The sequence below is a fragment of the Amphibalanus amphitrite genome, unplaced genomic scaffold (assembly GCF_019059575.1).
Source record: "Amphibalanus amphitrite isolate SeventyFive unplaced genomic scaffold, NRLGWU_Aamphi_draft 000117F_arrow, whole genome shotgun sequence".
Classification (NCBI taxonomy): Eukaryota; Metazoa; Arthropoda; class Thecostraca; order Balanomorpha; family Balanidae; genus Amphibalanus; species Amphibalanus amphitrite.
Genome location: NW_024881612.1, coordinates 653328 through 725416, shown reverse-complemented (window position 1 = coordinate 725416; position 72089 = coordinate 653328). Strand labels below are relative to the sequence as shown.

At 49.3% G+C, this 72089-nt stretch overlaps 1 protein-coding gene across 1 annotated transcript; it reads left to right on the top strand.

Annotated features, from left to right (window-relative positions):
* Positions 1-17107: 17107 nt before the first annotated feature.
* Positions 17108-50201, top strand: LOC122381280 (roundabout homolog 3-like). Its single transcript, XM_043365270.1, has 13 exons — positions 17108-17241; positions 21800-22081; positions 34069-34222; positions 37406-37539; positions 40870-40977; positions 42664-42842; positions 43675-43939; positions 44315-44490; positions 46334-46544; positions 47291-47475; positions 48276-48531; positions 48780-49010; positions 49539-50201. The coding sequence occupies exons 1-13, from the start codon at positions 17154-17156 to the stop codon at positions 50024-50026; spliced, it is 2757 nt and encodes a 918-aa protein (XP_043221205.1). The 5' UTR covers positions 17108-17153; the 3' UTR covers positions 50027-50201.
* The last annotated feature ends 21888 nt before the right edge of the window (positions 50202-72089 follow it).

Sequence of the window (72089 nt, the reverse complement as noted above, 5' to 3'; positions counted from 1 at the left end):
CTAACTGCGCATATTTGCGCAAAATTTGCAGGAGCCGCTCTTCCTACCCAAGTACCGCCCGCCCCGCCCCAGTTTCGGCTCGGCCGCCGCGCCCGGCTTACGCTGACCTGTGTGGCCTGCACGCATCCATGCGTAGTTGACTGGTCATTAAAAACAGATGCGCTTGAGTTTATGAATTTTGTGAAAAGCGCGTTTTATGTATGCATTTATGTATGCATTGACATCAAAAGCCTTCCACATGTTGCGTGGCGATTTCGGCTTGCATTTAAAGAGCCTTGCTATTGACAGCCATCACTCGGCTGAAGAAATTGGAAATTGAAACCTTCGTGAATATAAGACGCTGCAAATATAGGACACCTGTCACTGACGTCGGGTTACCTTGGGCCGTCTTTTTACATTAGATCACAATTCCGGTATTTAACCCTGGCCGGACCGATTGGTTTTCTATATTGACCGGGGAGGGTTGGTACAACTTCCTCGCCGTTTCGCCTCTTATAATTGAGCTAGAGCCTCGCGGAAAAAACGAGCTTGTGTGCCGTTATAAGACGCAACAATTAGGTACTACCCGATTTTAAGGTCTTAGGTCAGCCAGTGGCCTCTTAGGTCAGGTAAGTGCCACAAGGGACGGGCTCAGTTTTAGGTTAATTACTTTGCCAAAAATGGTCGCACTGCCGCGATTTTGGCATCATCGTGTTTTTCTAGCTCAGGCGCGTTGAATGCTATACTTGGTGTTCGGGTGAAGTCAACTTAGGTGTTAACCTCGGGTCAAGGTCAGGTCGGAGCCCCTCAGGTCATGAAAATGGTTGAAGGAGGTCATATCGCATATCATTCGATTCGGCAGGTCTTCCTGAGTCCAATGGTGGCTTTCCCGACTCTCTAGCTCCATTTGATCAGGAGTTATTGACGAAAAACTTATATGGCCTTAGTGACGTCATAAATGACGTCACGCAAAGTCAACAATGCTAAAGTGAAGCACTGGACCTTGCAAGGAGTGCATGAAACCATTCCCGGTGCCCGAATAGCAGCTCCCAATTTCCCTTGTTGACTTAAAGTGGTGCTAGATCCTGTATTATACTCAATTATGACGTCATAACTTAACAGATTCACGTCATATATTTAGTGCTTGACATCCAAATGATAGCTTACATATGACAGAGAAGGTATGCAAAGTTTTATGAAGTTTGCTTCACTAGTTGTGGAATAACAAGCAAAAAACGTTTGCGGAAAGGCCGCTGGCCTCTCGCTGGAGCGTTTCCGACCGGTGTGCGGCGGCTGGCCGGTGGCGCCGGCAATACTTGACCATTGCGGTGGAAGGCGAAATTTTGAAGTCCGGGGGAAGCCCGGGTCGACCGGGCGCTATACGGGCCGGGTCTCAGTTCTGCTAATCTCTTCCTGACCAGGCCTGGATTCGTCATCGGGAAAATCAGGGAGACTTTTCCGGAACTAGCGAGAATCATCGGGGATCACGAACGGTATCGCGCGATAACGAGATATGCTGAAGATAGGCGCTCAACAATAATTTTCCGACGGAGAATATCCGAGTGACAATATTTTTCCGGATGCCGAATGCACCTCAGGATTTCATGGTGCCATGTAATGTCATGAAACGGTCGTGCTTCAACAAACTCAACATTGCCCAGCTGTAACTTTATGCAGGCCAGATTGTTTTCAAAATGCCTAGACCGTTTGCAAACGGCCTGGTGTCTGGAAAGCTGTCATACGGCCTAGACGGTTTGCAAACGGCCTGAAATTTCAGGCGGTTTGCATACAGCCTGGAATTTCAGCCCGTATTCAAACGGCCTGACTTTTCAGTCCGTTTGCATACTGACTGGGCCGTCCAGGCCGTTTGCAAACGGCCTGAATCGGGCCAGGCCGTTTGCAAACGGACTGAGTTTTCATACGGCCTGTAACATATATATGTACAGGGTGGCGCCGGTAAATAACCACACATGGTGTGTCAAAAAGTGGAAATAGCCGGTGCGCCGTCTGGCAACCCGGCAGCCCACCGTCATAGGGAAATTCATACTTTTTGTCGCTTTTTCGCTCCTTATGAGTCACTTGATCTAATTAGAGCTTAACTAGGAACGAGGCGGATCACTTGGATGTATTCGGGACCCGAATACGTTTTAGAGCCAATACCCAGGAAACTATCCGCCCAATGCGAGTTTTTAAGAGTCTACATGCCCAAATTAACGTTGAGCGCGGCCTTTATCGGTCGGTTTTCCGCGACGTTTTGGCGCAATCGCCTTATTCATTCAGCCAGGGTGGACTAATTCGCTTAACTAGGAATAAGGCGTTGAAGAGAATTATTCGAGGAATAGAGCTGTGCGCGCTTCAGAACCCACCGTGGTCGATTAACTTCTGATTCGCGCAAAAGTAATTTCCATTATAAGTAGGTAGTTCGATTTTATGTTAACCTTTTCCTCCATAGTTATTAAAATTCTAATAATTAAATGTGGCTTGAATAAGAAATGTTGTTCGAAAATTTGCCAAATTGATACAGATTCCCTTCTTATTGCAATTTCAATAACTATCGACAGAAGGGTCCTGAGGAACACACAATCGGACATGAACGAGGGCCGCTTCGGCTACCTGAGGAAGTTGGCTGGCGGGATTCTCTGGGCGAGCGTGGGGCAATTCTTCGAAGGGGAAACGATCATCCGAGCGAAAAGTCTGGTGTGGATGGCGGGCTACATCCTCTGCAGCGCCTGGAGTTGACATTGGTTTGTTGCGTTTGGTATAATTCACTAACATATTTTCTCTAGATCTTGTTCCATAGTATTTTTTTTGTAACAAAAACCCTTGAAAAAAAAAGATCATTCGTCATGACAAAAACTAGGAGTTTTTTTTTATTCTCAAAAGGTGTTTGGCTCCAAGCATGTTTTTCAACTATAAAGCACGCGTTTTAGCCAGCGAAACGGGCTAAAACTGAGCCTGAGAAACTCGAACGTCGCCTTATTTTAACATGTGAATTTTTCCCGATAAATTCCATACGTGCGTTTTGGAACTAGACATGAAAACAGTGATGACGTCATGCTATGGAACTTGCATTGCAATGTAATGTATAGCTATCATGGAAAGAACCGCTTACTCAATTCGGGCCTCGGTAACAGTGAACAACGAAGTTTTCCCAAAATTCGTTGGCAATTAATGCTTTCGTACGGACATTGGGTGCCAGCTGCCACCAGTGACGTCATCATAGTATGCTCATTTTTGAAGGCACAATTTCTATGTATTTACCAAGCACAATTTGAAATCGATCATTTTTACGGTAAGAAATTCTTAGCCAGACGCTAAAGTTGCCAAAACTCACGTGAGAGCTTCGGTAATGCACTTGGAGCCAAACACCTTTTGAGAAAAAAAAAAAAAACTATAGGTTACCTGATTGGTTTCCCTATCGTCCGTCCAAAGCTGTCAGGAGTCGGCAGCCGCTTGCTTCGCGTGGCAGCCGAGCGACAGAATCACGGCATATATGTAGAGAACTCAGAATGATCAAATCCGCGTGCTCCGGCCCGCGGCCCTCCGTGCGTGGGGCGGGACTCTACCACGCCATGGACAACGGCCGAGCCAGACGGCCGCGGTACCTGACCCTGCTAAACTATTTTTTTTTTTTTACATTGTATTATAAATTAGGAAGACAGAGCAGGCTACCGCCCACGACTCTCCCCGAATAGCACCACACGATGCTGGCGTCACCTATACTGCCTTGTAGTTACGCTTTCTCCCGAATGATCAGTCACGGACGCAAGGCCGTATATCACGGACGAAAGTTCGGAGTTCCTGTCGCAAGTGGTCGTCACTAATGCACGACAGCAAATATACATCAACATTCGAGCACGGCCGAGGCAGCTGCCGGAGCGGACGGACGTACAGGTACACCCACAGGGTGACGCCATCGCGCGTCCTAGACGAGCTGGCAGCCACAGGATTCGCTTGTTGCTGGGGGACAGTAGCAAGGCTTGGCGACGTCTACTGCAAGACTGCTGACCTACGTCCCACCGCGAGTTTCGTGCAGGGACACGCAACGGTTTGTGTCAATGCTGAGGAATACTTTGTTTCCAAATAAATTTCCAACATGTTGGAAATTTGCCAATGTTTGGTGCGAAATAGATATGATGGAACGAATATGTCAAAACCACTAAGTAAAATATTACATAAAATCGAATAAAACACCTACGATTTTTTATTTATTACCATTCTTTCCAAGGGGCAATTGTAAAAAAATGTAGAAGTAAGGAGAAGTTTCTGACCAAGCGGATTTACCTACCTATTCTTGCCGACTACCAGAGGCTAATTTGGCTATTCAATGGCTTTTACTATTTTTTGTTTCTAGCTGCAGCATAGGTGGCCAATGGATCCTCTTATATTTTCCTTAAAAATGCACGAAACAGAAATGAGTTAAAAACAGTAAAGGCCGCCGTCCACTGTGACGGAATTCCGTCCGGAGTCCGTCAGGAATGTCGCCGCATGCGGACCGCATCCGGACCGCAGACGGAAAGCTCACGGACACTTGCCAACACTTTGTGAAGAGCAATTATCAGTTATTACAAAAGAAAATATAGCAATTTACTAGCATGACGTAGTGCTGCCATGTCAAGGAAAGTATGTTTACTTACTTCATCTTGAAAGAGTTGAAATTATTTCTTAAATTTGCAATTGAAAACTCGAAGACTGAAGACTGTACCTGTCCGCGTCCGTTCCGCCTGCGTTCTCCGCAGAAAAGTTCAACATGTCGGACTTTGTTATTTCGTTTCCGTAGCAACCGCTTCCGAAACGCTTGCGGAGAGCTGACGGAAAATCAACAGCTGATTGTCGTTCGGATGCGGTCCGCACGGAGCGCACACGATTTCCGTACGGACCGGATGCGCCCATAGGGTTCTGTGTTAAATTCCGTACGGACCGCATGCGTTCCGCACAGTGTAAGAATCGAATTGTTTTCACCTTCGTTAATTAGAATTGACGGACACAATGTGACAAGGCTCAAAATTTCATGAAAAAGTTATTCAGATGAGGTAATGCATTTTTATACTTAACTTGTTTCCATCACACTGAAAACAACGCATTTCTTTCCATTCTGAATATTGCTAATGAATGATCACGGAGATCACGATAATGAGCCGCGGAGATCGATTCCATGGTACTAACACGAAAGGTCTGGTACGAACTGAGTATATCGTTGGGCCTATGCGGGTGCGAGGATAGACTGATGTTGTGGGGATACATGGCTCTCAAAGACGATGGATCCGAAAATATGAATTTGAGCGAAAGAGCCACAATGTCAAAACCAGTGCAGAAGGAACAGGAAGCCATGCTTTTCCTCCGAGGATATTCGAAGAGAAACGGAGCGCTGCCCACTGCCCTACGCGACTGCTACAACGACTTCACGAGGCCATGTCTGTCCATCTGTGCCTCAAATAGTCCATTCTTCCTTGCCATCAACTATAAAAGATAACAGGATAGCAAGGTTCCCGAACGGAACGCTCCATTTCAAAAAAGAATCACGGACTGTCGTCAATGTCATCCGATGCGAAAGCCCCGAAAATTGCAAAACCTAGGGCCTTGGCAAAACCAACTAACCAACCAATACAGGCTAACTTCCAAAGACGGGATGCGGAGCGGCAAATATCTCAGGATGTTTCATGAAATACTCGATGCGTGAATTGTGAAACAATCGGTGAAGCAGGCGCGGATACAAGGGGGGGGGCCATGGGGGCCATGCCCCCCCCCCCTTGGCCGATTTTTTTCAAAAATAAAATAAAAAGTTAAAAAACTGAAAAGGGGGCCTCCTGAAAATAAAGTGGCTATTCATGTTGAGATGTTGCCTGAACAGCTAGATAAGCTCAATAGACGCAGTTTTTTTTTGGGGGGGGGGGGCCCAACAAGTGGGAAGATGGGGCCTCCAACAGGTGGGATTATGGGGGCCTCCTGGTTTCTAATGGCCCCTCCCTTGGAGATTTTCTGGATCCGCCCCTGCGGTGAAGTGCATGCTGGATGCCCCACAGCTAATACATAAGGTCTATGGACACAAGGATATCATGCGGCTAGTCTGCGTGGCCACGCCAAGGGATGCGAAAATGCCAAATGATGAAAAAGAACGGCCTCTAGAAACTTTTTAACTCGGCTTGTTGCCTCGTTCTAAAAACCTTCAGGGCCCTCGGCCTTGGACATTTATTTTCACCGGCCTCGTTCAGTATTTTAATAGGGTTGGGACCTATCTGCATGCTCTGTATGTTTTGGTAAAATAAAAAAGCTCAGAATTTTTAATGATTTAATTTAAAATCACTTTGTTAAAAAAATGCCTAGTTAGTTCAGAAATTAATTATTTGTGGCTGAAAACAACTTGCTTCTGATTGGTGGGGCTAATCATGACGTCACATGTAGGTATATAACTGTCTGTATATTTGGCGCAGTTGAGACATACATTTTCTATGTATTTTCCTATGGTAAATCGGAGTGATTGGTCGTGTTTTCAGTGTCTCTTTATTTTGCGCTGGTATTGCGTGGCTAAGAAGTTTTATCAAGAATGGCATATACTAAAATGTTCCTTTAATAATGGAGCTTCAATATCTGTGAGTTTTATTGGCAAGCGAAAACTGATTTCGCTGTTATTTTATCTGGAAATTACTCATTTTTTTAGGTCAATATTCAAAATATTTTACGGGAACAAGTTGGCACTTTTCTTGATTTTTGCACTCAAATCGCGTGCGATTCAACTGTATTGGAACTTGCAAAGAAGCTTGGTGATTAATTAACTGTGTTGTTATGGCACTGTTTGCAAAGCATGGATAATGAAACTCTGCCAAAGACTTAGCTACATAGCAATGCCTCAAGTAATACGCAGGAGGGACAGAATTCAGAGTCCGATCGAGAAGAATCGGTGCAAATGCTACGAAGACCAGGCAGCTCTGATACAATAGCTAGTCGTCTCACTACTCTCACTCCATTAGACCAGCTGATTCCTGACAGCACCGACTCGGATGCAAAGATGGAGCTCACCTTCCAAGCCAGAAACCAGTTCTTTGATGGAAGATGTGATGCTGCCTCTGTCTCTGCTTTGTTGGCCACTTTGGACGGGGCGGAGCTCCGGTCCTTGCGTGAGCGGTTATTCGCCTGTCATCCAGAAATAGTTCCTTCGTTTGCTGGCCGTTCCCTGATTAGGTGCAATACGGGGAGCTGTAATCAGGGAAGTAACTTTCCATATGAAAGGGGTGCAGGTGCACCCCCGTCCCCCATCCACTAGAAGTGCACCCCCATAGGCTAAGCGGCGCCCCACACGCCGCCCCACACGATTAGCTCTAGAGCAGATGGCGAGGGTGATTTCTCGGCTACATTCCATCTCGGCGTCGTGATGCTTGTGGGCTTGGAAAGCGTCCAGTCGTATGTAGGGTAGTGTAGGGGTAGGGTTGAGTTCAATAAGGTCCTTACATTTGAAAGGTTTGAACAACCCGCAATCAGCACAACATACCACAAGTTAAATAAAAAACTACCAAACTCCGCCCAACTAATATTAATAAACATTACAGCCAAACTAATGGCCTAAATAAAAATATATCTCAAATCCTAACAGTTATCGCGGGTGATGGCGCCATGAGTTGCTATTATCCAAAACAGATGCAAATAAACATGTTTGTATGTCCTATGTATGTTTGTTTTAAAAACGTTGCAGCGGCGCTGGGAACTGCAGTCTTAGATCTGGGTATGTTTGGCATCTGCAACTCTTCATATACCTACACATTAACCCTATTTCGGACGGGGAGACCTTTCAGGATTTTCTTGTACAATTGCCAAACGCCGCGAGACATTCAGCTCATATTTGGTGACTTTTCCTAAATGCTCATTGCGCACATCTCAGCAAAAAAAAAAAAAAAAATGCCGGGTCAGGTCAGGTCAGGTAACCAGAGCGGGTTTGTTGACCTCACCTCAGAAAAGTTTGCAAACACGTCAGAGCTTGAGTTTTTCACGAAGTTATTTCCTTTCATCAAGTCTTCAAAACAGTACCTGCAGTATGTGTCGTTTGTATATCTCAGAATTTTTGATCTGTGACCTGAGGTTAGGTCAGAGTCGTGACCTTTACATTGCAAGCCTATGGAAAAGTATTGAAATGCGACCTGCACCTCGAGTAAACGAGTCAAAACCACCCAATTCTTTAAGAATTATGACAAATTATCTTATCTGTAATGATCCAGGTGCCATTTACTGACAGGGACACCGGAGAGGGTTATCTGAGCCGAGATCATGTGAGGTGATATCTACCATACATCAATGCTCACAATGCTTACAATATTGACAATGCTTTTGCTTACAACACTTACAATACTTACGATGAGACCAGCAAGCACTCTGCCGTTACAGTTCTAACTTCTGTTTCGAAAAACGACGTTACACACATTCGCTGCCAGCATAACATGTATTGTTTGACAGTAACAAAATACAATTGACATCTGAACCCCAAACGGACCGCCATCCACTCAAATTTTATAACCCTGACCGGTCATGGGGCGAATGGAGGTCATTTCCTGGGCATTACACTCAGCCCTTGCACAAAATATCTCACCTCACAGTGATCATTACAACAATAGCACCGACTTGATAGTGGATTTCAAAGTACTTGCATCAGCTCTTCCTGCTATTGCAGACGATCATCTCCTCAGGGTAATGTTGTTCGGGACATGAACGAAGATCGTTTTCGGAGTTTCATAAGTGCTACTGCAACAGCCTGGCACAAAACAGGACTTGTACGCTCTTCTCTGCACTTTGCCCTTCAGTATATCACAATTCACAAAAGAATTGTTTAGAATCCATCTTACGCTTCTTTCACAGTCTCCCTTGCCACCGTAGGGCGTAGATAGATTGCTGTTGCTGGTAAGTTAAGGCACGGTAGATAGAAATTACCTCGGTTCTCAACGCCTTAAGTTATTTTCATAAAAAAGAACAAATAAATGATCAATAAGATGACAGGAATGTAAACATTTTAATCGTAAAGTATTCCAAATATTGGAATGAGCTTTTGCTTTTCAGCATCCTCCGATTCATCATCTTTATCATTTGAAAATTCGAGGTACATAAAATGTTTATCACGCGCTCATGTTAAGTGGGAATATAGTACACGGCAGACACATCAATTTTTGACACTGAACATTTCATCCGTAAATGTTTTAGCATAATTTAAAGTTAAAAACAGCGCGAATGGCAGAGTGAAGCAAACAACATCTTTCACCCATTGATATAACATGTAATCTGTGGTGCGCCAGATGCGCCATTATTTGTCAACCGCAGAAGGTGACATGTGACGTAACAGCATCAAGAGCATCTTTTTTCAAGAACTTTTCAAAACAAGTTTCCTATCTTTCTTCCCCCATTTCTCTCAGCTTATTTATTTTATGAGGCAATGGTATGCACCATAAATTCTGTGAAAATAGTTTGATCATTTTCATGCATTCTTAAAAAATCGAGTTCCCAACCCCATTATATGAACGAAAACAGCGCGTGCAGGTATAGTCTAGCAACCGCAAGAAACGACGATTAAAACGCAACAAGTTGTTTATGCACGTGCCTGTAATTGTACTATTTATATACACTGATTGTACCTATACAGCTCTTTCTTTACGCCGGCAAAATTTATCTCAAAACCAGAAAGCACGAACAGTCTGCCATTATTAATACATGAGTTTAGTGCTTCAAGGTATGCACATACTTTAGCCCTGAACTCTAGTCTATATGTTGCCTGACTAAAGTAAAAAAAAAAAAATCATTGGTTAGTTGAAAACACGTATCAAGGTAGACGTTAGACAAAAAAGTTAAAACTGATGAGCTCGTTATTTACCATACGAAGCCGTTTCATTTGTGGAGCACTTTGTCCGCGTTCTCCCCCCGTACTTAGACAAAGGAGTTGGGCAGCTGTCCAAAAGTTTCTGACGTTCCTGCTGAGAACGGGCCGGGGTCAAAGTTGTGTAATGGCTACAGCCCTGGCGGCTCAGAGGATTTGCCAGCCGGCCGTAAAACGGCTTTGGCCCGTCAGAAAAGGCGAAGATGATAACACATTTCGGACATTTGGATGGCACCAAAAATAAACACCTACATTTAGCTCATCCCACCCACAACATTTCTGAGGTGACCCATCCATTGTTGGTAAAGGTGGAGACTGAAGACTGAAGACATCATCGAAAGTATTACCGAAACATCTTTAACGTACATGAAGGTGTTTCTTTGAATGTATCATTGTAGGATATTTGTTTTCATAATAATTTGCGGTCCTTATTCCCAAAACCAACACTCATACCTCATTTCCGTATCCTCTTATCCGTCTCCTCGTCTTCTCTGCTTGTCCCAATTTGGTCTCAATTTACCGATCCCATCTGACCTTACGTCTACTCGGAGGCACGTATATGTATTCGTATTTCCTCCGTTTCGTCTGTCGTCTCTTCATCTGCTCTGTTCATCCCCCCCCCCCATTTCATCCTCCACCCGTCTCTGCCTCGTCCATGCCGACTTCCTGTCCTCCCTGCACATCTTCCTATTTCCTCCGCCCGTCTCCTCTCCGGTCCCTTATCTCGTCTGCCGTTTCCCGTCTGACGTCTGCTCCGTCCGGCGGTGCTGACCGCTCCCCGGCCGATTTCCTGAGCTCCGATCTGCGCCCGGTCGATATCAGTGTGAGCGTCTCTCTCAATGGCAGCGCCTCCCCAGCTCGGACCGAGATGATGCATGGGGTCTGATTGGACCGCCCCGGCCCGGCCCGGCTGCACGTCGCTGCTCCCCGGTCCGGCTACGCATCACTGATCTCCGGGCCCGGACAACTGGTATCGGCTGCTACCCCGGTCAGGCTACACGTCGGGCTCCGGAGTCATTCTGGCACTGCGTTTGTTGAGGGTCCCGGAGTCATCTGTGTATTGGGTCGGCTGGATGATGGGATATCAGGCGTGCTTTCGGCATCCGGATAATCAAGGATAATTTTCCGTAATCACCGGGATCATTCGGTGTTTTAGGCTAACACCGTGCACAACGGACATGACAACTAGTAGAAGAGCCATAAGTGAATCAAAAGCAATTTAAAACGTAACTAATTTAATCAATGGTCCCTGCAATACCAAGTAATTACCGGTGATACCGGATAATTATCCATCATTTTTCGGATGCCGAACGCAAGGTAGGTCGGCAGTGTGTGGTACGGATAATTGCGAAAGATGGTCACGTAACGAGTAACGACCTCGCCGTGATCTAACCACAACAGAAAAGAAAGGAAAGAGAAATCCACAAGAGAAATAAACTGTACAAGAACGGCGATTGGCGGGGTTTAAAATTCGCATCTGGACTTGAAGCAATTATAATCTTTGGATTAGCTGGAAGCAGGCCGACGCTTAGAATCACCCTTCGAGCTACCGGTGGACATTTCCCTTCAGACGTATCCCGCGACCGACCATCGTCGCCGTGACCTGAGCTCGGGACACCCATTCTGCCGCCCTCCGGACGGCGCACCCATTCCATGCGCTACATTGGCTCCATCAGGGCCCATTCTGAATTCCGGCCCGGCCGACTCGGTCTGTATTCGAATGCAGATTTATGTCGAGGCGGCCGGCCGCGCCCATCGCCGAGCCCAAGGCTATATATGCCGAGCCGATGAGCCGTAAGGGCGCGGGGGAAAGCTGCCCGTCGGAACCGGCCGCTCCGCTGTCGAAGGGGTATCGAACCCTGCCATAGACGAGACGAACATACTGAGCAGTGCGTAATATCCATTGAACACGTCATTTATGCAACGCTTGCAGAGTATCTAAATAACGCAAAGCACCGTGATGCATAGAAATTACAAAGGCAATAGCATAATAATTAGTTGGTGCTAAGATTCAACACTTACAAAGCCATGTCAGAACGCGTTGTCTATGTAAACCGAACAACTGTTTGAAACCCAACTGCTTCATGCTTTGATAAAACTATTCTGTGATGATGAATTTGTAATTCTAACAAGATAGCTTAAAAATTATTTATTTTGAGGTCGTGTCGTCGACCTGTTGCCAGGACTCCATTGATCAGCATGAAAAATGCCTTCAGCAGTCTTGTTAGCAAATATTTCGATCGTTGGAAAACTTCTCTTGTCAGCAACCTTCCACCTGGGCTCCGCATAATGATGCAGAAGGTTCGCACAAAGCACTTGTGCATACATTAAACACGACAGATCTCTCAAGAAAGCTGAACGAAGAAAGAGACGCTTTGCAAAGAAAAGAAAACAAGGCAAAGAATATTAGGACGAAGTGCCGATAGTCACGGATAGATGAAGACATAGCCTGTTTAGTGTATAACTGCAGTCATTGCTATCGATCATCAGTGCAGAACTGCAGTAGCTACCGATATCTGTCGCAGATTTTGTGCCGCAGCCTGCGCCCCCGCCTCCCGGTCGGTCGCCGTCGTAAATGGTGCCACGAACCCAGCTCAACACTTGCCTTCATATTGCCAATAGACTGATCCCTTTGACGCTGTCGGAGAGGAAATTGGATATGTCACAGAGGCTCGACCCTCAGGGGGGACGCCGACATTCGCTACATAATGGAAACTTTTGTTGCATAGGCTGAAGGAACGCGGTCCGAAGAAAAAGCAATAGATATATTTTTATGTTAGATTAACCCGCGCACCGACGGGGGGGGGGCGGATATCCGCCCCCCCCTGAGGTTTTTCGCGAATAGCGGGAAAACCGCGGCGCGTAGCGCCGCGAAATTTGGTATGACTATTCCCTTATCAATTTTACACATGGTGTGCAAGTTTGAACCTCCTACCTTTCAAGGTCAGGTCACCAGGTCACTTTGAATGACCCAACCTCAAGTCACTTTTTTGCAACTTTGTCACCGTGCCAGAGCTACAGTAGATGTCGGAGGCCTTTGAAAGTCGCAGGATGTTATTAGGTCATTAGTAGCTACAATTTGTATATCTCGGAATTTTGATATCGGTGACCTAAGGTCAGGTCAATTTCGCGACCTCCCCATTATAAGTCAATGGGGGAAAAATCAACTCCCTGTTTTTACCACTAAAACGGGTCGGAATGGCCCCATATACCATACATGACTTCATATACGATCAACCTTCACTACCTTGAGGTCTGTTTTGCTGTTGGGCAGCTGTGAGGTCATGTGACGTCATCAAAGGTCACCAAAGGTTTTTGGCCAATAACTCCGTACAGGAACAAGATACAGACGCGTGGATGGTCTCATTGTGTTCAGCTCGTCAAGACGCATCGAATGATATACATGATGACCTCGAGGTCACGTGACCTGAGGTCAACCTTTGACCTTGACCTTTCGAGGTCAACATATATATCATTCGATGCGGATTGACGAGAGGATCACGATGATGCCCTTAGTTTGCTCCTATCTTGACTAATTCGAAAGTTATTCGAGAAAAACTCTCTCCATATTTAGCGCCGCCATTTTGGCTTTTTCGACCCCTGTGACGTCATCTTTGACCTGACCTGAAAATGACCTTAGTAAAAATTGTAGATCTTGACCGTGCGTATCCGATGCCGTTTACCGCTTGTCGCTATCTTGCTTCGTTCTCGAGATCTCAGGGGGGGGCGGTCATCCGCCCCCCCCCCGTCGGTACTAAGTTGGCGCAGACCCCCGTCGGTGCGCGGGTATCGTAGTCGGCTAGTAACACCTTTTATATTTTTAATGAATGTTAAATGTTTTATAGTTCTCATATGACTCAGTAAAATTGTGATGTGTCCTCTGTCATTTTCATATTAGGAGGATCTTACATATTCCGGGATTCAAAGATGACAATTTGCCGGCGAAAGACGGCAGCATGTTTTGTTTGCGATAACAGTGCAGAAATGGCAGAATATATTGTTCCTTACACTGCAGTAGGTATACACGCCATTTCAGTCAAGTTGACTCGATATTTATGTCAGCACGCACAGAAATTATAAATAGAACAGAAAGTTATTTGATTTGTTCATACTTGCTACGCAAGAAACCGATATCCCGAAATTAGTGTGGATGCGTCCTCAATCAATATCATTTTAAAATCGTTCTTCTTATCCACCATTCAGTGGCAAAACGACCATGTTTTGTTGGTTGAAATATTGATGACCTTGATCAATGTTTGTTCAGTCTCTGCTTCATTTATTTTCTGCACAATGGGCCATTTATCGAGGCTCTTTGTCCATCAGCAGCACTAGATTGGATTCTGTGACGCGTGAAATGACTTTTGATTCAAAGGCACACCAATATGGTCGCGCAATGAAAACAAGGTTTTCTGAGTGTGGCTGAAACCGATATTGACATTGACAAAAGGCAAACGTTTATAAGGCCGTGTTTGTTCGCGAGGTCTGGCGAAACGATGCGTTTACCGAGCTATCGTATCATGGCCTTTTTTGGTCTGTTCAACGAACATTAAACATGTGCATGTAACTGAGTGTTATCGCTAGTTGGATATTTGAGTTTGGCTCTGTGTGGGAGGGATACTTCGAGAGGCCACTGGAGAAACTGGCACTCCTGAATTGTGAGAAGCTAGAGATCAGTGGCGCCCCGAAAGACCACCAGGAGACTGTTGAAAATTGACAGTTGTGCAGGCATGGACGAGATTTGCAGTGGGAAACCGCAGTTCACTATTAGTTAGCAGACTATAAGGGCATTTGAATTAGAGAATCAGTTTGAGTGAGGATCATAGAGGCACTTGAGAGGACTATTTTGGACTTTTCTCCCGAAATTCAGTCCTCTTTCATTCTGTCACCTCAAAACTGACGTCTCTGATTTATCAGCTGTATGTAATCTCCCACCGCTGCAGACTTTTGACTTCCCGACTGCGCTGTATTTTTTTTTCAGTAATCCTGGTAATTGGTAATTCGGCTTACGAGCCACCACAGTGTTGCGTTTGGGCCCGGTTCTGTTTGTTCGTCCGTCCGCGTTAGCAGTGTTTCACAAAGGTATATACCAAAGGGCAGATGCGGTTTTGGCTAGCGAAAGTGAACAGATTGTCGGAAAATAAATGATCATTTTTACGGTGTGGGTGAGGTCTCTGAGGTCATCCGAGGCCAAAAGTAGCCGTTTTCACGACGAGCTATCTAGTGAACGGACCTAATTTGGCCAAATCGGCACCAAATCTTTTTACCACAAAGAGAGAGTGAGAGAGAGAGAGAGAGAGAGAGAGAGAGAGAGAGAGAGAGAGAGAGAGAGAGAGAGAGAGAGAGAGAGAGAGAGAGAGAAAGAGAGAGAGAGAAATAGAGAAATAGAGAAAGAGAAAGAGAGAGAGAGAGAGAGAGAGAGAGAGAGAGAGAGAGAGAGAGAGAGAGAGAGAGAGAGAGAGAGAGAGAGAGAGAGAGAGAGAGAGAGAGAGAGAGAGAGAGAGAGAGAGAGAAAGAGAGAGAACTTTGTATTTACAGACACTTGGTCCAATTCTACCAAACATCATATATCAAGGCGCTATCAGAGCAGCGTTCCATGCCACTCTAAAGGGTGAGTGCCACCCTATGTCACATTTAACCAATACACTGATAATGATATTTTTCGAATCATATAAACGCTGCACGAAACACCACGCTGCTTTTCGGAACATGACATCAAAGTTATCGAGACCTTCAGACACATACATAGCCGAGGCACTGCAAAATCTATCATAGCCGAAAAAGATTCTGACTGCGTTGTTTAAAGGTAGACTGCCACCTTTTTTCACAAAACGGTTTTCACTAGAGCTGAGCCACCTATGTCCCAGACTGAAGTCGGTTTTCCGAAATTCGAACCCGTTTGCGAGAAATCGGAGACCAAAGTTCAGTTTGATGCCATTTTTTTAGTCCAAGAAAACCGACATCTCTACTGTTTATCGATAACTTTGAAACATGAATTTTCTTATCTTTTGGCAAATATATGTCAAAACTTTGATTGTTTCGAGATCAGAGAAGAATTTTGGAGTGTCAAAATAAAAGTTAAACTTATATATTCAGTAGTTCATTTTTTCAAAAAAGCGTGGGAAATGGGGTTTAACATGGGCCAGACCCATTCCAAATAAAGCCATGATTTTTAAATGTTTTACGAAGTTAAATGCAAAATAAATTAAACACGGCCAATTTCTTATGAAATCATATATTAGTAAATCATAAAATACCTTACTTTTTCAAATAAAATGTAATAATCTTATGACCTTGAAGTCTAGTGATGTGTAAACATTGTCGCTAGACATTAACCGATGATAATTGTATGATAATCGATAATTTTTCGCGATTCACGTGATGATACTTTGTCAGGTGAATTCTAAAATTTTGTTTTGTCCAGGGAATAAATCATAGGCCGGTCTGAGAAAACTTTTTGAAGGTGGCAGTCTTCCTTTAAACACACTTTGGATTTTCTTATAAAAAGGAGCGCTGTACACGCGCCATAACTGAACACAGTACACATTTGCACAATACGCAGTAAATAGGACGCTTTTTTACGGAGTACGAACACATGCCGAATTTGCGAATGAGTGAGTTCGTTCTACAACACAACAGGCGATACTGCTGCTGAATCTCGAGGTCATCACGCAAATTGTCAGTCAAGTGGAACCCAAGATATTTATATTCATTTACAACTTTTAAAATTGTGCCACATAGAGACAACTCGGGTGTTTTGAGGTCCTTCAACGATTTTGAACGCATAATCATGCACACTGTTTTCTTAGTATTGTATTTAATATCATGATCAACTGCAAATTTTTCACAAGTATCCAAAAGAACTTGTAATTTGTAAACTTGCAACTTGTAACACAAAGGTCTTCATGTCATGAATTTATTTGTGTTTTATTCGAAAATATTGCCTTATAATTTCAAAAATGCTTATAAGCATCTGTGTTGCCCAAACTGATAAGTTTTAAGAAACAATGAACCTAATTTGATCAAATCTGCTCCAAATCTGCACCTAATCTGCACCAAATGTGGAACAGATGGCAGTCGTAAAAAGGGCAGCATATCGGCAACTTTGCCTGAACTCAGGGTCACAACTACTAACGACCTGTTTGGTCACCAATCCCTGTGAAGCCGTCTGACCCCCGGGTCACCAATGCTGGTGAATTTATCCGACCCCACTGTGACCGGCCGCCGCGTCGGCCGCGGCTGCGCCGGTTCCGACGCTCCGTCTCCGGCTCCGTCGCCGGCGGCAGTGCGACTCCGGCGGTGACGGTGCCCGCCGGTCTCCTCCGTGGAGATGGTGCCGCCACGCGCCGCCAGAACGGTGACAGTGGTGATCGTGGTGACGGTGGTGCTGGTGCTGTCGGTCGAATCACTCGGGGAAGGTGAGTGCCCCACTCTAGTTAGATTAGCTTTTCACGCTCTTAGGGTCAGCATGTGCTCTTTTCTGTGGGAATTTTGTAACGAGATTAAATAAATTTATTATCTTACTTTTCTGAATCAGCGAACGTATGTACTTGGAAAATTGTTTTGTTAAGACGAGCTTTTTTGCCTTTTCAAACGTGACAATGTAGAACTTCCTGTTTGATTTTTAAAAGCCATGATTGTTTTATTTGTGCCGACCGCCAAGCCAATGTTATCGAGCCGTTAATGCCATGCTTGATGTGTAATTGCCACTACAGTTAAGTGCCCTCACATACATACTAGGCCCTCACCCTTTCTATTTGAGTCCTACAGACAGTTTCTGAGAGGCCGGCCTCTCCATAATTCTTCCCCCTGCCCGTGTAACCCAGCTAGTCCTTTGTGCCTGGGTGCATGCTCGGGACAATTAATTCAGTTCGACCATTGTCCGGGCGTCATGTGGGGGACCGGTGGCCATCCATTGGCTTAGCGGGGCTTATCGCAGCCCGGGGGGATTCGGGTCGGCAGCGGGTCTGACGTCATCAGAATTGGTCGGCAAACACACAGCCACACAGTTGACAAAAGGAAGGTTTCGGTTTCATGGGTTGAGCGCGCTGAAAGAGAGAAGACATGTTGCGACCCATTTCATCGGATTTTTTTACGAATAGAAAGTGTTGAAAATGTCTCTTTTGCATGATATTTTCGGTGCCTGGTTCGGGAAATGTCATCAGATGCACCAACGACAATACTTTTAGGTAACAACTTTTATTCATAGGTCAGGATTCAGCTCGCTGTATCATACCACATTTCTTTTCAGGCGTAATAAGATAGCAGTGGCACTGAGCTGGGCTCGGATGTGACTGAGTGATACGGCGATACGCGATGTTCTCTGGCTTCGGTCGCTCAGAGTCAGCTCCTTCAACGATTTCGCTTGCCATGCCCATGGGCAGAGCCTATTGTGTTCCTGAAGTGTTTCACTCTGGGGCTAAAAATATCATGAGTGTCCCGAATGAAGCCATGTTTGGCAACGTGACCCCGTCCGGGCCGCTATTGACTGCACTTACTAGTGGATATTCCATGGGGCTAACGACACACACCCAGACTTAGTCGGTCCCAATAGCCCCGTTAGCGATCGGCCATTACCGGCGGAAAGTTGCCGGATCATGCTGATGGCCCCCCGTTCGACGATGGACGCTCAAACGACCGCCCATGGATCACTGACCGGTGACACATCATTGATACCAGGAAATTATGAAGACCAATGGCTTTGATGGTTTGTCTCGGACGGTCGTGCAATGAATATCTACACAGCCTCGATACTATTAGGCTCCAATAGTAGACAGACTCTTGTTTTCTAGGTATAATTTCTGACCTTCTTAGCGCCGATGATCTACATTGTACGGAGTGAACGGACGCCCTACATCATAAGTAGCTCAAAACACATGTGGCTTTTGTCTATAATACAAAACGCCAAGATCAATGGTTTGGAAGCTCTCGAGTGCTTGGCATGTACCTACGTCGATAAAACAAAAGCGGTGTCTTGCACACCGTTTGAAGAGCATTTAACAGAGGCATTTCCTTCTTCATTGCGAAAAGTTTTCCTTCATTTCCGTAATCGTGCACCATATCCCCTGCGAGTCATCTAAATGAGATCAGGAGAATCGTGATTGGAAAAGGGACCCTATTGGGTGATAGGAAAACATCGTGGATCATCGCACATTTCTCGGGGGAAAACAGGCAATGTTTGTTTGGCGATCTAGCAAAAACACTGATCGGTACAGCCGTGTTTTCTGCTGATACACCACCCAGTCATACCCGAAAAGCTGCCTCGGCTATTGGTGCTAGTGGCTAGTGTGCTAGTGTCGTGCTAGTGCGCCGACACAGACACCCAGACACCTCTTGACACTATCCCGCGCAGCCGACGCAAGCCGGCACTGTTACTGCTGCCCGACACCAGCCGGCATACCTGACACAAGCTGTCGCCGCCGATCACCATAAGATATTGCGCGGCTGCGGCTGAGACCCCTGCCGCAGCAGCCACCTTCCGGCAGCCCCGCACGCCTGCTCATCAATGATCGTTTTGGATCCTCCGGCCCACTGGCCTCCACCGATATTCCTCCTTGCCCTGATCCGGATCGCGCCCTGTCCCCGTCCCGTACCCGCGGCGGGCCTCTGGACTCCACCCTGTCCTGTCCTGTCTCCTTGACTTGCGTCGGACGCCGCCCTGCCCTGCCTGTCCCCCTCGACTTGCCGTCGGAGCGGGAGCGATGATCGGCACCGGCCGCCGACACCAGGCGGCCGACCCATCGGTTTCGACGGCGTCCGATCGTCGGCGGGCCCTGACGTATCGGCGTGGTGTCCCCGGCCAATTGCTCTGTCGTCGAAGACGGGTGGCGCGCGCCGACGACAGCGCGCCGAAAAAGACGCCGCCGAACCGCCTTTGTTCGCCGCCGAAATGCGCGCGAATTTTCGTCCAGCGCTCGGAGAAAAACGACAGGGTTTCACTGAGGAGATGGGAAACTGAATCACCGCTGCACGGCCCGCGGAAGACTGGATTTCAAAATGATCGCGGATCGAGGAAGAGGATCACAGAAATGCGGCAGGCAGCGGTGTTTTGTACGAAAGAAATCTATGCTCACTGAAATAAAATGCTATATCTGTCGAATGAATTTGATTTTGTAGAACAATCATCGATTGCGCTGGTGGAAAATATAGCTACATATAATTGATACGTCTTCGTGCTGTGCTTACCGGAATCGGACACTAATCCCCTGAAACTAGCGGCTGATTTTCGTGCTCTCTAGCGCGCCGTTCCAATGTCGGGCGGAACCAATCGGTTCAGCTCGGTGGGATACCGTTCAAACCGGTCGACCCCTGAAAGTGGATACTATTCCTGGTGTGGGCCTTTTGCATATCCTTGACAGGGAAGATTAACGATTCAGCTGCTGGCGAATAGCTGCCACTGAGGTGGCGCGGTGGCGCGGTGGCGCGGCCACCTCGGCAGCGCGCGGCCGGTTCTCTATTGATCCGATGTCACACCGTGCAGCGGGCCGCGGCCCGGTGAGGCCCGCACTAAAGTGGCCGCAGTAAATCCCTCATACGGGATGGACGGCGCACACACTCAAGATGCCGCTCCGCACTGCGCTGAAACACTGCTTAGATAAATTAATTTATCCTGAAAGTTGAAGTTTGACATGGGATCTGCGGCGGAGTGAGCTGTAAGTGGCCGCCCGCCGGCCGCTGGCCGGCTAGGGAGGAGCTCCGATATCGGACCAATTACTCGGTGGCGCGCGGGCTCACCAGGCGACAAACTCGTGCCCGGACGAGATTTACGGCCGAATCCGGCGGCACCTCCTCTTCCGGATAAGTTCCGGCGAAATTGAGCCGGTCCGTCGGCCGTGGCCGGGCCGCGCTCTCTGGCTGGTCTGAGCCCGAGGGCCCCGGACTATCGCCGGGGGCAGGCACCGCCAGGCGCCAGAATCGCTGAATCTCCGCCAGCAGAATTATTTAGAGTGCCATAACTATGCAATGCGGTCTTCACATTTCGCGATCTCGGAGCTTTCATTTTCATTCCATGAGTTAGGAGTGAGATAGAGGATGTATTTTTCGAATATTGAAAATTCAGATGCAATGGGGAAAAGGATGGGGTCAATAGCACATGCATGTGACTTGTGAGTCATGAGCTATGGCCGTATCACCTTAGCATGGGTAAAAAAGTAGTGTAGTATAAATTGTTCTACTTTTTAGACAAAAAAAAAAAAAACATGTCATGTGTTCCTTGACCATCATATCATCATATGGCAAACTATTGCAACACATCTTTCTTTGGCTGAGAGGCGAGTGTTTTCCTTACAAAATATGGAAATAAAATGATGCGCGTCGTGCATAAATCCCCGAAATATGAGAGGCCTTTGCCTACCAAACAGCCTTGCGGTTTGTTATTAATCTCGTGGCTTCTCCTCGGTCTAAATTTGTCATGGCTGTGGCGGAGATGTATGTCGTCTTATCTGCTATCCTTTGTTCCAATCCCATCCTTCAGTTTTATGGCGTGTCCCAAACCAAAAAGCATTGGATGTCACCGTCCTGATAACACGCTGTTGACATCTGACACTGAAGGATGGCCTCAATAAAGCGTTTGATTTAACGCTGAGGGCCAATTCATCACACCGAAATATTAGGCCACAGTCTATTAAACACAAATGCAGCCAATAGGCTGCATTTGTGTGTTTATTTTTGTTTATTTTTATTTTTGTGCATAATTATCAAACTCACACACTATATCTAATTTTACAACGTATTTTGTGTTTTGTAAACGCTGATAAAATAATATTGCCTCCCTCTCATTCATATCTCCCTCCTATTTGAATGCTCCTGGTAAATTGAAACGAGCACGTAGCAGATTGGGGAGCAATTAAACTCAAGCGTAAGATGTAGTCTTCCAAGCTCCACAGGTCGGGAGTGAGAAAAGATTAGTACGCGAGGATATGTTATATTACACACATGATGCACCGTCAGCAACCACCTCCGTCTGTCTGCCGACAGAGCTGGAGCGGGCGCCGCGCATCATCGAGCACCCGTCGGACGCCACGGTGCCGCGTCTCAGCCCGGTCACGCTCAACTGTCAGGCCAGCGGCTCCCCCAGTCCGCGGGTGCGCTGGACCAAGGACGGCCGTCCGGTGGCGCCCACCGCCCACCGAGTCCTGCTGCCCCGCGGCTCACTGTTCCTGCTCAGCGTCCGACGTCGCGACGCCGGCGTCTACTGGTGCACGGCCGACAACTACCTGGGCAGCGACACCAGTCGCAACGCCACGCTCCTGGTGGCAGGTCAGTGACAGAGGGAAGCCGGACGGGATATCAAGGGTGGCGGGCCAAAGACAGGGAACAGGGCGAGGCGGGACAGGTAACAGTTCCGTGGTGAATCAGCTCGGCTGAAGAGATCAGGCTACAATGGGTGACAGGTGAAAGAAAGACCTAATCCTTGCCACGAAATTAATTGTGCTAAAATTATTTATGCTAAAATTAGCTCCACTTCAAGATAAACGTTCCCCGTTCAATACGTCAGCTTTAGTTTCGCTAGTATCCAGTAGCCCCGGCCAGGTCAATGATCGGTCCGGGCCACCCATTCGGTCAGGTCAAGGACCGGTCAGCACACTCTGGCTGGCTGGTCTCCCAGTAAAGCTGAGAGCCTCGGCGGGCGTCTAGAGAGCCGATCTCACACAATGGTGGCCACAATGCCCCCGAACAATGGCCGGCCATGGTGGCTGGCCTCGAATCAGCACCCGGCGTATAATACTCGGGGCAGATGATAAGGAGAGAGAGAGAGAGAGAGAGAGAGAGAGAGAGAGAGAGAGAGGGGGGGGGGGGGTAGGGAGAGAGGGAGAAGGAAAAAAGCGGACAGATGCTAGTCAAGAGCAAAATATTGGTAAAGTTTGGCATGAATGATGGAACGCTACTGGTAGAGAAATATATTTTCAGAAGCGCAGTTCGGAGAAAAGCATTTGTCGTTCCGGCCGACAGACCGCTGCTGGTGTGCAGCGAGCCTTTCCCACGGGCCACTGCGGCCGGCGGCCCCAGGTGCGGCTATTGGCAGCTAATCCATCACGGTCCGGCCGTCCCAGGGGCGCCGGTACTGCCCCGTCCGCCGGCCCTTCGTCCGCCCGCCGCGCCGCGCCGGCTGGCAGTGGCAGCCGCCTGGTGCGTAGGCCGACCCGCGGACAGCCCTGTGCGGCGGTACAGCCTAACCACCCAGATGTCTACCCGCGGAGCGCGCTCGGCTGAGGCACAAGAAACGAACCGGACGACGAAATCGCGATTAGATCCGGAGATGGCCCTTGAAATTCTATTGCAAATGAAATTCCTGGTTTAAGACTTGAATAATAAAATCACTTCACAAATTCCGACTTTTAAGTCCCCGCACCTGACCCTGCATGCCTATTACCCACAGTCCAAAACGTAGATTTGAAGCGAATCGGCCCCCGCCCACCTGTCGACTCAGAGCCGGGGCTTTATCTGAGGCGCGTCGCGCGTGTCGTCAGCTGCACCTGTTGGGTGAGAGAGGGCGCTGGACCATTTCCGGAGCCGACTACTCCGGCGCACAGGCTCTCTATGGCCGCCACATTATCGCGGTCCATAAAGCGCACGGTGCGGGCCTCATTAGTGTGAGACAGCGCCGAACGCTCGTCCCGGGCCGCGATGGCAGGTCATGAGGCACAACATTAGACAAACTGCTCGGAAACTGTGATAAACGACGCCTGCCTCCGGGTCTATATATCTCTCGCCGGGATAAAGATGTGTGGTGAACGGGCGGGTGCTCCAGAAACAGAGATGGCACGGCACAGATATCTGCCCTTGGTAATGAGCCGACCGAAAACGTTTACCCAAAAATTATGGGTCAAAAAGAATGGAAAATACAGCGACATTTAAGTGACTAATAGAAACTCTCAAGTGATTCCACTTAATTTATATTTGCACCTTCATTTTATTGCTAAAACACCAATTAGAGGATGATTAAAACGTGGACTACACCACAACTTTATCAAAAGAACAGATATGCACTCATTTACGCTCACAGACGAACCACGCGTCATTTGCCGTTTTCACCCTGCGTGCGGTATCTATTCACTCTATCTAATAGTCAGCACTCAGCATTCAGCAGTCTCGTAGTCTGAGAAGTGCTCGATAGGCGTTATCACAAGACACAAGTGTATTCGCGGCCATTGGGGCGACGTAAGAAAAGAAGAAAACAACTGGCCCCAAGAACTTTAAATTTCAGTTAGCATGCACCTTTTACTTGATGTGTAGAGAATTTACCATTAAAGGGAGATAATGAGCTTTCTTTTTTCTTAACCCGCGCCCTGCTGGGGGGGGGGGTGTTTGAACACCCCCCCCCCTTGTGGTTTTTCGGGAATATCTCAAAAACGGCGGCGCGGAGCGCCGCCGTTTTTGGTACACCTTATCATACATCAATTCTACACATGTTGTGAAAATTTCAGACCAAGGTCATTCAAGGTCAGGTCACCAGGTCACTTGAAGTGACCTCACCTCATAAAAAGTTTCAATGTCTGTCATAGCTACACCGAGTGACCGATCGCTTTGAAACTTTCAGCGATTGCTAAGAGCAATAGCATGTACAAAATGTATATCTCAGAATTTTGATATCGATGACCTAAGGTCAGGTCAATTTTGCGACCTCCCCATTATAAGTCAATGGGAGAAAATTGAAATGCGCCTCTTTTGGACGAAAGACATTATAAACACTCCCAAACACTGAATTACAAGTGGTTTAGACACACTGAACATGAAAATGGTGTCCGTGACCCCTGTTTATGCCCTGAGGTCATCTTAGGTCACGAATGGTATCTAACAGTTTTTCGCAAATAACTGTTGATAGAGGCATGCTAGAGCGATGAAAACGCCTTAGATGTGTTCAGCTCGACGATACGGATCGACTGATATGCAACATGACCCTTTCCGGTCAGGTCATGACCTTGACCTGAGGTCAAATTTTCAAGTTGACCTTTCAAGGTCAAGTTATAGTTCATTCGATGCGTCTTGACGAGAGGAACACGATGCTGGTAAAAGTAAGCTCGTACAAGGCTTGGGTCAAAAGTTATTGCAGAAAAACTGTTTCCGAAAAAATCGGCTATTTTTGCAGTTTTTGCCCCCTGCAGGCAAAACCGTTGACGTTAGGTCAAATCTGAGAGAATTACTCAGAAAGGGCGTTAATAGGGCTATCGAATGCGCTTTTCCGCGGCGCTGTAGCTCTATTGGTTCCCGAGTTATGCGCTGGCTTCTTGGAAATTGTCGACATTCGACCTGGAAATCGGCGAAATTTTGCCTTCAATGACCTCTGGCGACCTGACCTTTGACCTGACCAAAAAATTGACCGAAGTGATTTCCTCATTATTTTTGACGCTCTTTCGAACGCCGCCTTCCGCGTATCGCTACGTGGCCCAGGAGCCGAGTTAGAAGGGGGGGGTGTTCAAACACCCCCCCCCCAGCAGGGCGTGGAAATCCAGGACCCCCAGCCGGGCGCGGGTTAAATAAAAATTACTCGACATCTATATTATTTCTACTGTAGTTTTTATAAAATATGAAAATTTCCTAGCACATTTTCGTATGTGAAAAAGGTTTTTATTTTTGCAAAAAAGAAGCAGTACTTGCAGTACTTGTAACACCCACCGAAATGCGTTGTCCTTCTCTATAAAAAAGTCGCAGTATATGGCGCTTTTGTTTCAAACAGCGACGCTTGGGTTTTTGTTTATGTTATCGCCTTGTCGTTGCTTGGTTGTAAGGATTCTAATGTGAATTAGAGTTAATGATATTTCCTACATTTATCATGCTCCTCGCAACAGCTCTCAACGATATACGAGGTTTAGAATTAATTAGATCCTAATTCGGGGGTACATAGTGCCTACTCTTCTTTGTTTCCAAGTATTATTTTGCGCCACAAATGAACGGCAAGCGCCAGAAACGCAGCCAAATCTTGCGATTGCGACTACGAAATTCATTATTTTGGCCTCAGAGCCTGAAGCGAAAAATACAAGCATATTTATTTCAAAAAGACTTCAGGTTTGTCGAACGGTGTTATGAGAATTTTGATAACAGTACTGCATAAGTTTTTCAGTGATGCCGCAAAAGTGTTGTATCTATCTTCTTTTATTGTGCAGTCGGCGGGACCGATTCAAAATTGAGTCGTTGCTACTAAAATAGCAGCATATGGCGTCAGATGATGAACAGGAAAAATAGTTGCGTAAATTTAGACATAAACCACCCCCAAACCATGAATATCTTTTGAAGGCACTATAGACGACCATTAACTAACTAGATGTGATGAAGATCAAATGTAATGAATACGCTCATTTTACAAAATTAAATGCAAGTACCAAAAGTGATGTAAGTACTTATTCAACGGTCATTTTCAGCGCTCCCCGCTAACGTGACTTCAAGTTGAGATATTTGCGGCAAGGTACCGAATTGAGCAAAATGGTTTTAATTTACATTATAACTTGTTGTGTTTTGTCAGAAAATGGTCCTAACTCAGATTTTGTGGAAAAAGGTCATAATCTCCCTTTAACTGTTAGAGAAAATTGCAATTAAAATCTTCCATTTATGCTTTTTTCATCGTTTGCACAATATGTTCTTTTACTAAGCTAGAAGCACTAATTAGAAATAGTTCCCGCATCATCGTCAAGAACAATAGGGAAGGCTTGAAGTTAATACAATAATCTAAACGGTTTTGTAATCCATGTGAAGACACTTCTAAAATTGCCTGTCATGTTCCGCCCTATGCGACACGAAAAAAAAACTCAATTCACGGCATGAACAGTTTTTGAAGTGTCAGTTCCGCTCTATGCGACCCGACAAACCCTGACGAACCCTATAAACCGGCGGCGAGCTGACAGTTTCGGTAGTGTCGCTCCCGCCCTATATCCCGGCAGTTGCTGGGGTATTTCGCCACCCACCGTTTGCTAGGGGGGGGGGCGTTAAACGCCCCCAGCCGATAACTCGAGAACCAATAGGCGCAGCGAAACGCACGAGACGGCAAACGAAAGAGCGCGACGAGACGCTTCAGATGAGTACTTTATAGTTGAATTTTGAGGTCACAGGTCGGGTCAAGGTCAGGTCAAACACCTGAAATCGGGCTTTCAGTAGCATGGACTTTAGGGCTTCGCAATGGGCGCCTCTCGTCATAAACGTTGTCAAAACGGTGCACAATCCATCATATAAGGCCTACAAGAGTGTCAGCTCCATGTAGGGGTCAGTCAAGCATAGGTCAGGGTCAAGGTCAGGTCAACCGGGTAGGCACATATCCCCGAAAATCAAAACTGATATTCGCAGCCTGCGACACATGTTTCATGGGTAATTTGGGGCGTAGAACCCGATGGTGACATTCATTTTATCGTATGTGTACGTGTTTGGCTCAAAAAGTTCAATTTAAGAAATGTATGTATCATGGTCGTGAAGTAGTCGCGAGAAATTGCCAAGATTCAGTTCAAGATTTTGGAAAATGCAGAACGATAATCAATAATCGAAGATAGCCATTTGATTGTCCATGGTATTGGCAGTCTAATGGCGTTTACGGCATGTCTGTATGTCTATTTTGTGATTTTATATGATTTTTTGAACATATGCCGTTTTTGGTCGAAAACTCAGAAATCATGACGTCACTAAAACCTCGATATCTCAAAAATTTTCCGACCGATTTTTTTTTTAAACTTTGTCACAATAAACTTCAATCAATTCCCTACAGGTACCCAAATTCTGGCGCGCCTGCGGTGCGCCGTTTTTATGCTATGGCCCAGCGAAAAAGTGGGGGCGTTTAACGCCCCCCCCCCCCAGCAACTCGCGGGATATGACCTGGTGTTCGGGCAGTCAGCAGTCTGGAAGTCTGGGCCGTGTCAGTTCCGCCCGGCGCCCTGTATGACTCTGTGAACCTAGTCGGAAGTGTGGTTAGTGCCGGTCTAACCCTATGCGACCTGGTGAACCCGGTCAGCACTCGGACCGGCGCTGCATCCATCTCTCTCCGTCATCGTGCGGCGCCAATAATCGGGCCCGCCCTCTCCCCTCCTGCTGGGATCAGGGCGCTGATTCCAGCCATTCGTACCGACAGCTCCGGTAGTCCCAACTCCCGCCGGCAATCTGGGGGGCCCCGCGAGACCCATTCGCAGCTGGAAACAAAATCCGGGCGCGCTTATTGACAATTGCCACTTAATTACCCAACTAATCTCGGAACTTTCCTCTGCGAAGTTTCTCCAGTCACTGCTACTTAACCCGCGCCCGGCTGGGGGTCCTGGATTTCCACGCCCTGCTGGGGGGGGGGGGGGTGTTTGAACACCCCCCCCCCTTGTAACTCGCTCCTGGGCCACTTAGCGATACGCGGAAGGCGGCGTTCGAAAGAGCGTCAAAAATAATGACGAAATCACTTCGGTCAATTTTTTGGTCAGGTCAAAGGTCAGGTCACCAGAGGTCATTGAAGGCAAAATTTCGCCGATTTCCAGGTCGAATGTCGAAAATTTCCAAGAAGCCAACGCATAACTCGAGAACCAATAGAGCTACAGCGCCGCGGAAAAGCGCATTCGATAGATAGCCCTATTAAAGCCCTTTCTGAGTAATCCTCTCAGATTTGACCTAACTTCAACGGTTTTGCCTGCAGGGGGCAAAAACTGCAAAAATAGCTGATTTTTTCGGAAACAGTTTTTCTGCAATAACTTTTGACCCAAGCCTTGTACGAGCTTACTTTTACCGGCATTGTGTTCCTCTCGTCAAGACGCATGGAAGGAACTATAAGTTGACCTTGAAAGGTCAACTTGAAAATTTGACCTTGAAAGGTCAACTTGAAAATTTGACCTCAGGTCAAGGTCATGACCTGACCGGAAAGGGTCATGTTGCATATCAGTCGATCCGTATCGTCGAGCTGAACACATCTAAGGCGTTTTCATCGCTCTAGCATGCCTCTATCAAAAGTTATTTGCGAAAAACTGTTAGATACCATTCGTGACCTTAGATGACCTCAGGGCATAAACAAGGGTCACGGACACCATTTTCATGTTCAGTGTGTCTAATCCACTTGTAATTCGGTGTTTGGGAGTGTTTATAATGTCTTTTGTCCAAACGAGGCGCATTTCAATTTTCTCCCATTGACTTACCTATATAATGGGGAGGTCGCAAAATTGACCTGACCTTAGGTCATCGATATCAAAATTCTGAGATATACATTTTGTACATGCTATTGCTCTTAGCAATCGCTGAAAGTTTCAAAGCAATCGGTCACTCGGTGTAGCTATGACAGACATTGAAACTTTTTATGAGGTGAGGTCACTTCAAGTGACCTGGTGACCTGACCTTGAATGACCTTGGTCTGAAATTTTCACAACATGTGTAGAATTGACGTATGATAAGGTGTACCAAAAACGGCGGCGCTCCGCGCGGCCGTTTTTGAGATATTCGCGAAAAATCACAAGGGGGGTGTTCAAACACCCCCCCCCCAGCAGGGCGCGGGTTAAAGAGCTGCACGTCGTTCTTTGGAGGCGCAATTCTATCCAAAAGCTGGTCTCGTTTCTAACCAGCACTCTTTCAGATATCTACTGCTGTCATTTTCCCACAAATATGAATCCAACTGCTGCTATCTCCTTCCCAAAAGCTGCTGACTCCTAGCGTTCCCCTCCACGGACTGTCATTTCTGATGCTGCTCCCATATCTGCTCCTGGCCTCTAACCTCTACTGAAGACCTTGAGCCCCGCCTTAACTGCCCCCATCTCCCTGCCATTGCCTGCGAGCTGCCGCTGGCTCCGGCGGCTGGCGGTCCACCCTCGGCTCATCACGGCGGCCGGGGTGCGTGCTCAGCACCTCTCGCAGTCATCAGCTGTCGGGGCCAGTGGCGGCGACCGATTGTTTGCCGCTGTAATGGATGTAGGCGGGAGGGCGGCCGGAAGCAGTCGGAGAAGGCCGGAACAGCCGGCAGCGACGGCCGGCGGCCCTCTGTGCCGCCCACCAATCGATACTCATCACCCCCGCCGGGCGGTGTGGGCGGGACGGCCGCTCATCTCATGGAAATACGGCGCGCAGAGAGGACTGGGGCAGAGTTGGAAGGACGCCCGGCACCGCTGCCAGGTCGCATGGCTAATGAGGCACAGATTTGGGAGCAGTTGGTGATATCTCTCTCCATGGAATATTTTTGGGTAATATGCCGCGATGACCTAAATAGTTTTGCTGCAATACTAACGTCATCACTTTCTTAATAAGAAAATGTAAAATCAGAGTAAGCTGTCTTTGGCTCATTTTCTTAGTTCCTAAATAGTATGGATAAGGACCATGTGTGATGTGTCATAATCAAACCTCTGGAAACACGTCGTTTGAGAACGATCATTCGTGAGCACTGAGATGCATCTAAATTGTGTCCACTGCATGGCATTGGCAGGTAACTAACGATCCTCCCAGGCCCATGTCACTCCACTTTTGATGACATCATAAGGGGGCCTCAAGACAATAATGGCGTGGTGCGCCACAATCGCTTCCAAGCTTCTTGCCAACAGCTGCCATTTTTGAAAATATTATTTTGAAATAAAGTTACAAATAATAAAAATATTGTAATAAAGTTGTTAATCATATCAATACGTTATCGAAAAACATACTGAAAAATGATTTATTTATAGTAAAAATATAAGCTCGATGCGTTTTTACGTTGCTTTTCTGCTACTGCAGAGGGTTTTTAAATCGCCTATATCTTCAAAACCGGCCATTTCTTAGCATATTGCTGCTCTTTTTTGTCGCTAGAAAATTAGTTGGGCTTTCGAGTGACATCAACGTTTGAGCAATAGGTGAAAAGTATCAAATAATTTTCAAATGAAAAGTTTGTCATTTTTACGTTGTTAAGGAATGGAGTACCCCTTGCGAGCATCAGGGATGACGTCACTCAGGATCTGTCTCTGATTGGTCGGCGGGGGAGTGACTGTACCTTCTATATATGGCCTTGGATCCTCCTCCGAGTTCATCAGTGCGCTGACCCCTGCTGGCCGGCATCTGGATCGGGAGATGGGCGGTTCACAGTCGGATATCTGTACGGGAGCTCACCATTGCAGGTCACGTGGGTCATTCACGTGAGCCGGCGCGGCGCCGAGCGGGTCAGAACAGCGGCCAAATGCCGCCGGAGTCGTGCCGAGCTCGGCCCGGCAGGCGGGCTAGTGCGCAGGGATCAGAGTTTCATAGCCGCCCGTGCGGCGCAAATGGCCGTCCCCGCTACGGCCGAAGCCTCTCGGAAAATACTAGTCTGTCGCGGGAACGGAACTGGAGATAGACGGCCAACCTGTCATTAGCCGTCCGGAGCACCAGTGATGGGGAGCTGTTGGAGCTGAAGGCAAAAAAAAAGACGCTGACCACAAAAAAAGGACATCGAAGAATTGTACCAAGTTAGGCCTGCGCAAGTACACGACACAAACATGGTTTGGGCCTAGACACCTTTTTACAGTGTCAGCTCTGTGGGTGCCTTGAAGCTTCGGAACTCCACTTAGCTTTTTTTCTTATTTCCTCAAATAGCACCTGGCTACCATCATTTCATCGGGCTGGTTGACAATCGAAAATTAAGAAACTCGGCTCTAACTTCCTTATTGCATTTACTGCAGTATTTTCTTCACACAGCATAATCCAATTCCATTAGTAGATTGCTTTCATCGGCTCGGAGGCTAATGCTATTGAGCAGCCTGAAAAGTGAGCTTTCTTCCCTGACAGCTGTAAGTGATAGACAGAATGACAGACGGCTGGGGCGCTCTGTCGAAACGACAGATTTCTCCAAACAGTCTTTCAGAGTCTGAAATAGGTATTGTTTGGTCATTGGTGTATGGTGGCATAGTTCTATCGGTTATATAATTTAAGAATTGTTTATATTTGCACCGCTTCAATGAACACATGATTATTGAAAACATACGGATAGACTTCACATAACTTCAGTAAAACACATTGACCTTTTGATCGAAGCAGGATTTTCGGTTTACCCATAACTGACCTCGTTCTCTGATTCCTCTGACAAACCGTCTCTGCTTCGTCTACGCAGCCGTCAATGCAACCGGTATCTGATCGCTGAGTTAGCTCTACAAGCAGTTGTCTCTGATCCCAGTCTCTAATACTGAGTCCTGATCTCTCCTAGCAGTAGTGATCTCTGATCCCAGTCTCTAATGCTGAGTCCTGATCTCTCCTAGCAGTTGTCTCTGATCCCAGTCTCTAATACTGATGAGTCCTGATCTCTCCTTGCAGTGATCTCTGATCCCAGTTTCTGATTGTCTCTGCTGATCTGAGCAGCCTGCATGCTGTGTCCGGGCTCCGATCCCGATAACCAGCCCTCTCTGCGTCTCCGACCCGGAGTGGTGATACTGATCAGCCGACAGCCGTCCATGGCAGACTACTTCAGTGTAGACTTCTCCAGTACAGACTACTCTCGGGGGCGGCGGTATTGAATTGGACAGTGGCTCGTACCGCGGCTCAGTCCGTCGCGTCGAGCCATGCGGTAACCAGATCAGGTAGGCGGACCGATTTCAAAACCGAGCGGTCTCTCAGGCCAGTGCTGGGGTCAAGTGGGCGGCTCACAAACCAGCTTTGGAATTAGGTCGGTGAGCCTCCTCCTCTCCTTTTTCGTTTCTCTCTTTCCCTCTCTCCCTCTCTCTCTCTCTCTCTCTCTCTCTCTCACTCTCTCTCTCTCTCTCTTTCTCTCTTCTTTATCTCTTTTCTCTCCCACACCTCTTCTCTGCTCTTCCCATTGCTTCTCTTCCTCTCCCTGTTTCTATTTTCTCCGTCACATCCTCTTACATTCTCTCCCTCGCTCTCTCGCGCTGTTCTCCGCTCCCTGCCCCGGTGGCCGGACGCGGCGGCTCCGTCAGCCCGGAAGGGTGCACCATTATGGCGCTGCGGGCCGTTTTCTCCGATCGCTATTTTTCTGCTGTCTCTGACCGAGGCGGGCCGTCAGTCGGAGTGACGCGCCCCGCCCCCACCCCTCGCCCCCCGTCCCCACCCCGCCTCTCACGTCCCCGCCCCCGCCCCCGCCCCCGCCTACTGTGATCGGCGCGGCCGCTCCCGTTAGGTATGCCAGCTGAATAGGCCTCCGGCCAGCCGGCTCCTGGCGCTTTAGCGCAGACTCAGTCTGCAATGAGTATATGCAGAGTTGTCATACTAAGAATCCATACTGTGTAAATACGCGGCATCAGGCGGCTATAAGTGCAGTCGTGCATATTGAAGCTGACATTATCCCACCGAATAACATCATTATTCACAGGGATGACGTCACATCCTTGCAGCGCGTCGGAGTTGGCTTACCTCTGCGTGGCATGTAATGCAGCGGGTTCCAGCTAGAACATTCCCGAGATTCTTTGGAGGGGAGGTGGTAGGAATACCGCCTGTACATACATACACAGCAAAGCCCCATCCCGCCCCGTCCCCCATACCCACCCTCAGCGTCGTGGCACACTTCACTGCGGTTGTCTTTCGGTCTCTGATTTTCCTCCAGCGGCGGCTCGGCTGAGTCATTGTACGAGCCCGGCTGTGCCGCAAGCACCGCACATCTCTTACAGTAAACGTCACCGAAATGATTTGCTGTTCAGTACCGAGCGAGCGCTCAAAGCGCGCCGGCGGAGCGGGCTGCCAAGGAACTGACGGCAGTTCGGACGACTGGACCCAAAAGCCGACTCGGGCAACAAAGGCAGCCTGTTTCGAAAGTGGAAGGAAGATTCAGCTGTCTGTGCGCCTTTTGTGCTGTGATATTGCTCTGGTGCATTTGAAATGGCTCTTAAACTGTCGGGAGGAATTGACTGGGGAAGGTTTTTACTCCATCCAACATGTTTCGTCTGTCTTGCTTTGCAAAATATATGACCCTTGTTACGATTCCTCGCGAAATATTCAGAAATAAATAACCGAAGGGACTATGATTTTTTATTGTAGGCAGCCTAACAGCACAGAAACGAAGTGAGAGCACCTATGTGTGTGCTTCAGGATCATGCGATGTCAGCGGTGATAAAGTTGAAGCCATAGATTTACAAACAACAGGTAAAATGTTCAGCACCGTCCCACCAGAAGAACTAGCGTTGGTCATTTGATGAGCATATGTAAATGCTGGTAAAAGGTACAAGCACTGCTGTTGCAATAGACGGACACGGCTGGGTCTCGGATCGTTCAGCTCTGCACGGTGGTCTTACTCGTAAGTCGTGATTCTAACTACTGGTCCGTCTGTTGTTGATATGTTGCAGTGCTACTGCGATCGGAGGTCGTGGTGTTGTCTTGTTTGTCACATCCCCACCCTAATGAGAGGTCGTTTGTCCTGTTTGTTGCAGTGCTGCGGGAGGAGTTTCGCGCCTGGCCGGTGGACACGGTGGCTGTGCAGGGCGGCAGGGCCACGCTCCAGTGCTCCCCTCCCAAGGGCGACCCGCCGCCCACCGTCCGATGGCTCCGAGATGGCACACCGCTGGACCTGTTCAGCGAGCGACGGTGGGTGTCACGCAACGGCCGCGACCCGGCACTCGCCGCATTTTATATGTATATGTATCAGGTCACTATAATAGCTGCGACTTGTAGCTGCGACTTGACTTATAGCTGCGACTTGCAGTGAACCTTACTGCGGCATGCTGAAATTTAAGTACCACAAACATACTTTCAATTCCCTCACTGAAAACTTTTTTACCATTTCCTGAAGGGTAAAACCGCCATAGCATGGTAGCTTGACACACAGACGTTTTTTACCACCTTCCAGATGGTAAATTTTACTCTTTCGTGAAGAGTAAACTCGCCAGGGAGGGGTAACATGACACACAGACGTTTTTTACCATCTTCTGAATGGTAAACTCTTTTGATTTACTCTTGTCTAGAGTGTAACATTTTTTGGGTTACACTCTTTGAAAGGGTAAATCTTAAACGGAACCCTTTTCTAGGGAGTAACGCATCATCTACTCTGTGCTTTACCCTCCTACAGAGAGCATATTCTTCTGGCCTACCCTTTGTCACATGGTAATGTTTACTCTTTCCTTTAGTGTAAACCCCCCAGAGGATGGTAACAGACTCACAGACGCTTGCTTCAGAAGCTTCACGAAGCTTCTGTTAACCGGAGCTCACCAACTAAAAAACATGCTTCAAGAGCAACAATGTATATTTGGCTTCCGTACCAGTGTTGCCAGGTCGAGTGATGCCAATACCTCCAGAAAATGTTGTAAAAACCTCTAGAAACCTCTGTTTCATTGCCGCTGAGTATGAAGTATATAGAGGATTCTTCATGGCTCCGAGTGGAAGATAAGGATATCTTTTCCAAGCGGGTTACTGAAAAACCGAGCGACGAAGGAGCGAGTTTTTTTTTCTGGAACACGCGAGGAAAAGATATCCGATCTTCCACGAGTGAGCCATGAGGAATCCTATATCTTTCTACGTTGAGGTTTATTCTTAATTAATTACACATTATATTTAAATGTCCTCATCTATGGAAAATAGATTTAGAATACTTTGTTTTATTATTTCATAAGTTTCATAAACAAATAACCATTAAAAATGGTTCGATTATTGACCCATCATCACTTGAACTCTTGATATTTAGCTATGAAGCCTCGAGACCTTATCTTTGCATCTGAGAGGAGTGCGATAGAAACCTCCCTGCACTGTAGACCCAATGGCAAATAAACCTCAACTAGAAAGATATATACCTCGTCCTCCATGCCTACCTCCGTATCACAAACCGTGGCGCTGTTTCAAAGCACGCTGCCATTCGCTGCCAGCGCATAACTAGACATCATCAAGCCCATTGCTCCAACACTACCAAAGGGTCTGTTCCAGTCGCACTTCCTAACACCTCGAAACTCCTCCAAGATAGCTTCCCTGTCCCAGTGTCAGCTCTAGCCCCTACAAATCAAAGGAGGGCCCTGCTCCAACCTCCTCTATATTGCTCTTGGAGGAGTTTAGAGGTGTTAGGAAGTGCGACTGGAACATACCCAAAGTGTGAAGTCAGCGCGCTGGCAGCGGGCTTTGAAACACCCGGTTGTATCCCCAATCAAGATAATTCACTCATTCTTCGCATGCCTTCGCATTTGTCCACATAACTTGGTGGATTTGGTGCCCACCGTGGGCACCAGGTTTACATAGCCTTGGTGCCCACGTTCACATAGCCTTGGTGCCCATGGTGCCCACGGTATATCGAGAACTTTTAGCTGCAGCCGGCGGCCAGAGCCTCATTAGTGAACAAGCCAAAAGTAGGTTTTTCGTTTCCATCAATCTGTTGATGGAAGTGTGTTGATGGAAGCCAAGAAGTGTGTTTAAGCATGCAATACTTAAAAATAATAACATGAAATTTAGTACCTAAATAGTTCTCAAGATACCTTGATGCTAATTGTCTTTTCTCGCATTTTCATATTACCTCTAGAAAACCCTCTAGAATCCGCATTTTTTCAAAAACCTCCAGGAGCCCCGAAACGCTCCCCTAAAACCTCTAGATCTGGAGGTTTACCTCTAGACCTGGCAACACTGTTCCGTACAAACAATACGAGGGGCACACCAGCCATGAACATTGTGAGACTCTTCACTTATACGAATTTATACGAAGCGTTCAGCAATGCACAAGCGGTAAATGAACACCACGATACAACTTGAATGCACTTTGAATGTGAATACAAGACATTCAGCGCCCTCATATTGGATAAGGCACAGCGCACAATATTTGAAGAGAGCGACGGCGTTCCTGGGTGGTCGCCCGTCTGCGTGAGATAATGAGACTGGATCACTACAGTGCAAGGCTTTTTCAAAGTCACCAACAAAATGCATAAAATTGTAGCATCACAACAAAATTAATGTACGTACTCACAACCTAGGCCACGTGGCCGTGCACGGGGTCCTGTTAACCAGGTCAAATTAGCACCACTCAACGGCATGCAATGCTCTAGCACATCGGTACTTACAATAAAATGTCCACAGAGGCTCTATAGGCGATGAAAAGCACACAAGCACAATCACCAACGGCCACGCCGCGCGGCACCGACACTGCTCACATCCGCTCTCGGAGACCAACGGCCGAAAACTGACAGATGCGCGCGGCCTTCAAACCGCAAACGGCCGATCTCGTTTCTGATTGGCTGAGTGATTCCATTTCAAATATCATCTTCACGAGGGTAAACAAGATCCACGCATGAAACGACTATCTGTACACGAGTCACGATACCCAGAAGGAAAGAGTTTTCGTGATGTTCTGGATCGCGAGAGTAATATTGATATTTGCATGGTAATAATACTCTTCGCTGGCGAATAAGTTCATATCAACCACGTACCGTTACTATGCACATAATGGTAGCAAAGAGTTACCCTTTCAATATACTCTTATCTTGCTGGTTTGATGAAAATGAACCCTCCAGGAGGTAGTAAAAAAGTTTTGAGTGCTGCATGCTCCTGGCGCAGTGTCGCAGTATTCCCTTTAATGACGCCCTGAAAAACAACAGCATCGTTTTTTCGCCTTAGCAATCTGTTCCCCGGACTAATTCAGTCTACCCTAATTCAATGTATCCTGATTCCAGTTACAGATAATCACCTGGGTTTACAATTGAGGTCACAATGGCGCTGCCAGTTGTCCCATCCTTGCATTATTCACTCCACCGTGCTGCGTGGAAAGATGACCTGGCCTGACCTCGCACCGTATCCACACAGGTACCGTCTAGTGCGAGAGGGTGACCTGGTCATCGAGAACGTGACCCGCGCCGACGCCGGGGAATATACCTGCGAAGCTAGAAACTACGCACAGATGAAGCGACTTACCGATATGGCTCGTCTCTCCGTGAGAGGTAAGAATCGAGAGATTATAAGAGATATATAGAGATTACAACAGCGAACATGCCTGGTGGCTTGTCTCTGTGTGAGACAGACGAGAGCTCAAAACGGCTAATCCCTCTGCGTTATCTGATAGCTCGGTGCTACTCTTCTCTTTGTAAGATGATAGCTCAGCTCGCAGCTCGAGGCCCCGCAGCTCCGATATCCCGCGCCGGGCGCGCCCCGTTGGGCTCTGCCGAGCAACGCACCCCGTTAGGGGGGGGGGGGGCATTTTGGCCCCCCAAAGATCTCGAGAACCACGCAACCTAGCGACAAGCGGCAAACGGTGTTGGATAGCCCTATCAGGGAACTACCTTGTGACCCAATTTTATTGACCTAGGTCAAACCGATGACGTCACAGGTCAGGTCAAAGGTCCAATTTTCACCGTTTACAGGCATTTCAAGAAATGCGTTGTAAAATCGAGTAAAATGCATTTCATTGAAAATCATCGATGGGGAAATGTTCTTCAAACATATATTTTGCTATTTGAGGTCACTGATGCCAGGTCAGGTAACAGAGGTCAGGTCACGGGGGGGGGGGGGTCACAATATGAATGTGTCGTGTGATACATGTTTTATGGTCCATTTTACATGACAAATGCGATTATGTGGTTCAGGCAGCCTTTGGGGCCAGCTTAGGTCACGTTTTGGTCAAGGTCAGGTAAAGGTCAGGTCAAGGTCAGGTCAAATTAGGTCAAATTTCAAAGTTAATATTTTTGCATAAAATGGGTATCGAATCGATGCAGCTCGTCACGGGGAGTTCAATGGTGGTCTTTGTTTTGCCGTACGTGGTCTAGAATCGCTAAAAATTGAGTTAAAAATTTGACGTCATCATTTTTGAACAGTTTTTTTCCGCTATAACTTGGCCAAAAAACGAGATATCGATCTGAAATTTGGTATGTATATAGAAAAGCGCAGGGACTATCACATATATCCCGGTTGTCTCGAAATTCGGAAATTTTTTGGATTTTTTCTAGTTTTTCTAAAAAAAAATCAATTTTTTGGATTTTTTGGGGTCAAAAACCCAAAATTTCGAAAATCAGAGATAGCAGTTTTGTAGCGCCGCTTTTTGTCTACTAGACCATATAAAGAACTTTGAAACTGCTTGATAACTGTAGATTTGGTGAGCGTTTAAAAATTGCATGTTTTTTGCTCATTTCTGCTCGAACATGACCTCAGTTTGACCTCAATAGCTCCTGACTTAAGGTGACCTAAGACTTGAAATTTGGTGTGAAGGTGTTAAATTGATGCCCGGGAAGGTACTGAAAATTTGGCGGCGCTGAGCCGCCCGCCGTTTTCTTGCTATTCAGGAAAAACCACAGGGGGGGGGGGCAAAATGCCCCCCCCCCAACGGGGCGAGGGATATCGTCCCGACCTGACGCTTCATTTACACGGAAAGGGCCCGCTCGCAGAATGGTGCGTTTCATCTTCGGCGACGGAGTCGTTTCGGTTATTTTCCCTGGCCGGAATGGACCCCATAAATCGGCGAGCTCGGCCCGAGTTTGTTTGTGTCGTTGGCAGCTGATCGCCGTGTAGGGGCCCGGGGTCTCAGCTGCCGTACCAGAGGGGAGCAGCGCCCGCTGAAATCGTCATAACTTGGTGGGGGAACCTGCTGCGTCAGAACTTCGGCTCCGTTCTAATGCACAGCACGGGATTTTATTCGGACGCTCCCAGTCCGCGACGTAAAATATTCCATCAAGTTCTACCAAGACTTGTCAGTTTTGAGGTATTTGTCTGAAGTCTGGCATCCGCTTAAAGTTTTTACTTCAACAATCTCTGACCGAAATTCTGACAACTTTCCGCTCCACTGGCCTTGACGCGTCCGGCGCCGAGAGGCTTTTCGTGGCGTCAGTAGTTTTCTCGAGAATGGCCGTTCTTTGGGCGCTCTTTCCCAGCGTTTGTGTGCCGACTCTGACCGGCATGCAAACTACACAGCCAGAATTGGGAATCAATGGCGCCTGGGAAGGAGGGACGGACTGTGCAGGGGCGCCGGGCATTTTCTCGGTGGGGGCTATTTCGGGAGGAGGGCTGGGACTGACTCGGGAAGAGGGCTATGCGCTACTGTCCGCGATATTCTGGTGATAATCAAACGGTAGTAATTTCGGTTTGTATGGACCAGCAACTCAGCACTAAGATTTGATGATGACTATGGTCTATGGCAGAGAACATCCTAGGGTTGAGCTGAAAGGCTTCGCAGTATTGTGAAAACACGCCGACTGAGAGAAGACAACGACTTGATGTGAGAAGATACTTTGCCAGTAAAAACATCCACAAGCGACTGATGGGATAACTTGGGAGACATTTAGCCCATCCGTTGCTCGTATTTTCTATAAATCGCCGGATGGTCAGTGACGAATCAATGCCGGCATGACTATAGACTGAGGCGCTATGGCCGTGCAGGGTGTTTTCAGGCCCATGTCACTCCACTTTTGATGACATCATAAGGGGGCCTCAGGACAATAATGGCGCGGTGCGCCACAATCGCTTCAAAGCTACTTACCAACAGTTGCCATTTTTGAAAATATTATTTTGAAATAAAGTTACAAGTAATGAAAATATTGTAATAAAGTTGTTGATTACATCGATACCATATCTAAAAACTTACTGAAAAATGATTTATTCATAGTAAAAATATAAGCTCGATGCGTTTTTACGTTGCTTTCCTGCAACTGCAGAGGTATATCTTCAAAACCGGCCATTTCTTAGCATATTGCTGTTTTTTATCGCTAGAAAATTAGTTAAACTTTGCAATGAGATCAACGGTTGAGCGATATGTGTAGAGTGTCCCCAACAATCTTCAAATGAAGTTAGTCATTTTTACGTTGTAAAGGAATGGAGCACCCCTTGCGAGCATCAGGGGTGACGTCACTCAGGATCTGTCTCTGATTGGTCGGCGGGGGAGTGACTGTACCTTCTATAGATGGCCTTGGGTGTTTTGCGCCCTGAATACGGCCCTATGACCGGGTGTTGTAGGCGTCATGGGACTTGGTTATACCTCCGGCGAACTCCCCATCGTCCGCGTCTTGCCAATGACAAGCTAATGCTAAATGAATGGAAGTAATTTTGTCGCAGGCCGGCCATCAGATGCGATATCGTTACATATGAGCGCAGAGTGCCGTTCCTTCTTATATTGGATTAATTATTTATGTACGAGTGCACGTGGTCGAGGGAGATAGCCGTAGCATACTAATAAAATGGGCGTGGCGATGGCTGCGTGCCAAAAATGTCAAAATGTGAATAGATTTACATGAGCCATGCTATGCTCACCCGACGCACTCTGTCTAACCTAGCGATGACATCCGCAGCTCGGCCACGCGTCAGCACCACCAGCATCATCAACACAACCAGCACCACTACCAGCACCAGCGGCACCAGCAGCGACACCGTCGCCTCCACCACCACGGCTCTCCGCGGTGAGACTGTCCAGCTACGGTGTCCTCTCACCGACCTGACCCGGTCAGACGCCGTGCAGTGGCGGCGGGCGGACGGCCGGCCGCTGCCCGTCGGAGCCTCCTCCGGACCCCAGCTGCTGCTGAGGACAGTCTCCGTGGCCGACAGTGGCCTGTACCAGTGTCGGGTCGGCGCCGAGATGGCCACCGTCCGGCTTAGCATTCACGGTGAGAAGTGTGGCCTGGTGATGGGGTGAGAGTGTGTGAGCACTGAGCATTGTGGCCTGGCGATTGAGTGAGAGAATGTGAGCAGTCCAGCAGGATAGTGAGAGTATGTGAGCAGCCGAGTCGCCTCCATGGCGATGTGAGAGTCTGATGAGCAATTCCGTCACACTCACACTGCTGGGGTGAGAGCATGGTGGGCAGCAGAGCCGCCACAGTAAGAGAACGGTGAGCACCGTCGACCGTCGGCCCCCGCATACTGATGGCTGGTGGTAGCCGAAATTGGCAGTGCTGCGCGGCCCGCTAATACAGTCGTGATTGCCTGTTCAGTGTCGGTCCAATTACCACGCCGTTCCGTCACCCTGAGTCTCCTCTACTAATGCGGTTAGCGTGTGTCCGAAATGGCCAATAGATGTCCAATTCCATGCTAATTTACTATCGTTACAGTATCATTTTACATGTAGTTGCCTTGGTATCAAACTCGGTACTGCTGTCTTCTAAGCGAGATTTCATGGACTAAGATCATGTCTAAATTCGGCAAGTAGCGAGCGCATGAAGCAATCATACCGTAACCTCGGCATTAGGATGGTTCCGAGCTCTGTAAAGGTCTGCTCTAATATCGGTAAGTGTGCCGTTGCATGCAATGACACACTGTTACTGCTGATGGCATGACCTTCCCCCGCTGCCAGCTAAGATGTCATTAGGCGGCAGGCGTGACGCGGACTGGGCTTCTGGAAAATGCTGCAAACCCCAGTCGCGGCAGTAGTTTGGGCAGGTGTTGGACCATCGGCCTCACTAAGAGCCCGACCAATACCAAACTTCCCACATAGTCACCCTGCACCCATCAAATATTCCGCAGCCCGACCCTGGTTTAAAAGCTTCAGCTCCTCCTCCATCGCTACGGGCAAAGACTCGTTAATGAGCCATATTCATGCAAATTTAATATCATTCGGGCACAAATTCAGATCAGTGAAGATCTCAGTGTTTATGGGATTTCCAAATTTCAATATTTAGACACCGTTCTTGCGCCAACGAAGGTTCACCCACTGGATGAGCTTGGGTTGCATGCAGAGTAGCGGCTATGCAGGCTGCATAGTGAATGCTAAGCATGCATGGATGTACTCAAAATTGTTCAAATTAGATTATAACGAATCTGGTAAATTCAACTAATTGTACCAGTTTACTCGAAAGATTGTACAGGCAGTGAATGTGTCCGTTCTGAAGTTCAATTTTTGCCTCAGGAATTCGGTCTCCGTTTCATGTGCCACATCAACTTGTTTCAATCTAAGGTGTTTCGCAAACCAGCTCTTGTTGGTCAATATCCGGCTGAAGTTACGGGGCCCGATCCTGACAAGGTGCCGTAAAGGTCGCGCGTTGCGGCTGAATTCTGATTGGGCGGCGGCTGACGGCGCTCGCTGCTCGCAGCACGGGTATGCCCGGGGGGGCGTCTGACCAGGTCATGACCTTCGGCAGCGGAGCCGGAGCTGCGGGCGGCGCCGGCCGACACGGCGGCCCGCGCGGGATCAGAGGTCACGCTACCGTGCGCCGCCTCCGGCCACCCGCAGCCGCTGGTGTTCTGGGCGGCGACAGGCTCGGAGATGGTCCTGTTCCCCGGAACATCGCAGGGCTCTACCAGCGTCTACAGCAACGGAACGCTGCACATCAAGGTGAGGGAAAGCAGCGGCACACCAGGATAAGGGGAACAACGGAAAATGACACATCAAGGTGAGGGAAACAACGGAAAATGGTAAATCAAAGTAAGGGAAACAACAGAAAATGGAACATCAAGTTGGGGAAAACAACGGGAAACTTCACATAAAGGAGAGGCCTGAGGTGAGGGAAACAGCGGGAAACTGCATACACACATCAAGGTGAGGGAAAGGAGCGGCACCCCGCACGTAAAGGTGAGGAGAAACTGGGCCTCAGGCTGCAGCGCTCTCGCGGCCGTAGCCCGCAGGTCAAGTGACCGATCGCGCTGAAAGCTGCGCAATCTGTTACATCTAATCCGGCCATGTATTAGCGGAAACCTCAAATCGGCCTTTCCACTTAACAGAATCAAGTTTTGACATCTTGTGATCTATCCGGTGGTCCAATGTCGGACAAATGCCCGCCGTGGTCCGCTCCACGCTGCCCTCGCTGTCTCTGCGCGGCCGTGCATCATCGAACAGATAAATGGGGCTGGTTATCGCCGCTGCGGCGGGGCCGCGCACAACGGCCGGCCCAGCTGCCGGGGCGGGCCATAATTCACAGCGACAGGCCACTGCTCCGTCGAGAAGGACGCCCTCCGAGCCGGGCCGACGGCCGACGGCGCCCGCGGCGGCTAATTGGAATTCATGCCGGTCGGCGGCGGTCGCGGACCGAGCGCGCCGCGCTGCCCGTTTAACTCCACTCCCCATCCGAATAGGCACGTGACGCGTCCCGGTGCGTTTCTGAAACCGCCCGCCTTTTGTTTTGTTCAGTGCGGTGTGGGAGTGTAATGAAATCATCTCTCGGTTGCAGAACGTGCGTCGGAGCGACGAGCGGCTCTGGAGCTGTTTTGCCGCCAACGAGGCCGGCGCTGCGGTGGCGCGGGGTTATGTGTGGGTCAGTGACACGGGAGCTGACCCGGGTGCGACCACTGAGGTCAGCGTGAGCGCGGGGCACGCCCGGCTGGTGTGTCCTGTGGATGGCGCCGACGGCAGGACGGCGTGGAGCTGGGCGGGCGGACCGGTCCCGCAGAGCCGACGGCCCAGTGTGGATCAGACCGGCCGGCTGACGCTGACAGGTGAGATACTGCCATAGACCGACTGACACAGGCAGGACTGACACTGAGACCGGCCGGCTGACGCTGACAGGTGAGATGCTGACTGACAGACGGACACCAACTGACTGACACTGGCACAGACTGACCGATACTGAGAGTCTGAGACCGGCCGGCTGACGCTGTCAGGTGAGATACTGACGTCGGCTGACTGATTTTGACTGACTGACAAACCGGCTAATTCGAAACCCGCCTGCTGACACAAGCAGATCAGAACGACTGACTCCTTTTGACTGATATTTACACACTCATCTGACATTCATATGCATTCTATGTTGAGTCATCACACTACACTGCAGCATTTCTCAATTACATATTAATTTTCTGAACTGTTATCAGGACTGGACGAGTCGGCGAGCGGCACGTACCGGTGCACAGTGACCACAGCAGAGGGACAGCGCAGCAGCGGTGCCGTGCGGCTGCGGGTCCGTGCTGACCGCACCGCCGTGACGTCACTGGTCACTGTGACGTCACTGGTGGCCATCAACAGCTCGGCCGTCAGGCTGGAGACACAGGTGGGTGCTGGTCATCTTATGGCAGACCCAAAATATGAATGGAAGCTATTCAGGGCGTCCAAGGCGAACTCTTACGGTGTGAATGACGCATTATCCAGACGGACGAGAACAGCCCAGCTAAATAGATATTCACATTTGGAATTAACCATTATAACTATCTTTCCGTGCAAACAGCTATCTCTTCCCAGTAACTACGGCAGGCATTCTGCCAGAACAGAAGGATTGTGGGGCGTGGAATGTTTCACTGCAAATACTGCATTTGTTACATTTGTTTTGTTACGTTTGCTACGTTTTTGGGTACCTAGATGCTGACTTTGTGTACTTTTAGATCTTCATTGCATTGATCAAATTAATCTAATCTCATGAAAGGCCTAAAAGTAAATTTGAAGTAAAATTGATAAAATGGTGCGTTATCAATTCTAGCCGATAGGTCCAACGTTGAGACTTGAGACTTGAGTTTGTTCGACCCGATTCTTTGAGAAGACAGATTGCACAATTTCTAAAGCACCAGTTGGAAAACTTAAACTGCTGCCCTGGCGTCGTGGCTACGGACTGAGTGCAGCTCCCATTGTGTAAAGCTGAAACGCCAGGCTCACTTAGGAACTTTGCAAGGTTGGCGAGTGTGACTCGGCCTCGCGCTGTAGCTCGTGATCTAATTATCTACCTTTTATGCTATTTTTAACTGTCTCTGGCCTTAGGTTGCGAACTGTATTACAAAATATGTTGTTGTTCTTCAATCTTCGATTATCCTAATTTTTGTGAGAAAGATGAGCCTTTCAACTTGTTGATTATCATTTGTACCGTTAAATATTCCATCTGCAAACTTTCTAGTTTCGATAGATGCTTTAGGTGATTACCTACTGGAATGTTCGATAATAAAGGCAACGAACGGTAACTTTACGGGGCAAAGTCCTCACGCGGTTCTTTGAGTCGTCGCGTGGTACAAAATAAAGCAAGTGTCGGTCGCGTAACGCTCGCATAGCCAGGCTGGGATCAGTAGTATCCGATCGACTCGAGCGTCTCTCAGACCTAATCTATCGGTCCCGGGGCTCTGTGGCACGCTCGGAACGTGACAGGCGTCTGCGGTAACCGCCTTCCTTTATGTATGTCCGTCCGTGTACCCACGCGGCTCCGTCTGAGACACCTTCGAGCGGTGGCGGCGCCTCACGCAGCGAGCAGCCGCTCTGTGGCAATCAGTCGGCCGCCCGGGCCGGAACAATTTCGCGGAAACGCGCCTCTATTCCCGATTTTACGGTTCGGGGATCAATTTAGCGTCAGAGGAGATCAAAGTGTCGGTGAGGCGTCCGTTTAACAGCACCCGGGACTGAGCCACTGAGCTGAGCCAACGCCGGCACCGGGCGACAGCAGCTAGCTGGGGACGGGCGGCACCCGGCGACAGCAGCTAGCTGGGGATGGGCGGCACCAGGCGACAGCAGCTAGCTGGGGACGGGCGGCACCGGGCGACAGCAGCTAGCTGGGGACGGGCGACACCGGGCGACAGCAGCTAGCTGGGGACGGGCGACACCCGGCAGCAGCTCTAGGTATGGGGATGGGCGGAACCAGGCCGACAGCGAGCTGGGGGATGGGCGGCACCCGGCAGCAGCTCTAGGCATGGGGATGGGCGGAACCAGGCCGACAGCTAGCTGTAAGCTGGGGATGGGCGGATAACTGGAAACGAGCGAACAACTGGAGACAGGTGACAGGCGGGTGCAGATGTAACGAAGAGCGACCAGCTGATGAGATTGAGCAGTTAGAGGAATGGTCAAACTAAGTGAAGACAACAGATCAGAACAAACTGAGCGGCAAAATTGCACACGTTCACTGACGAAGCTCTGTGTTCCAGGTGAGGTCCGGCGCGGCCGGTCCGGTGCACCTGCGGGTCCTCTATGGCTCCGTGTCCTCCGGGAGGCTCCGATCAGCCCCGCTGTCCTCCACCGGCACCGTCATCTCAGGTCTGCAGAGCGACACTACGTACCGGTTCCTGGTGCTGCCGACCAATGCAGGCGGGCCGCAGCTGCCCTCGGCCGTACGGCTGCAGCGCACCGTGTCAGAAGGTGAGGGGGACTGCACTGTTTAATGTTTATAGCTGAAAACTTCACTACTGTTCGCAGCACATTGTTTCAGGGTAGTTGATAACTACGCTTTAGCCAGCAACGCACCGCTTCAGGAAATTTGGGAACTTCATTACTTTAGTGCACTTTTCCGGTCTGCTGGTAGTGCCAATTGCCATCACTGAATTTCTCTTCCAAGACTTTCTCACACTGCACATAGGACACCACGTGTTTGAAAACGGGCTCTGATCAGCGCAACCTTACCTAAGGCGTTTTCCGGCTACACCATTTTATCATTCGAGTCACTTCAAACCATTCGGATAAAGCAAAAAGCGCGACATTGCACTGACAAAGTTCCACGACGTGTTATCATGTTCGTCGCGGAATCTGTGACTGCTAGCTCCTCCGTGCCTGATCCGATTTTCTGAGGAGCTCCCAACATTTTCAATAAGATATTTTGCGAAACTCGCTCCCCAATGCAGTGCTGATTGACAATCCCATAGAAATTCCCAGTTGCAACACATGTCGGATATTACTTTTCCCGGAAATATTCCCTATATCACCAGCACGCCAGTCAAGTGTGTCAGAGCGTCAGTCACACCGGACGTGAGCTCTCTCTCTCTCTCTCTCTCTCTCTCTCTCTCTCTCTCTCTCTCTCTCTCTCTCTCTCTCTCTCTCTCTCTCTCTCTCTCTCTCTCTCTCTCTCTCTCTCTCTCTCTCCCTCTCCCTCTCCCCCTTCTCCCCCTCAGCGGCTCCGCACGGCCTCTCAGCTCGGCCGGTGAACTCTAGCGCCGTCCTCGTCTCGTGGCTGCCCCCGTCCGACGTCTCTGCCGCCGCCGTCGTCCGCGCCTACCGCGTACACCTGCGACGCGACGGACCGACGAGGCCCGACGACGACCGGACCAGCCTGCTCGTCGGAGCTGGGACGACACAGGTGGGATCCCCCCCCCCCTCATCCACCCCCCATCGGATCAACGCTGCTGATCGAAGGATCAGCCGCGCCGCGTCGCTCGAATTGGAACGGCCCGGCCAACTTCGTTAGCCGAGAGGTCGTATGCAATTATGTTAGCAGCAGGCTGGATAATGCTTAATTAGAGCGCTGTCAGAGAGCGTTTCTCTCCGTCAGAGATGTTTATTGTTGAGCCACTTTCATCGGTGGAGATTCTAGAGGCCCTTCACAGGCAGGCGGAGGGTTCAAACAATGGCGGGGATGGAGGCGGATTAAATATTCAGACAGCTGAGAGCTCGGCCGGCGTTTTGGAGTGGCATAAGGCGGTGGCATTATGAGTTGGTTCCGGCAGCCGGTGGGCGCGCCCGTTGCAGAGTCTGACAGTAGGCCGAGGTGGGCGGTGACGAGTGTGACTGAGTGATGGTGACTGGACTGTGACTGAACGTGCTGTCCGCCGCCGGTCTGTACGTGACGGCTGCCGGCGACGGCTATATTGGGGCTAGCCCGTCGTAACTGTGACTGGACTGCGAGTGGTATCTGAATTAGCACCGTGGCTGAACTGTGACTGAACTGTAACTGGACTGTGACTGTGACTGGTCCCTGGCTGGACTGTGACCGATTTGTGCCACTGGTTCTGTGCCTGGTGCCGTATTCAGGTCGACGGCGTAACTTAAGTTTTACTTAAGTTGCGCAAATACGTAAGTAGTTGACAGCCAGTTCTTTCACCGTCTGTGACTTATCTGAGACTAGACTGTGACTGTTCTGTGCCCGCCCTCCGCCGCCAGGTGACGCTGGGCGGGCTGCTCCGCTCGGCCCAGTACTCGGTCGTTGTGACAGCGGAGACGAAGGCCGGGCGCGGGCCCAGCTCGGCACCGCTGGTGTTCAGCCTGGCTACTACCCCGGCCCCACCGGCCGGGCTGCTGGGCAGACACTGGTTCCAGGTGGTGCTGGGCGCCCTGCTGACGCTGCTGCTGCTGCTGCTGACGGCAGTGCTGCTGGTCTGTCTGCTCAGACGGCGGCGCAGCAGGGCTCTCAGCAGAGGTGAGAAAACCGCGTGATATAAAGGAGGGAGGCATTTCCATTTCTCATCGCTGCTTTGCTGTAAATAAATCGGTGGCAGGCCACAGCTTTAGTATTTTCGTAGCTACAGTCACATAAAAACTTTGACCGTCCTGAGAATGAAAGCGACGGAATAGGTGTGTGCTGGCAATCGGCGGACCTGTGATAAGTAGAGATGAGTAAAGTTCTATGGCCGTCCCCCTCACTAACGCATGTCTCGGCGCCGTCAGCGGTCGGTGAGAAGCGTCCCGAGGGTCTGGCGCTCCTGCCGTCCGGGGTGCGGCCCGCCTCCTGGATGGAGGGCGCCGCCTGGACCCTGGGCAAGGAGCAGCCGGTGGGCGAGCTGAGCTGCCGAGCTCTGCCGGCCTTCACCGAGCACGGGCCGCCGCCGCCGCCGTCCGTGACGGGGCCGTCACCGTACGCCACCACCGCGCTGCTGGACACCGCCCACCAGAGCACCGGTTAGTTGGGAGTTGGGACACTGCCCACTAGAGCACCGGTTAGTTGGGACACCGCCCACCAGAGCACCGGTTAGTTGGGACACTGCTCACCTGAGCACCGGTCAGTTGGGACACTGCCCACCAGAGCACCGGTTAGTTGGGACACCGCCCACCAGAGCACCGGTTAGTTGGGACACTGCTCACCTGAGCACAGCACCGGTCAGCTGGGAAACAAAACTCTGGGCAGATGGAATACCTCCCAATCGATCGTCGGTTAGTGTAGCCAGTTCACTCAGGGCTTCTCATACCTTCGTGTTCAATGTTCATATACTGCATGCGTGGTATATGTTGGGAAGAGTCCAGCTGAGGTGATCCGCATAACTTCGTTTCACTCTGTCAAGACTCAAAGACGTTTTCAATTCATAGTTACCTTTTCAAAACAAATGTAGGTACCTGGCATGTCTGAGTGAGAGAGGTTCCCTGGTTTCATCTGACGCTTTGTCAGACTATCCCCCTCAGTAGGTACTGACGCTTGCTGTGTGATTTCAGAGTCGATGGGCGGCTGGGTGTGGCCGTCCGCCGGCTCCCGAGAGTCCCTGCCGCCGTTCGGTCGGCCGGCCCCACTGGCCGGGCGCAGTCAGTCCTCTGGGGTGCTGCTGGCTCGCGCCGGCCATCCATCCAGTAGGGGCGGCGCGCGGCTGTCGCACCTGGACCCCGGAGCGCTGGGCGCCGACAGCACCCACCGGTACGGCGGCCCGCCGGGGTCCGCCGCCGGCCCGCCGCCGCGCTGCGAGGGCTCCCGGTGGCTGGTGCACGCCTCCTGCAGCCGACACTCACTCGCCCCGGGCAGTGCGGTTCGGATCGAGCCGCCGCGATCGCGGTCGTTCGCGTGTCCCCCGCGCTCGGCCAGGCCCCACCAGAGGACGTCACACTACGTGTCGGCGGCTCTCTCTGAAGACCTGAGCGCCGCCTATCGGGGCGACCCCAGAGACACCTCTCCGCAGTATGAGAGAACTTTTGCAACGTGTGATCGATGAGTTGTTCATGCATCGTTAGTTGTCGGTGTATTGTTGAGGACTGAAGTTGAGTTTGGTATTGATATTTGATCTCTCTCCAAAACTGATCATCCTGCCACTGTGGATGGCGCAAGAGGCGAAGATTGCTTAACGCAAACGACTTGAATAATGAATTAATTGCGAATGTGTATTTAAATTTATTTATTTAGGTACTAATGATGCGTACAACGTAATTAGCGATAGCCCATACGGCAGGCGGAATTATCATATGAAAGAAACTGATTTTGCAAGGAGATATGAAAAATAAGTGATAACGAGCAATTATTCATTTTCAGCTAAATTATTTTCATCGCCACTGTTCCGTCACTCTGTCAATTAGTTGGTCACGAACACAACGTCCTATTCGGAACTCGGGTTCATTACCAGTTCACGTATGATTGTGCCATGCATTAGCTGTATGTCATGTAGCATGAGCGAAAGGGTGGACTTGTCGAATGCGGCGTGCTGCTTGTCACACACAGCGATGTCGGATGAGTTACCATGGCTGGGAGAGTGCTCTGACGGAGGATGGGTCATGCGGGTAGTGTAGTGTCCAAAAACGGCCCTCACGTGGATGATTTCACCACCATTTTAAAAGGTCCAAGACATTGGCTCGGACGAAGACTTCCAAACCGGCTAACAGCTTTCCATCCTGGCTAGATCCGGAAAGCCGTGCCTGAAATTGGAAAAATTGCAACGCTTCTAAATGTGAGCGATCAGCGGACCCAGTTAGTATATAAGTGAACCACAAAGGGATGCTTCTGCTCATTTTATAGTCTGTGTAGCCGGAATACGCTCTGTCAAACTAATTTACAATTCTCATTTACGTGTCATTCATCTGTGACGGCTTTCCGTCGATTTTCACCAGCATTCCAGTTATTTACGTGGTAAAATATGCAATACTCCTGTACAGCAAGCGTTAGTGGCCATGCCACAACGGTAGATGCCTACTTGTTCCGTGTTCGAGTGTTAGCGTTATGGTTGCGTAGTCGAGTTGAAGAACAGCGATCCATTGGTCGATAGGTGGGCTCCTTCCGGATGCCAGGTCAGCGATGCTCAAGGAGCCAGTTGGCGTTAGGCATTGTGAGATTATGTAGGAACATGTGGTGTTTTATAGCAATTAATTAGTGAATTGATAGATAGGTATGCTGTGAAGTGGGCATCTGTGCAGCTAACGTTGGTTGTTTTGTATAGAATGTCGACACGTTTATCACAATACATAAGCATGTTTATAATTGTTTCAGTGACATTTTCAAAAAGCGGAATGAACTGAACGGATTTTAAGTTGCAGGGTTGGCCTGCCTTGCTATAAAAGGAATAGCTTTAAACTGATGCATCATAAGCGTTCAAATTGTCCCGTGCAAAGAATAATGCCAAGAAAAGATAGATAACGACATATCCATTCTGAAATGACTGAAGGATAACGACGCATAGGCGGCGGAACGGGGAGGGCACCGGGGCACCGTGCCCCCTTTGATTTTGGCATTTTAATTAACATTAGCGCTATGGGCGTTGCATGGAAAGAATGGGACCAAAAGTCGGCAGTGCCCCCCTTAATTGAAGGTGTTCCGCCTCTGTAACGACGTTGGGCAATGTGGAACGAAACGCGGTCTGAAGCAAGCCATAACGAAGAAGAAAATACACCGGAACACGTGATACATAGGTGACCACGGTTGTGTACTTTGGACACAACCGACGATTTCGACATCAAGGCGCATCGTGCACGATGTATCTCAATGGTGAAAACATGAAGCTGGATCTGATCTCGCATGTGTCCAAGAGAAGCATGACCTGTCTTTTCAGCAAAAGGTCAACGAGACTTCTATGGAATGACTTCCGTTTTGGCCGAGAAACGGAACATGTTTCATGAAATTATTGCATATGTTAACATTTGTTCACATTTGCATATGTGTGTTAACATTTTATTTTGCGTCGGTATTAGATGATGTAGGCTTAGCATCGGATAGTTCGACTCAACATTCACTTAAACTCGGCCTCCCCTTAACCAGTTAACGTCGCTAGCTCATGCTCAAGCACCTTCAGGCATTCATAGGTATGAAGGGAAGGTGTCTGGTGCTTGTTCATACGTACATACTATAAAAAGGCAAAAGCTATCCGGGGGACGAATCAGTCCCCCTCCTAACCACCAGTAAAAAGGTTAAGCGATTCCAGGGATTCCAGGCGCACCTCGCCTCCATCAGCACCGCCAATTCTATCTTGAAAGGCGTGGTCACTTTCGGCAAAGCCATGCAACGACCCTTCCCATTAAATCTGACAATTGGCGTGAGCACTCTGCTTCCTAAGCCATTGGATGTGCGTCAAATTGATGAAATGCCTTGGATCCAACAACCATTACATTTGAGCCAGTTTCTGGCAGCTTTTTGGGAGAGTATGCCTACTTCATACATCACGTGAATTCCGTAACGCCGTATATTGATCGATGGTTGGCAGTGATGGACGCTGATTGGCATTCAGCGATTTCGAATGACGGGCGCACTGCCTGTCGGCAACCAACACTAGGAGCTGATGGCGACCGTCGGACAGTCACCCTTACTTCCTCGGCGCTCACCAACGACGCAGGCTGCACCGCATTCAAAGCTAGATTGAAATCGCCGTGCATTCAGCATGCTTGCGTACGATTGCCCTCAATGTGGAGTCGCTCAGCTCTGTGACGTTCGTGGTCGGCGCCGACTGACCGTCGTCATTTCACCTCTGGCGCTACGAGCGGCCGGGCGGCGATCATTGACCTTTGACGAGGTCATCACGATCCGGCCGGGATGTGGTCCCACGCGCGGCTGCTGCGTTGCGCCGTGCTTGTGGTCTCTCTGCTAACGCTAACTGGTCTGCACGTGCAGCAGGAGCGGCCGGCGGCCGGCTGGCGCGTCGCCCGACTGATGTCCTTGTCATTTGGAGCTGCATACACCGTCGGAAGCCTGGCATTCACCCTAACCACCCGCAGCCTGTTCTCGTTTCTTTACAACGTCGTGATGCTGGCGCTCATCCTGTACAACGCGTTCGTGATGGTGCATCTTCTTCGCCACCGTCATCAGCTGCATGTTCTACTGAACTGGGTCGCCGAGCTGGACGAGGCGACCGCGCGCTGCCGGCACCGCGACGACTACCGGTTCGTCCAGTGGCAGTGTCTGCTCCTGGTTGGCATTCAGGTCTTGGCGGTGGCAATCTGGCTGGCTGCCTTCTTCGTGATGAGCAAGTTCGAGCACCCGAACTACCTAGTCCCGGTACTTGTGCCGCCGATCTTACGCGGCCCCACCGGATACTGGTTAGTCGTTGCTCTTCAAGCGGTCGCCGACAACTGTCTTCTCGGGTTTTCGGTTATGTTTGATCTGGTCCTGGTTGGCCTGACGGACGCGTCCACACTGCTGCTGACGCGCCTGAGACGCCTCAGCCACATCTGGCTGGCCAGCAGCGGTGCAGAAGAACGCACTCACGGCGTGCATCATGAGAAAACACGGCCAGAGGACAACTGTCGCACAGCAAGATGGGCCACAAGGAGAATTAATGGCCACAAACATCCCACGAGTGTCTCTTCAGGCAGTCCCTCCTCGGTCCAAATCAGCGTCCTGCCCGGCACTGGTCCGGTGACCGCTCGCCGACGGAGGCACGATCCGCGCTGCCGCTGCGCGGTCGGACCGGCTGGCCTGGACCCCTGTCGTCTGCGGGAGCTGCGCCAGCTGTACGGCCGGGTGTCCGAACTGACGGCGGCCGGCGCGGCGCTCTGCTCGCTGCCCACGCTCTGCCTGCACGCGCTCGTCACGACAGCGCTGCTGGTCGGCCTGTACGTGAACGTGCAGCTGTTCCGCAGCGGCGTTGACCTGGCACGCGCCGTCGGCTACGCGCTGTTCCTGCTGCTGGCCGCGGTGCGGCTGCTGCTGGTCTCCGTGTCCGGCAGTCGGCTCGCAGACCGGAGCCAGCAGTTGCACGCAGCGTTGGCCAGCGCCCGCTGGTCGGGCCACGCCAGTCCGGAGGCGCGGCTGACGCTTCAGCTGCTGCTGGCGCAAACCCAGCAGCCTCTCGGCTTCGACGGCTGGGGTCTGTTTGTCACACATAAAACCACCATGCAGTCGCTGGTCGGCTTCGTGCTCACTTACTTCATTATCATGGTCCAAATGAGCGCGCCGGAAAGCACGGACGTGACTAACTAACCCGGGTCGGGTTGGTGGGCTAATCAACATCTCAACAGGTAGTACATAACTGACCAGTGACCACTCACGGATGCCTATTTCTGACCACTTGATGTTTTCGTCTTTGCCGAGTTACCCGCACTCCCAACGGTGTCACTTACGAAAGAAGTACAATGCTGTTCGGTACGGAAGCCAACCTGCTGACCTACATCCTCACCCAAGACAGGCCAGAGTACTTCTTCGATGAAGTACGCGGGAGTGGCGGTTCAGGCATTGGCCCAACGTCCACAGAGACCAAAGCTCTGGATTCGTCTGCAAACGCTCCTACAGCTGACCGGCCACGGCGTCAGTCAGAAAATAGATGCCGGGGATAAGAACGGCAGTGCAGCTTAGCTTAACCCTCGCCCTGGCAGGGCATTTTTCATAACACGGCCTGGCAGGGGGGGGGGGTCGATGCGACCCCCCCCCCTCGCGATTGGCTCCTATGGCACCTAGAAACACCAAATTTGGTAGGTAGGTGGGCCCCCTGGAGTTCTCGCCCCTGTGCAAATTTCGTTGCTCTAGGTCAATATTTAGGGGGGTTTTGGGGGGTATAAATGAAAAAATTTCGCGAAAAACAGGTCAAAAGTTTTTCGCTTATAACTTTTGATCTAATTAAGATAGAGCAAAAAGAAAAGCACCAGTGAACTCAGCACGTCAAGGCGCGTCGAATGATATACTTTTTAGCTTGCTTAAGTGTACTTAAAGTTTTTCTTAAATTTAAGTAAACTTAAATTTATAAATTAAGTTCAAGTTAACCAAATTGCATCATATTGCATATCATTCGATTCGGCTGATCACCAGGAACACAATGATACCATTTTTAAGCTCTAGCATCATTATGTGCCAAGTTATTGGCAAAAACGTCATTTGACCTCAGTTGACCTCATTTGACCTGACCCATGGATAAGTACACCAAACAAAGAAGCACCAAGTGACCTGCTGTTAAGTACCTACTGTTGTTTCAAAGCACAAAAGTGATAGAACGAAGCGGATATCTCCAGTATTTTCCGAATTTAGTATTTTCCCATAGGCTTAACATTACGACGCAATGACCTCTAACTGACCTCAGGTCAGTGACCTCAAAAAACCCGAACTATATGTTATACAACTCGGTGAACTTAGCACATCCTGAAAGTTTGAAGGAAATCAGTGCAAAGCTGTGAGTTGGACAGGTGGAAAAAGAAAATTGAAATTTGACCATGACCTTGTACCGGTTTTTCTGATCTGGTGACCTGACCCAGGGTCACTCGGACCTGAAATTTTCAGGTCATATGTAAAAAGGTTGCCCCATAGGCTGTGCCAAATTTGGCGGCGCTGCGCGCCGCCGTTTTTACGCTATCTTCGAAAAACCTTAGGGGGGGGGTCGCATCGACCCCCCCTGCCAGGGCGAGGGTTAAAGATCAGTCAGCAGGACAGCGACGATAAATCTCAGGCTATGTTAGGGATTGGTTTCTGCAGCTATCCAGGTTCAAGTGGCCTCCACTTGTCGCCGACATCATGAACAAGATGGAGAAAACTATGAAGACATTTGTTTCATACGTAAACGCATTTATGCAGAACCGCCCCAGAACGTTGTTTAAACAATTATCTACGCGTCCGATGGCGCCATGGCGCACCTGCCTGCCTACATGGCGCGGAAGCGTGGCTGCAAGCTTGTTGCACCAGCAAAGTTCGCTGAGGATGCATGATCAGGCGCAGTGGACCCGCGGCTCCGCAGCCTAAGCGCGCTGACGATCCCAACGACATCAGGTCCGGGGCCTGATCAGTCAGCTCGACGCCACATCCTGCATTCGTCATGCCCGTCACAATGTCACATGCTTACATGATCGCATGCTCCCGCATACACGACCTGCATTATAGCGCGAAGATGTCGGACGTTTTTTTTGAAGGTCGACTCAGTACTTCACTCAATCGTTCTTTGGTCGACTCGTCCCACAGGGTTTATTTAGATGGAGACTCGCCGAGGACCGCGCCCCCAGAGCCCGGACGGAGGGCGGCCATCACGAAGTCTCGCAGCGGCGCCGTCACGTAATCGGCGCATTTGCAGCGCCGCGCCGTAGCGCCGGGCGCCGACTGCATATGTACCGGACCGGCTCCGATATTGGGATCCGTTCTGGCGACGTGACGTGCATGCCGGCGGTATGACCCCTCGCACGTCCGAGCCTCGCGTCTCCCGGGCCGGGCCGGTGTCTGGGCCGTAGCTGCCATCTCATTCTTTAAAGGTAGTGTGCCAGCTTTCTTGGACCGTATGGAGTTAATGGCCCAGATAAGGAGAACCGGATTTTTAGAACTTATCCATACCTTCAAAACTCATGGAAACGTCTTAAATTCTTCAAATTTTGAGTACCCCAGTGCGAAATTCGCCCCGACGGGTTGTCGGTCGTACCCCAACCACATTTCACACCACTATGAACAATAAATGCACACACTGAAATCGCTATTACCGATATGCTCATCCAATCAAGTTTCGATAAACCCGTTCATCATCAGCTCCTGCGGTTTCGAACACGCCTGTTAGGTGGCTTCTGATGCTCGTCGAGGTCGGAATTTCCAAATACGCGTGGTGCGTCGGGCTGCGCGCTCTGACTTCGGCCAAGAAAAATGCGTCAGCTGATCATTGTCATTTCTGCCACTTGCGTGTGGTGAAATGGGGTCATAACTTATGAGACGGCTTTTTCATATCAATTATTTTACATAAAATCATATTTCAAACAATAAATAATGTTCGACAGCCAAAGAAAAGAAACAATACCAATACGGGCTTACAGTTTAAGGCTCGACATTGTGTTGTCTACGATTAGACAGCTGATAACTCATTCCCGTACGTCGTATGGTCGTAACACTATAATGACCTTTGCTTATTGTCACAAGTGCGCCGCATTCGCGATTGTTGCCCGACGCCTGTTTGCAGGTGAGCCCACTACAGTTGTTATACATATCTAAAAACCGAAAAACTTTTAGGCGAAAAAGGCACTATTCCAGGCCCATTTTTGATTTTTTTTGCGATATTAGGTAAAAACAGAAGCTTCTTATCCTAGGAAAAATAAAATGGGAAATCTTTCAAAGGTGGCACACTACCTTTAAAGTATTCTATGCTTAACCCGCGCATGACTGGGGTATTTTCCATAACGCGAGTGACTGGGGGGGGGGGGGGCTGAGTGGGCTCTCCAGAGCCCCCCCCCCACCTCCTATCTCCGAAGTCCGAAACTACTGAGCCGATCGTCAAAATTCAAATGGCGTCTGATAGTCCTGGACAACTTTCCAGCGAAACCTATTTTCATTGACCTCGAGGTAATCGATGACGTCACAGGTCAGGTCAAAGTAAAAATTATCGGCATTTTTGCTTGTTTACAATTTAGGGTCCGGCCGCCGACTGCCAAGTCCGATCAGGCTCATTTTTGGTTTACGCACTCCTAGATATATGCCTTAGATACCCTGAGGGTACCCCGAACTTTTATTTCGATTTTTTCAAGTCAAGGCCAGGTCATCCTAGGTCACGAAAATTGTATACCATTTATCGGTCAGGTGACGCATGTTTTATGGTTCATTTTACACGTGGATTTCGAAAATAATGTCGTCTGTGTCATTTGAGGTCATTTTCAGCTGAATGTACCGGAGAGCAGGTCAATTTCAGGTCAGAAAAGGTCAAATTTTGAAAATGTTTTTTTTTAGCAAAAAAGGTGCCTATCCGATGCAGTTTGAGCTCAGAAACACGATGAAGCCATTCATATTGTTGTACGATGTCAAAAACGTACTAAAAAAATGGTTTTGAAAACTTAATAATTTTAAAAATTTTGACAATAATGCAAATAACCTGGCTATTTTTCTAAGATATTGGGCTAAAACTTGCTAGAGTAGTTTACCAGTCTGTGTTCTATTACATATATTCCGGTTTTTGCGAAAAGTCAAAAACTTTTTGAAAAGGTCAAAAAATATATTTTTGTAATTGTAAAAACATATTTTTTGAAAATTTTCAAAATTTCGAACATTCGAGATGCCTTTTGATAGGTACATGAATTTGTAGTCCACTGATGCAAAGAAATTGGATCTAGCTTTAAAACTAATCTCTTGAGAGCGTTTGCCGTAATTCAATATTTTGCATCAAAATCGGCCGACATGACGTCACTCTGACGTCATTTCCGGCCAAACTATGGTAGTTAGAAAGTTAAAATTTTAACACAAGGTGTCAAATTGATGCTGCTGAAGGTACTGCAAGTTTCGTGCTGATTCGTGAAACGGTTAAGAAGATATTGGCGAAAAACGGGAGTGGGGCTCTGTAGAGCCCCCCCCCCCAGTCATGCGCGGGTTAACCCGCGCCCCGTAGGGCTATCGGCGGACCCTACCACCCGTAGGGGGGCGAAACGGCCGCCCCCTCCCCCAAGATCTCGGAAAGGTCCCGGCCGATTTTCAAAATTCAAACGGTGTTGGATAGCCCTACCACGAAACTACCTTGTGAACCAATTTCATTGACCTCGGTCCAACTGATGACGTCACAGGTCAGATCATAGGGCGAATTTTCACGGTTTACAGGCATTTCAAGAAACGTGTTGTAAAATCGAGTAAAATGCAACTTTAACAGACTTGAGATCTGTTCCTCCGCTTTCACATGCTGCTAGTGGACGCAGGTATTGGCTCCTGCACGTGCAGCGTGTAGCACGCGCTGTGATACCCCCTTCATCATCTTGTGCACTAACTCTTTGTCCTTGTAGCTGATGCCCTTCTAGATTTTTCTAATGAGCTGGGTGTCATTGGTCACTTTCCAGCCTCCTGCGTATGTTTTGGCCTTATTCATAGACCGCTGACGTTCCACATGGGTCTCAGCTGTATGCACTCAGTGGACAGCATGGCTGGCTGTCACCCTTCGTTACCAACGGTATGCTCTCCTGGAGCACCTCGTACGTCTCACGAGCGTAATGGCACGATGCCAGGTCCGGCCAGAACACAATTTCGTCTCCACTGTGTTTTTCTTCGATGAAGAGGACAAGACAAGCCTCTTGGTCGCGTACTCTTTTCGGTAGGTTTGACCTCCCAGTGCACTTCCACTTTGACAGAAGAAGGGCTAAAAGATACCTATTTCGCTGACAGCAAGCCACACAATTATTTTCTACGGAAACTTGTTGTTTAATTGAACCGAACATGCTTAGGATCTTCCTGAAGAGGACCCGATGCATAAAATCCCTGGTTTTCCGGCCACGGAGTGCCTTGCGGTAAACGGTTTACCGAGCTCACGATTTTTTTTTTCGTTAAGTTTCGCCACCCCTTTTAACAACGCGTCTTTCTTCCGATTCCAGGACAAAAAGTCAAAAGACAAAATGTCAAAAGACAAAAAGTCAAATGCAAAAAGTCAAAATGGATAAAAGTCAAAATGGATAAAAGTCAAATGGAAAAAAGTCAAATGGATAAAAGTCAAAACGGATAAAAGTCAAAAGACAAAAAGTCAAATGGCAAAAAGTCAAGACGTCCAAAAGTCAAAAATGCAAAAAGTCAAATGGCAAAAAGTCAAAGTGGCGAAAAGTCAAAAACGCAAAAAGTCAAAAGCAAAAAGTCAAATGGCGAAAAGTCAAAATGGCAAAAAGTAAAAAACGCAAAAAGTCAAAAGCAAAAAGTCAAATAGCAAAAAGTCAAAATGGCGAAAGTCAAAAACGAAAAAAGTCAAAAGCAAAAAAGTCAAATGGCAAAAAGTCAAAATGGCGAAAAGTCAAAAACGCAAAAAGTCAAAAGCAAAAAGTCAAATGTCAAAAAAGCAAAAAGTCAAAAAATGCGAAAAGTCAAAAGACAAAAAGTGAAAAAACGGCAAAAAAGTCAAAATGATAAAAATCAAATGGAAAAAGTCAAATAAGAAAAAGTCAAAAGTAAAAAGTCATATATCTAAAAAACCATAAGACAAAAAGTCAAATGATCAATGTCAAGGAGCCGTGGGGGCCTGCGGGGGCTGAGCCCCCCTCCAACTTTTGTCAAATTTTAACAACAGTAGGGGAAAGTGGGGTAAGACGGGCACCTTAACTTTGGAGCCATTTTTCGGCCGGTTAGAAACATCATAGAAACGGGAAACTGGGTGAAAACCTTTTTCAGACATTTTACTTTCATTTGCCAGAAGATGAGACTTAGACCTGATTCAACAAATAAACTGCAGCTATTTTTGCAAAACCTTGCAAAAACCCGTCTTACCCCACCCCATGGGGTAAGACGGTCACATGGGTAGGGCAAGACGGCCAGCTTCTTTCACCGATCAGCGCAGCTCGCAACAAATGCCCGAGATTAGCCGCATTTATACAGTCGCTCGTTGGTCTCAAGTGCTTCGGAAATGGCAGTATACGAGATTCGTGCAGAAGGCGTATGCTCCTATATAGGCCCTAGTTCAGAAGCCATGTAGAACCGTTTTTCACATTCATTATTCGAGAATGCGATGACCATACAGAGACCAGAGAGCGTGAGTGGACGGAGGGGACCGCGTCCAGTCTATCGGGCACGTTTAAACTTTCAGATAAAACTTTGCCATAGCACTGGAATTGCACGATGGGGCAGTGGTGACCCGGGAACGTTTGAAAAGTTGATGGGGTAGGTTGAAAGTTGAGGGGACAAAAATTGCAACTCAAAATTTTGAAATTATCTCGTCTTTTGTATTTTTTACTTTAAGTCCATTGACGTCATTTAAGCGTTAATCACATGGTATTTTTTTATTTTGAGGTTTTGGCTTTTCACCAGGGCCTCCTGGCTCCTCTAACATGTTAAAGGGACTATCCCACCTTCTAAAATGTTGTTAAAACCAGTTAAATTGTGCCCGACTTTATAGATTGGATGACCAGGAACACGGTTCTGGCATTTATTTTTCATTAAACATCTTAGGCTTCCCATATTCCAAACACAAACTTTCAAATATGTGACGTCACTGCCCAAAATTACCTCCTTCCCCAGGCCACATTACTGTCATAAAGCTGATTCTTTTACTCTGTAGGCACCACCACAAAGTTCAGACCAAGTTTTAAGCGATTTTTCAACGAAAAAACCCATTTAAATCAGAATGACTAAACGAGGTGACGTCACACTAACGGTCGCTCCATGTTGAAGATAGGGCCTTGTACAAGGCCCATTTTCAAATGAAGGGAACGAATTTCTTCAACACCAAGAGGCCGCGGGGGTTACAACCTAGATAGATAGTGGTTTCTGAACCTCGCCGCAAACTTGGCTATCTCAACTCAAACCCCATGTTAAAGGTGGGATAGTCCCTTTAACTGCGGGAGCTGCAGCCCCCGCAGTCATCCTCCAAACAGGTCACTGAGGGGTACCTTTGTCATTTTTTAGTCTTAGACGTTTTTGGTAGGGGTTACCTTAGTCATTGCCCGTGATCGGGCCCCCCAGTCAAAACTGCTTAGAGGAGGCACTGCTTTTCACCCTCTCCCATGGGGGAGGGGCTGCCGCCGGCGGTGCTCCGCGCACCACGGACGCCACGCGAGCGCTGCTGGCGCGGCGGCGCGCACTGCTGGGCCCGCGCGCCGAGTAGGGTAGTGTGGGGTAATTTGAACATATTTTTACGTCTTCTCCGTTGTACCAAATTCCAGTTCAACCCTGGATGAAGAAAAACTGTTTCAGTAGCGCAAGTGTCACTTGCTTTCACCATGCAAGCCTCATTTTGGGACGAGCCGAGCATACCTTGAATAGCATAGCCTCACTTCTCCACCACGTCACGGTGTGTTCAAATTGCCCCACCGTGGGGTAATTTGAACATACTGCCTTTACCTGTCATAAAAACGATAGTCTCGCCAGCACCGATGTTGTTTGACCCATAAACAAATAGGCAGAACAATTCTAAACATACCTTCACTTGAAAAATCAACACAACAGCAAAAATAACAGTTGCAGAGTATCAATATCTGCACGCTGCACACCGGTCAGTTGACAGAATTCGCCCCTCTTCAATTAACAGAACGTCTATCATTTTTGTTCGATAAAAACTCTCCCAACCTTACTACATCTGTTAAAGTGGTGCCAATCGAAGCCTGGACATTTGGAGTTCTGATTTTGTCCAATGTCCAATTCAGAATTGGTTGGACAAAGGTAGCAGACTGGACAACATTGAACGATGAATTGCTACACTTCAGCGCTTTTTTATAAAGTAATCGTGCATAGCATTGATTGGCGAATGGAAAGCTTGTTAAGCTCTCAATATAATGAACACTTTTCGGCTGGTAAAATTACATGATAAGCAATATAAATGACGGTTTTGAGTGTTGATAGCTGCATAATATTCGGACATATTTGGACAAATAGTTGACTTTAACATTTTTGGACGGAAAATCAACGAAAATGCCGGACATTAGAGGGATATTAGACGTAAATTTTCTAAAACTGGCATCACTTATCTGCTACTGCTTTGGTTCGAAAATATTGGCAAAAAAAAAACTGGGAGCGTTGTTTTTTTCGGAGGTATCCCTGTCTTCATTGAAATTCTCACACTATGTTCAAATTACCCCACGCTAAAAGTTATTTTGCCATTTTAAAAAACAGGGTTCAAAAGCAAATTTCTTGGATTGAAGGCACTAATTAGGTCATTATACAACAAAAGCCGTTGCGTATTAGGCGCTAGCAATGCAAGATTTTGCGCTGCAATGAAGTTGCAATGCCGTGTTGTTAGGCGTTTTTCCTTGCGAAATTGATTTTTTACACTGTGCGTCAACATCTTCATTCCCTGAAACTTTAAACCCCGTTCATATGATAGCCCTTTTAGTTACGATAATTTCTCTCATTGGTCTTATTGTCATGCCACTTATGGATTTTCCGTAATTTTGTGTTATTCACACTATGTTCAAATTGCCCCACATGTTCAAATTACCCCACCCTACCCTATACGGTGGTGAACCGGCAGTGTCGAGCGGCCATCAGACGTGACCACGCGGCATACTATGCTGACCAGCTGCGTGAGGCAGGACCGGCGAGGATGTGGACAGTGCTGCGGCCGGTGATCGGGGCGGGGAAGAGTGCCACTGCTGCTGCGCCAGCGTGCACGCCGGAAGCGCTCAACGCGTATAATGTGAGCGTGGGCCCCACCACCGCAGCCAGCGTCCCTGCCCCGCTGCTGCGGACCCCGGTACCTGTCAGAATCCCTCGCGTACTCACATGTTCCTTACAACTTCAGTGGGTAAGGTACGTTGCGCTGTATATTTTCCAAAAGATGAAAAGATCGATGCTTCGACTTTTATCCTTTTGACTTTTTATTTCAGACATAGACTTCGACTTTTCTATTTTATACTTTTTTTCATTTTTTGACTTTTTGTCTTTTGACTTTTACCCGTTTTGTTTTTTTGCTTTTGACTTTTTGTCTTTTGACTTTATTCCGTTTTGACTTTTTTGTCTTTTGACTTTTACTCGTGTTGACTTTTTGTCTTTTGACTTTTTTCCGTTTTGACTTTTATCCTTTTAACTTTTTGCTTTTTTGACTTTTTGTGTTTTGACTTTTACACGTTTTGACTTTTTGCTTTTGACTTTTTTCCGTTTTGACTTTTATCCTTTTGACTTTTTCATTTTTGACTTTTTGCATTTTTGACTTTTTGTCATTTGACTTTTTGCGTTTTTGACTTTTGCACATTTTGACTTTTTGCTTTGACTTTTTGTCTTTTGACTTTTATCCGTTTTGACTTTTATCTTTTTGACCTTTATCCCGTTTGACTTTTTGCATTTGACTTTTTGTCTTTTGACTATTTGTCTTTTGACTTTATTCCTTTTGACTTTTTGTCCGGTTACCCTTTCTTCCTTGGCTCCGTGTTCACGATTGACAGAGCAAAACAGCTTAAATTGCATATAAACAGAAAGTATTTTTCCAACCTTTCACGTGGTAGTTGTTTTCACGGGCATCAGGCAGTTAATGTTCTATTGAATACGAAGTTTGTGCAAAATTTTAGTGCTCACCCGTTAAATACGATAGGAAGTGGAATATCGCTGCTAAGTGATTGAGGGAATGCAAGCGTCACTCATGTCTACAGCAGTTCTACTACCAACTCGACGGCTAAACATTAGTGTAGTTCGAAGGCTTTTTATTGATTCGTCACACACAAGTTACAATCAATCACATTCACAACACTGTCACTGGGTTGTCACATTGGGACAAGCGATGACGATAGTTTGGATCGTTAAATTTATTTACCTTGCACGCAAGAACAGAAGGGAGAAGGGGAAATATGTTTATCGCTTCACATACACTTGCAAAACAAGACAAAAAACCGGCGTAAATTACGGACTCGCTTTATGAAACGAGGTCCAGGCCGCGACGAACTGACCGCGGCGATTTCATATAGGCTGCTTGTCCCACAGCATCTGAAAAAGGAAACAGTCAACAACTTTACATTTCGCAGGAGGCTGACACGGACGCGTGATTAATGAATAAAAAGGAAACTGTAACAAAGGATCAAAAAAAAGAATGTGATAAACGTATTCTGGTGGAGGTGGAAAAGGATGTTCACCTTCTGGCGAAGCAGTTAGGCCGGCGGGCCCATGGCCATCTTGAGGGTCGGTGAGGTTGGCCCACCGGGATACCACGCATACCGACTACCGAGGCTGGACGGCTGCCGGCGTCATGGCTTGCCTGAGGATGTCGGAGGGTGGCCAGCCGGGAATAACAGCCGTCGTCGGTCGGTCCTTGGTGGCGGGTCCTCTTCCTCTTCTTTGATGGTGGGTATGTTTGGTTGATGGCGTTACAAATGGCGTGAAAGTTTTCATAAACCTATAAAAACGGTACTTCTTATTTTGTCAACTGAGGGAGATAGATTTTCAGTCAGTTCTGAAGGATTGCCAGCAATGTTTAGCACCACCCGGGGGCGGGTAGCGTGAGATGGCAGGGCGGCCTGGACCTCTTATACGGCCTTGGCCTGGACCTCTTATACGGCCTTGGCCTGGACCTCTTATACGGCCTTGGCCTGGACCCGATTGCTGACTGTGTGACGAGTCATACACCCTCAAAATTTAGGTCTATGTACATTAGGGTGTGTCACTAATCGCAATGCAAGATGCTCCATCGATTTTATTGTGCTCCACTCATGTGTTAAGGGCGTGGCATTTTTTATTTCCCGCAAATTTTAATCCCCAGGCGGCGCGGAACGAGAGAAGTTCACCCTATCTTTCAACATAGGCGACCCTTGCGCCACTAGCGGCTGTTTACACCAACAGGCCGCTGACTGTATGGGCTTATCTCTGCTCTCTGTAAGCGCGTCTAGGGACAAAGAGTAGTATGGGCAGATTGCAGAGCGTGCAAGCTAATGACAAATACCTATAATTAATACAATGTATTGTCACAGGGGCCAGGAACATTTTTGAAGTTGGGGTGCAAGCCCAAAATACCTGACGTGACGCATATGAAATAGTAGCGTAGTCAAGGGGTCTCAGGAGGCACGTGCCCTCTAGTCCCCCCCCCCCATCGGATTCAGAGGACCCCTCGGGTCGGAGGGGCTCTGTGGATTTATATATTTCGTTTCAGAAAGGCCCCATAGGGCTCGTAAGAGCACCTTGTGGGTCCAAATAGCCACACTAAATTGTCCATGAGGGTTAAACGCCGGCTTCTGAAGTCGCTGAGGGCCCTTTACCGGCCTCTGGTGGCCCCTTGCCTGCCTCTGAGAGTCCTTACCGGCCCAAGAGGGGCCATATCTAGGGCCTTACACGGGTCGTGACGAAGAGACTGGAAACCTACAGCGACTCAAGACTTTCTCAGCGCACTGTTCGGAACTGAATAACTGAATGTCGCGTGAGAGCGGTCGGACGTATCTGGGCCATCAGATCCAGACTGAAGTCGCCGAGATGCTGGCGCACGCGACGCTTAGAAAGGCGCTGAAAGATGTCCGAACTGACAAGGATGGCAACCAACGGCCGTTTGCAGTGATGGTGGATGAGACCACTGATGCCAGCCGCACTATCCAGGTGTCAATGTGTCTCAGATACATGGACGACGAGATGAACGCCAACGAAAAATTCATCGGACTGTACTCGACTGATGCCACTATAGCTGATGCTCTGACCGGTATCGTCAAAGACAGTCTCATTCGGATGGACCTACGGCTGGACGACCTGAGAGGTCAGTGCTATGACGGCGCCGCGAACATGGCGGGAAAATCAACGGAGTCCAAGCGCAGATAAAGGCTGTGCAGCCAAAAGCTCTGTTCGTGCATTGTACGGCGCACCGACTGCAGCTCGCGGTTCAGGAGGCAATTACAACCGTGCGGGAGCTACGCGACGCAATCGGTGAGGTCTCTCGTATGGTAGAATTCTTCCGCCACTCACCAAAGCGTCTGGCCTGCCTGAAGAGCACTGGAGCCACGTCCTCCCTTCCCAGGGTCCTCTGCCCAACGCGGTGGACCTGCTGTGAGCCAGCTGTGCAGGCGGTAATCGACAACTGGAGCGCCATCAGGGACGCCCTTGAAGAGATCGCCAGCGACGCGGCATCACCGGTAGAAGCTGGTTCGGCCGCAGCAGGCTTCGCCAGGGGCATGGCGACGTTCAACTTCTGGTTTGGCGTGCAGCTAGCCAGCCTCCTCTTCACGCTGACAGACCCCGTCGCCAACATGTCGCCAAGGCGGTACAGTCGAGCACAGCCACTGTTGCTGCCAACCTGGACCTACTCAGACAGCTGGAAAAGAGCATCATCGGGCGGCGGGAAAAATTCTCAAGCTTCTGGGCAGCCACCACTGACAAGGCCGCCGTGCTCAGCATCGACCCGCCGCAGCTCAAGAGAGCGACTCTGCCGCCGAAGCGCCTAGATGATGGAGAGACGCCTCACCATCCAGCGACTGAGGAAGATGGCTAGTGGCTACCGACGCATCTCCTACGCGGCCATCGACAGTGTTATAGACGCGGTGGTGCGGTTCAAACTGTGTATTCGAGACTGCACAGAGCCAGCGTGACCGCCATCTGCCTCCAGGCGGTCACGTGGTATAACGGAGCGGGGCCTCGCCATATAACGTAAATACGTAGTTACGCCCCACGTAGTACACAGGCCAGCAAGTAGAAACTACGCCAACCGCCAAACTACATGTGAACCTATCACATTCCTCCACCTCGGATAACAAAAGCAAACCGATCAGACGAGCAACAAACGACAACAAACACTGTCAACGATACATGAGTCGATTGGGCTTCTGTAAACCACTCCTGTCGCGGAGACTATATCGGGGCGACACAGCTGCCCTCACTGGGCTCGGGCCCGCCGCCCCAGCCCGCCCCAGACCATCGGTGCAGCTTGTGTGACCGGCTGAGTGATCTGCCGGGGCGCCCGGGAGCGGCTCAGCCTCGGGCGACCGGACCGGCAGCTGCGTCGCCTCCGTCACAGGAGTCTCCGGACTCGCAGCCGTCTCTCGCACGGGAGTTGGCTCCTGCGGGCGACGGTTGACATCATGAGACACGGACACAGCACAATATCGCTTCCTGACACGATCCGCATGCCTCACAATAATTCTTCCATCCGACAGTTGGACAGTGAGTTTTAGACCGTCACGACACACCACATGACCCGGGGCCCACCGACATTTGTCCAATCCTCGGAGATTGTCTACCGCAGACACAAACACTTTGTCACCGACTGACACCGCCCTATCCTGACTGCCCTGATCTTTGTACCTCTTTTGAGACTCCTGTTTTTCCCGCACTCTAACCTCTCTACCTGGGATGAGAGAATCCAGATGCGTACGAGGGACTCTGCCTAAAAACAGCTCCGCCGGGGTGCACTGTGTCGTGCTCTGGGGAGTCGTGCGGTACCGGAACAAAAAACGGGATACCTTTGTCTGAACAGACCCAGTCCTCTGCTTATAGAGACCTCTCTTGAAAATGTCTGCCGCTTTTTCAGCCGCGCCATTGGACTTCGGTGACAGACAAGGCGTTGTCAAATGACGTATGCCATTTACCTTACAGAATGTTTCGAACTCTGTTGACACAAACCCCTGGGCATTATCTGACACCAGAACCTCGGGCACGCCCCAGGCTGCAAACGAAATACGCAACTTCTCGAGCGTGGTACCAGTGTCAGCTGAGTGCACTGGAAAAACATCAATCCACTTCGAGTGAGCGCACACCAGCACTAAGAAAAGTGCGCCGTTGACAGTGCAGTGATCTATATGAATGCGCTGCCAAGGACGTGTGGGCCACACCCACGGGTGCAGCGGAACATCGGGAGCGCGACCCCGACACTCCTGACATCTTTCACACGCTCTCACCAGCTCTTTTACATCGTCATCGAGGCGCGGCCACCAAATATACATGCGTGCTAACATTTTAGTCCTCGTCTCCCCAGGGTGGCCTTCATGCAACATCTTCAGCACCCCCGGCCGACCCTGAGGAGGCACCACGACTCGTGCACCCCACAGAACGCACCCATCTTCGATACTGAGCTCACCGATTCTAGACTTGTACGGTTGGAACTCTAACCCGAGAGACTCGTCAGCTGGTGGCCAGCCGTCACGCACATACCGGTACACCCGCGACAAAACAGGGTCCACGCTGGTCCAGCGACGGATCTGGGCCACACTGACAGGGGACGAGTCTAGAAACTCCATTAAATGGAGCGTCTCCGCCGGCAGAGGCACGGTCTCTGGCGCGGCAGCTCCTACTGGGAGCCTACTAAGCGCATCACAGTGCACCTGCTTTGAGGCCGGCCGGTACTCAAGACGGTAATCGTACGCGCCGAGCATCATAGCCCAACGAACCATCCTGGGCGAGGCCATCACCGGTAAGGGTTTTTGCTCACCAATGATCCCCAGCAGTGGTTTGTGATCCGTGTGAATTTTGAACGAACGACCGGCGAGGTAATAATGCCATTTCTTAACGGCCGTGATCACTGCCAGTGCCTCCCGGTCAGTTTGAGAGTACCGAGCTTCCGTCTGACTGAGTGTGCGCGAATAGAATGCCACGGGCCGCTCGCCCTCTGGAGTCAACTGGCTCAGCACGCAGCCGACAGCCTGCGGTCCGGCGTCACATGCTACTACGACCGGCAGAGTCGTGTCAAAATGACTCAGAACGGGTGGGTACACCAACAGCGACTTCGCCCGCTGGAAAGCGTCACTTTCCTTCGCCGTCCATCTCCACCGCTGCCCAGAACGGAGCAGCCGATACAGAGGAGACAGGTGAGTGGCCAGGTTCTGCAAAAACCTACTGTAGTAGTTTATCAGTCCTAACCACATACGCAGCTCCTTGACGTTGCGAGGCTCTGGGGCATTCAAAATCACGTCTACTTTCTCGGATGTCGTCTGCACGCCCCGACTACTGACTTTGAAGCCCAGGTAAGTGATTTCACTCACCGAGAACCGGCACTTAGCCCGGTTCACACGGAGGCCTGCCTCCTGCAACCTGTGCAGAACCTGACGGAGTGCTGAGTCATGCGCCTGCTGGTCCCGCCCGCCACACACGATGTCGTCCAAAAACACACCCACCCCGGGCACACCCGCCAACACGGACTCGAGAGTGCGCTGGAACAGAGAGACAGCGCTAGCATAGCCAAAACTCAGGCGACAGGGCCGCAGTAGGCCCCTCGGTGTGTTTACCGTGAGAAACACGCGGGAACGCTCATCTAACACCAGCTGGTTATAGGCGTTTTTTAAGTCTATTTTTGAGAACACGGTGCAGCCAGATATTTTGGAACACAGCTCCTCGATGCGAGGAAGAGGGTACTGTTCAACATGAGCTGCTTTGTTAACAGTCAAGCGGTAATCCCCACAGATGCGGACTGAAGACCCGCCATCTTTAGGTACGACTACCAAGGGCGCCGCCCACTTACTGTGTCTGACCGGTTCCCATAGGCCGTCCTCGATCCCCTTCTCCAGCTGGGCGTCCACCTCCTCCCGGTAGGCCAGGGGAACGGTGCGTGGCTTGAAGAATCTCGGCTGCACCCCCGGGTCCACGTCGATGCTGACTTCTCCGCCGGTGTAGCAGCCCAGTTCTTCCTTGAAGACGTCCGGAAACTCCCGTAAGATGTCGTCCACTCTGCGGGTCTGCTGCCCGTCGAGCGACTGCGAGCGAACCTGGCAGATGGCCGGCCAGTCCAGACGAATGTACTCCAGCCAGTTCCTCCCGAAGAGGCACGGGCCAGATCCGTCGACCACGACGAGAGGAAGACGGGCCGACTGGCCCGCGTAGTCGATGTCGACCTCCACCTGGCCCAGGACTGCGATCGGTTCCTCGCTGTACGTCTTGAGCTGCACCGAGCAGGGCTGCAGCTCAGGACCACGGTCCGGCCAGAGTCGATCGAAGTCTGCCACAGAGCAAACCGAGACGGCGGCCCCCGTGTCGACCTCCATCTTCACGGGCTGTCCATCCAGAGTCAGGTCCACCAGCAGCGGAGGTCGTCGCTTCCCGAGCCCCGTCTGCAGATGAAACAGGGAGTAGACCTCATCCTCCGGAACTCTGGTGGTTTCCCGCCGGTCGTCACCGCCGTGCTCGTGCCCCAGAGTCTCGACGTCGACGGCCGGCTCGACGTCGCCCTCCAGCTGATGCAGCTGCTGCTGGGTCCACCTGCTGCACACGGCCCTGATGTGCCCCGTCCGACCGCACCGGAAGCACTGCTTCGTACGGAACGGGCACGACTCGGGCCGATGGCGCCGCAAACACCGAGTGCAGGCACCGGCCCGGCCGCCGCCGCCGCCGCCGCCGCCGCCGCCGCTGCCGCTGCCGCCGCGAGCGGCCGGCTGCTGCCGCTGTGCTGGACGGCTGACGCTCTCCACTCGATGAACTGCAGATGTGTCGGTGCTGTCCGCGGCCAGAGCGGTGCTCAGCTCCGCAGCGCTCGCAGCAGCCGACTCCTGCGCCATAGCCAGGTCTACCGCCGACTGGAGTGTCAAGTTGGACTCGCTGAGAAGCCGGGACTGCAGCTGCTCATGTCGGATGCCACAGACGAGACGATCACGCAGCAGCTCGTCCAACAGCTCCGCTGGAAACCGGCACGGTTTGGCGAGCTTCCTGAGACGGGCCAGAAAAACACTCACCCGCTCCTCTTCACCCCGTACACAGGTGTGAAAACGGAAGCGTGCGACTATCGCCGATGTCCCAGGCTCAAAATGCTTTTTGAGCACCTCCACCAGATTTTCATAGCTGTCGTCTTCCACTGAGCAGGGCGCGATCAGATCCTCTAAAAGACCAAAAGTTCTCGCACCGATAGCGCACAGAAACACGGCTCGCTTCTTCGCGGGATCACTGACATCACTCGACACAAAGTATTGTTGAAGCCGCCGAGAATACGCACTAAAATCCTCTAGCGCCGCGTCGAATTCCGGCACTCGCCCCGCCATCTCCGCGGTCGAGAGCCCTCGTCGCCAATGTTATAGACGCGGTGGTGCGGTTCAAACTGTGTATTCGAGACTGCACAGAGCCAGCGTGACCGCCATCTGCCTCCAGGCGGTCACGTGGTATAACGGAGCGGGGCCTCGCCATATAACGTAAATACGTAGTTACGCCCCACGTAGTACACAGGCCAGCAAGTAGAAACTACGCCAACCGCCAAACTACATGTGAACCTATCACAGACAGCCTGGCGTGCACCATCAGGAGGCGCTACGAGTCTGAGGATGAGAGCATCCTGGCAGTGGCCGAGGAGGCTCTCGTAACTGGACTGCGCTCTGCTGTTGAGGAGACATCACGTGCACTTGGCCTCAACCCCAGCCGTCTGTCGCTGAAAGCTACCGCCCATGCCGCCCGCACTATCGTTACGCACATGCGCCTCATCGCAGGTACTTGCCTTCAGAAATCCGCATCACGGATATGTACCGGGATTTCAAATCAAAGCACGAAGGCCTGAAGGTCGGGTATGAAAGGTACAGAAAAGAAGTTCAAAGCATGAACATAAGCTTCACCGTTTTGGGCCACGAGGAGTGTGATGTGTAATATGCACAACATACACGCCA

Bases quoted from the DNA above. Each gene is read 5' to 3' on its own strand.
- LOC122381280 (XM_043365270.1), top strand. From the start codon at position 17,154: ATGGTGCCGCCACGCGCCGCCAGAACGGTGACAGTGGTGATCGTGGTG. The intron at 34,223-37,405 runs GTGGGTGTCACG...GTATCCACACAG, and splicing joins GACCTGTTCAGCGAGCGACG to GTACCGTCTAGTGCGAGAGG. The intron at 40,978-42,663 runs GTGAGACTGTCC...AGCCGGAGCTGC, and splicing joins CACCACCACGGCTCTCCGCG to GGGCGGCGCCGGCCGACACG.